The 55,435-nt window shown below is 33.6% G+C and overlaps 2 protein-coding genes across 2 annotated transcripts; one reads left to right on the top strand and one right to left on the bottom strand.

Moving 5' to 3' along the window:
• Window positions 1-1,757: 1,757 nt before the first annotated feature.
• On the bottom strand, window positions 1,758-2,807 carry LOC120087336 (heavy metal-associated isoprenylated plant protein 39). The gene is made up of 3 exons (XM_039044325.1): window positions 2,627-2,807; window positions 2,477-2,552; window positions 1,758-2,371 (listed from the first exon to the last, which is right to left on the bottom strand). Exons 1-3 carry the CDS (start codon window positions 2,630-2,632, stop codon window positions 1,965-1,967), a joined length of 489 nt encoding a protein of 162 aa, XP_038900253.1. The 5' UTR covers window positions 2,633-2,807; the 3' UTR covers window positions 1,758-1,964.
• A 43,160-nt stretch (window positions 2,808-45,967) lies between these two features.
• LOC120075639 (uncharacterized protein At1g01500) lies at window positions 45,968-49,576 on the top strand. The gene is made up of 2 exons (XM_039029223.1): window positions 45,968-46,940; window positions 48,013-49,576. The coding sequence occupies exons 1-2, from the start codon at window positions 46,236-46,238 to the stop codon at window positions 48,241-48,243; spliced, it is 936 nt and encodes a 311-aa protein (XP_038885151.1). The 5' UTR covers window positions 45,968-46,235; the 3' UTR covers window positions 48,244-49,576.
• The last annotated feature ends 5,859 nt before the right edge of the window (window positions 49,577-55,435 follow it).

Below are 55,435 nucleotides of genomic sequence, written 5' to 3'. Positions count from 1 at the left end.
GGCGGTTCGCCCTCGATTTGTAGTTGCCACCGTTTGTTGGACTTGGACCAAGCAACCGCCAGTGTGACTTGTAATGGTGTCATGGACTACAATATTTACTTTAATTTACTTTTTGAAAATACAAGATAAACTAATAATAAATAATCATGTCAAACATTTGTTATTAATTAAGTCATAAATGTTGATGGCTATTTGCATAATCAAATAAACCTTAACTTCATCTGTATATAAAATTTTTATATTATCCGATTTGCGAGGTCTTAGAATTTTTAAAAAATCAAATATACATCCGCTAAACATGATCATTGGTTGCTCATTTTACAAAATAATAGTAAAAATTAAAAGGACTAATGGAGAGAAATCGCGCATAAAAAAAGAATGATTAAACAGCAAAATGGATGAAATGAGAAAACAATTCAACAAACTTATTATAATATGTAGCAACTTGTTAATATGGTTAGATACATAGATTAATAATTTGTTGATCATATTTTTTTGGGTCATCGAGTTTTTTTTAATATTCCTACTTTTAATGTTTTTTAATTTCTTCTAATTTCTCGATTCGCTAGACACTATTTGGGGTGTTCAAATAACCCGACAATTCGAATAATACAGACTGTCTAACCCAAAATATTATGGTTGGGTTGGGTAGTTTTGTTATTAGGTTGGGTTTGGTCAAAGTTTTTCTATTTTTGTTGGGTTGGGTCATGGATTAATCCAATCCAACCCGAATTATATATATTTCTCTTTGTTTAAAATTTAATTATTTCGTATTGATTAATTTGTGAATTTTTTATGTTTTCTTTTAAAATTGTTATGATATCTGTCTTTATTTAAAGTTTGTAATAAATATCATAGATATTTAGTATTTAGCATTTGAATTTTATGAGAATTTAGTTTTAGTCACGTGTTGTAAATAAATTTATATATTTTTATTTAAAAAATAAATAAATTACAACCCGATAATCCAATCCAACTCAAACCGAGTGTTAAGGGTTGAATTGAGTTGGGTTGGAGACTTTATTTTGGGTCATTTAGGTTGTCAACCCAACCAATTTGAATTTTTAAGTTGGTAAAAAAAAAAACACTTTCCATTCAACCTAGTCCAACCCAATCCATGTATAATCCTAAACACTATGTCAAGTAAGTCTATCATAAACCAAATTTAAATTCGAGTAATAAAAAAACATTAATACAAGATTATAAAAAAAGTTTTGAAACAATAAAGATTGTTTTTTTTTTAAAAAAAAAAAAAAGTACATATTTGCCCAATAATTTATCAAAATATAAAAAATTTTCGTAAAAAATAAATATATATTAGATATAATAATTACAGGGATAAGAGATAAAAAAGTGGCTCGTTTTGACAAGTTCACATATATATAATTGGTTGGATGATACAAGTTGAAGATACGTTAAGAAAAAAAGTGCACGCTTTATAATATTGCAATGGGACTAAATTGCCAAAAACCTACATTCTTTCCCCCCATCAAAACAAAGGTGTCGCCCTTCGAATTTCAATCATAAAAATTATTAACTTACCAGCAGAATATGATTGTTTTTTTAATAATTTGTTAAATTAGAGGCTTAAAAAATTCCCAATTTATGGCCATCAGCGACCATCAATTCTTGTGATGGTCAAGAATCTCCCTCCTTTTTCCCATTCAACCACGCCCACAAGATTCGATTATCCATCAACTTTCCCTTTTTTTCAAACAAACATGAACACAACTAATCATTTAAAAAAGGCATATATCTTAATTTAAAATAAATATTTTGAAAATATAAGAATGAAAGGGAACCAAAATCGGAAGTAGTTCACTACCATCATAATAATCCCTATAACAAATAAGTACATATTATTCTACACCTTAAACCCAGATCGAAAAAGTCCAACAGGAACCGGGAGCCGCCATTTTTACAGATCCCAAAAAGCTTCATATACAGTTATAATTTTAGTTCAATTAGCAGATGGCACAAGAATTTGGATTCTCCTCCATGCTTTGAACATAATAGTAAGTTGTGAGATGGGGATTGTAAGCTCTGTAAGCCTTTACCAGTTCTAAAACGGCATCGTTTGGGTTTGGATTTTGATTCTGATTCTTCTTCTCCCCTTCCCCTTCTTCTTTCTTCTTTTCTTCTTCTTTTTTCCCTTCTTCCTCTTTCTTCTTCTCTTCCTCTTTCTTCCCTTCTCCTTCCTTCTTCTCCTCTTCCTTTTTCCCCTCTTCCTTCTTCGGCTCCACCGCCGGTCCCACCGAGATTATGTCCGCCGGCCAGAATTTTCGCAGTTTGCTCACGATCGTCACCGGATCCACCGCTCCGATCACTGTTAGCTTCCTCTCCTTCATATCCATCGCAATAGAGTCGATTCCTGTTCCATGATACGAGAAATTCCGTTTGAAATTTCCTCAGAAAATGAAGAGAAAAAAAAAAAAAAACTAAAATCCTTAGTTCGTAAATGTCTTCACCGTCTGACCTGAGAGAGTTGAGACTAATTTCAAGGCCTTCTTCTTGGCTTTGTCGTCGTGCAAATCCAGCTTCAGAACAACCTTCTGTAAGAGAGAAGAAAGGGCAAATATCAAAACAGAGAGTGAAAGAGGGGTAAATTGGGAAATGGAAAACAAACCTTCATTGCTGAGAACGAGCCGCAGATGATAATGCCTGTGATTATCCTCTTTCTTGCAAAGGATAAAGGATTAGGGTTTTGGAAAGAAATGGCGGAAACGAAAATTTGCAGAGGAAGAAGAAGAAGAAGAAGAGGAAAAAGAGAGAGAAAGGAGTGTAAATTTAGTGAAGGAATTGGAGCTATGGGGGTACGGCTATATAGTCCATCCAATACATTTGTGTAACCAAACCTACTACCACCACTCAGCGCGTCAACATCACGCGCAACCAGTGGTATAATGCTGTCTCTTATACACATCTAGATGTGTATAAGAGACAGCGGCTATATAGTCCATCCAATACATTTGTGTAACCAAACCTACTACCACCACTCAGCGCGTCAACATCACGCGCAACCAGTGGTATAATGCTGTCTCTTATACACATCTAGATGTGTATAAGAGACAGCGGCTATATAGTCCATCCAATACATTTGTGTAACCAAACCTACTACCACCACTCAGCGCGTCAACATCACGCGCAACCAGTGGTATAATGTTAGGGTATAATCGATATTTAAAACTTTAAATTTGTGAAGAATGTATTACTAGACATGAATTGAAGGTTTTAGAACCAGCTTTTTTAAATGTTTATTTTAATCTTTATTTTTTACTTTAAAATATAAACATCTGTGTCATTGCTTTAATTTTAATTTTGACCAAATTAATGACGATGATATGACTTTGAGTGTGTATATTAATATATTGAATCGAACATAAATTCAAACAAAAAAAAAATAAAAAATAGAGACAGATGTTGTTTACATGTTTATGAACCAACATAATTGTAAATTTTTGTAAGAAGGCTTAACAACACCAAAAATAGGTACGACCAACAATCATCTTATTCGAAGTAAAGGAAAGCCAAATTAAGTAAGAACGCGTATCATTTGGAGCTTGGACTCTAAGAGCATTTTTTCAGTTAAAAGCATGTATTGTCTGTCATCTAGCTTGGCGTCCCTCTCTTTGACTTGTTATGAAACAAGGGGTCCAAGTGTGACTTCATTTTTTCCATAGCCTTGTTTGGTTTTATTGCATATTCAGAGATAATTGGAAAATGAAAGATTTTTTTGGATTGATTATCAAGCTAGTTGAGCTGTTCAGATTTAGGTAAAGTCATCACAATTGTTTCGAGTATTTGGAATTACATAAATTCTATCAACCAAAGTCCTCTAACCAATCTTAAAGTTAATCTATAGTCAAATCTCAATACAACTAAAAGAGCTTGATAATTTGATGGTTCTAACTTGAATTTAGAGGGATATGTGAACTATGCAAGTCAGCTTAAATGGAAACCACCTCTTGAGGGCTGTTGGAAGTTAAGTTACGATGCGTCGTGATTCAAAATCTCATAATAAAGAAGGGCTTGGCTTGGTGTTCCGTGACACGCGTGGTTATCAAATTTGCACTGGATTTCAAGTATTCAATCATAAATGGCCAATCAAGATCTTGGAAGGCAAATCAATTCTTGTCCGTTTAAATTCTATCGAGCACCTTATTGATGGTGCTCTCCCTCATCTTGTTGTTCAGTGGAACTTTCTATATGTGATTATCAACAGCCCCAAACTATGATCTCTCTAAATCCAAAAATGTTGATGGAAGCCTTGTTTGTTGGTGTTGTGGCTTTCTTGAAATGTAGTAAGAACCGCAACAATATGGCTCCCATTCTAGTTAGAGCTGGCTTTTAATGCTTCATCAGGCTAGCTTTATTCTTCTATTTTGGAGGGTAATGCTGTTTTTTGGATTTTTTTTATTTTAAAGTCGAATGACTAAAATAACATTTTGAAACCTTTGAAGATAAACAAATGGTTAAACTTGAAAAGTTTAATGATCTAAATGGACATTTTGAAAGTTTATGAATTGAGATTTAGTTTTTTTTAACAATATGCGGGATGAGAGAATTGAACTTCTGACTTCGAAATTGTCAATTGAGTTATGCTCATTTTAACACAATATTTAAAAAGTTAGTGGACTAAAGTGGGATTTAAATCTTTCATTTAGTATCTATGGACTTCAGAATTCTATTTTGTTTAGTTAATTCATCGATATTTAGTCTTTATTTCCATGGCTTGTTTATAATTCTATCCTTGATTTGAAAACTACATATTTAATTTGCAAAACTTTAAATTTGATTGCAATCGTTTAACATGCTCATTCAAATCTATAATAGGAAAATCACCTTCTTGGTCCTTGGATTTATAGTCCTTGAATTTTGAAAAATATGTTTAAATGGTTCATAAACTTGATTTCACCGTTTGCTAAAGTAAGTAACTTATTATTATTATTATTTTTCAACGTCCCATGTAAGCATTAAAAAATAATAAAAAGTAGTTACCTACTTTAGCAAACAGTAAAATTAAACAAGACCATTTAAACTTAAACTTGTTTATCAAAACTCATAGACTAACAAAAAAAATTTAAAAAATCGATGAACCATATGAACTTACACCTATAAACTCATAGACTAAAAAGATAACTTTTCATATTAAATGTGTTGATAGGAACGATAAAAGACAAAGAAAGACAAAGTTTAAGATTACAAAATTATATTAACAACTATAAAGGGTCGTTTGGTTTGAGGTTTTATAGATGGTTAGAAATAAATGATGAATAAAAATAAAATGTCTGGAGATCAAAATGATTGTGTTTGGTTGTGCATGGAAATGCTATCAGAAATTTATGAACAAAAATGATGTTTGTATTTAATTTATAAAAGTAAATATTAAAATCTTTTATAATTGTAATAGATTAATAAATTAACCAGTAAACAACATTCAATATATCGATAAAAAATAATTAATTATGAATCATTAATAATTTTAATTATAAATAATTGAAAATGAGTATTTATAATTTAAAACTAATTAACTAATATATTTAATGAACGTCATATTAATTAAAATTTAATACTTAATCATTTTTACAATTAATTAATTTCAACATTAGTAATTAAATAATATAAGAAAATATATTTTAATAAACAATATATTATATAAAAAAATAAAAAAGAGATAAAAAAAATATGATATATTAATAAAGAATACTAAAAAAATTATAAATATGATATGCTAATAATGAAGTAATAATAATTAACTAATCAATAACGATACGTTCATAACGAATGGTCAAATTAAAATTAATCTCCGTAAATAATTGTTTGGTTATTAAAAAAAAATAATAAAGTATGAATTATTATTATTGAAATATGAATTTTTGTATTAATTAAATTTAACTAATCTAATTTACTAATTAAATATATTTATGATATTGTTGACTAATAAATTATTAATTTATGTAGAAAAGTAATTGTATTCATTTAATAAAATTTCATATAAAAGCAAGTTAAGCCAATATTTTAATAGATTGTTATTGATTTATAAAAGTAAATATTTTTATTATTTTTATTAAATTAATAGTAATTACTTAACTAATTAATATTTAAAGTGAATTCATATATAAAATAAAGAAGAGAAAAGAGAAAACCTACCATTTTGGAAGGGAATAGAAAACTTTATTTGTGGGAAATGAGACGATTAGAAAATAGCTTATTCCTAATTTAATTGTGAAACAAATATGAGATTTGAATACCTATTCGGATGCTTAGGTGAATTTCTATAGAGAAAATCTTCCCACCAAATGATGTTAAAGGTCTATAAAATATAAAAAATTATTGAAATTTCTGGACCTAATTAGATGTGGGACAAAAATTATTTATTAGAAATATCAGTTGTAAAATTCTTTTTTTTTTCTTGCTCCGTCTCCACAAATAAAATAAAAAACTTTAACTGCTGTAAAAATTGAACAGTACATCACAGGAATAAAACAAACATAACAAGAATTATTAAAATTGTTTAACCAAACAAACATATGTATATATCTAATGTAATATGGGTGGAGTGAGAAATTCAATAAAGTTATGAGAAATAAAATGTTCACAATCAAGTGAAGTATCAAAATGATCTTATTTATTTCTTTATTCATTAACTTTAAAATTTGTTTTATTTTGATCCCTAAACTTTTAAAAAATATATTATAGTCCATAAACTTTTTAAGAAGTATTTATTTTGATATCTATTATTAAATTTTTATTAATTCTTAAATAAAATAATGAGATGACTTATATTTAGATAATTAGACTGTTAAATAAGTTAGTCATGCTAAAAAATCTAGGTTTCAAATTTAAATTAGGAGGTAAGGCATAAGATTTTAACTGTTAAGTATTTTGGCGTGTTGATTGTTGACATTTTACTTTATTTTCATTTTGCTCAACCTAGATGCAATTTGATAAAAAAAAAAAGTTAATAAAAAATTTAATAAAATAAACTAAAATAAATATTTTTTAAAAGTTTAAAGACAATATAGTTGTTTTTAAACAAAAAAAAAAATATATTCAAAATTCAAAATGCATTCACCAAAATATGATTTAAACCTATCAAAATAAAATCCTACGCTCGACTCGAATGTGGAAGTCGAAGGAGGCAGTGGCGCGTGAAAAACAGACGTCTTTGCTGACGTGGCAGGAGAGGAGCAGTCTTTTCACTTTGTGGGGGTCCAACGAGGCACTGCGGGCCCCACAACGCACCGTCACCAAGTACCATCGGACCGCCCAAAAGGAACAAAATTTCCACTGCAACAGGCTCCACGGTCACGCCAAACACATACTTGTCATATGCCACGTGGCAGTCCTCTACATGGTGAATCATTGATGGCCATTGGTTTGCCGATGTGTCCTCCTGCCAAAAAGGTAGCTCAAAAGTTGGGATTTTATTTTAAATTTAGTTCTATTTACGAAATTCAATAATTGCAATTTATGCCATTAATCTCCACTTTCTCTTTTCTTGTGTAAATAGTATCAATCACAATGTCATAAATCATACAAATCATCGTAAAAGTCTATAGATTTAATTTATCGAACTTAAAGTTTACATCATCGAATTCGAGTTGGAGATTATATCTCACACCTCGTATATTATCAAAAAAAAAAAAGAAAAACTATCACCATAAACAAGTACAAATTAAAGTTAAAAAAATTTATAAAATTGAATTAGTTAAAATAGTGTAATATTAGACAATCAACTACGGTAAGAGAGATAGTTGAATAAGTTTAAATGATGTAAAATTTAAATTGATACATAGTTGTACTAACAAAAAGAGAAATGAGACACTTTTAACTAATATATACAAATATAAAAGTTGATGGCAAAATTAGCGATTTAACATATTTATAATATTAAATGATATTGGGATAAATTTGGAAAAACGACGGAGAAGTAGTTGGGGATTAAGTAATTATATAGTGTATAATAATGATGAAATGCCAGCAAAGAGGGGCTATTTAGGATAATGCTTATGTCATTAAACCAAAAATTCTAATCGATGGCATTAATATTAATTTTATTTATGAAAATTGGCATTAAAAAATATATATATAATCATATCCAACTGATATACGTAATTATATTTAATTAAATTAAAAAAAAAAAAAACTAATTGTTAAACAAATATATCTCCAGATCGGAAGCGTAGAAAAATATCCAACGAGGGCAATCGACGGGCCAAGGCGGCTCGTGGGGCACTCGAGAGGCCGATTTTTTCCCCAAAAAAAAAGGTCATTGATATTGTTTATTTAATTACAAGTCCTTGCATTTTGAGACTTTATCAATTTAGTTATACAATTTAATGGTAAGTAACGTTTTCTAAACAATATTGGTAAGTAACTTAAAAAAATGTTTAGATCCTATTTTAGTCATTCGCTCTATTTTGATCTTTAAATTTTTAAAAATGTTTATTTTAGTTTCTAAGCTTTTAAAAAATAAAATATTTTTATCCATACTATTAAAATTATGTTAACTCAAAAGTGCAAGGGAGGCTGTATCAAGCATGGTGAATGGTGGGAAAGTTATAGAAACTTTTCCTTACCAACATACCAAAATACTAAATGACCAAAATTTTGAACTAAAAATATTTTTTAAATTCTCCCGCTTTGCCACCTTAATTAAAATGGAAACTCTAGATTTTTTAGCGTAGTTATTTTATTTGATAGTCTAGTTATCCAAAAATACAAGTCATTGTTAGCATAAATTCTTTATATCTATATTGAATAGATAAACCCTAGGGTCATTCATGTCAAATTGTCAAGAATAACATACCAGATTCCATTGCAAAATTGATGATAGCTTCAAAATGATGATGGAAACTCCGAATGCCCTGATCTCTTTAGATATGATTCAAGAAAGACCGAGTGCTTATTGTTTTGGTATATTATGGACCATAGCCCTAAGGTCTCTTAGTTCAATTAGGGTTCCCATTAAACCCTAATTAACTAGGAATGGGCTTCTACCCATTAAGTCCATATTCAATTAGGAATCTAGGGCCTTAATTAATTAGATCACATAATAAGGCCCAATCTAATAAAATAACTCAATGTGATAAATTATTAACATAATTAAACATATTATTATTTTAATATGTCTAACAATCTCCCACATGGCCTATGTCTATGTACCTAATATAATTAAATCACATAAACCTTAAGCACGCATAAACAGGTTATTTCAATAATAGAATTCCCCTTTAGTTCAATCTGGTCCATCTCCTGTATTAGCATAGAATCAAGGCGGCTTTCGTCACTACCCTTGTAACTAAACCTTCCTTGATCACCAATTCCAATACATTCAATGACATAGGATCAAGTATGATGGATAGATATGAAACTATATGCAAAGTGATCTAGATCATGCCTGTTTCCAACTGGTCCAAATTCCTTAATGGATCATTCTAAAAAAAAAAAAAAAACTTTATGCCACCATAGATTTTCTATGTTTTATTCTATGAAATTTAACCATATTGAACTATTTCTTTAACAACAAAAAAATTCAGTCTATATTGCTTTGACTTCATATTGCTTCTGTTGTTGTTGAATCAATCACAGCAGACTTATTGTCACAAAATAATTTTAGTGGTCTTTCTATGCCAACTACTATCTGCAGCCCAGTGATAAAATTTGCAACCATATTCTATGATTGGATACCTCATAACATGCTATAAACTCCCGAACATGGTAAAAGAACCATAAGTGTTTGTTTAACACTTTTCCAGGATACAACTCCTCCAGCTAACATAAAGATATAGCCTGAAGTGGATTGCAAGTGTGCTTGACATCCAGCATAATCAGAATCAGAATACCCAATGATCTTCAAAACTTCTGATCTCCGATAAGTGAGCACATAATATTTTGTTCTTTATTAACACCTCATAACCCGTTTGGCTGCTTTCCAATTGATCCATCTCCGGGTTACTTAAATATCTGCCTAATGCTCCAACTATGAACGCAAAATCTGGACGGTACATACTTGAGCATACATTAGACTTCAATGGCCGATGCATAGGGAACCTTCTGCATCTCCTTAGTCCGAGTGTGGTCTTGGCATTGTACAAAAAATTATACTTTAGCGATCAGGGTATCTCCCAGCGCACAGTCTTTCATGCCAAATCTACTCGAGATCTTTTCAATGTAGTTCTTTTGTGACAATCTCAAAATACCTTGAGAACGATCTCGCAGTATTTCAATTCCTAATACAAAAGAAGCATCACCAAGATCTTTCATCTCAAGTTTTTTTTTTTTTTGAGAAATCTCTTAGTGTCATGCAATAGACCTACATCATTACTAGCTATGAGTACGTCATCAACATATAACACCAGAAAATTTGATTTACTCCTACTGAACTTGTGATATACACAATCTTCCACAATGTTCACCTCAAAACCAAATGAGGTTATCACTTCATGGAATTTGTGATACCATTGACGAGAGGCTTGCTTGAGACCGTAGAAGGATTTCTTTAATTTGCACACCATAGACTTTGAATTATCAGGCACAAAGTTTTTTGGTTGCACCATATAAATTGTCCCATCAATGTTCCCATTGAGAAACAAAGTTTTTACATCCATCTGGTGTAGCTCTAAATCAAAGTGAGCTACTAGTGCCATGATTACCCTAAAAGAGTCTTTCGATGAAACCAAAGAGAAAATCTCTTTGTAATCAATGCCTTCCTTTTGAGTAAAACCCTTTGCAACAAGACGAGCCTTATATCTTTCGATATTTCCATGTAAATCCCTTTTGGTTTTAAATATCCATTTACAACCTATGGGTTTCACTCCTGATGGCAGTTTGACTAGTTCCTAAACGTCATTGTCTTTCATGGATTTTATTTCCTCTTCCATAGCACTTATCCACTTTTGAGAGTTAAAACTTTGTAAAGCTTGTTGGAAGTTGATTAGATCATCTTCCATTACGCCCACATCATCCTGATGTTCTTGAAGAAACACAATATAATCATCTGGAATTGCACTTCTTCTCTTTCTAGTAGATCTTCTTAGTGGCACTTCTTGAGGTTGTTGAGTTTGAACTTCAGATTCAACAACGGGGACTTCAATGTTGTCTTGTTCTTTAATTGGTTCAATAATAAAGTCAGGAATTGGAGCCTGAACATCATTTATAATCACATGAGGAAAATAAACCAATTCCTCTCAAAAGACAACTTTTCTTATGTTATCTCTCCCCAAAACTTAACATCCTCAAGGAATCTAGCATTTCCTGTCTCAAACAATGATCTAGAAGTGGGATCATAAAACTTGAAACCCCGAGAGTGCTCAGAATATCCAACAAAATAGCAGCTAATAGTTCTTAAATCCAATTTTCTTTCATTAGGCCTATAAAACCTAGCCTCAGCTGGACAACCCCATATGTGAAGATGCCTAATACTAGGCTTATTTCCTGTCCACAACTCATAAGGGGGTTTGGCTATTGTTTTACTAGGTACCCTATTAAAGATATATGTTGCAGTCTTTAGTGCCTCACCCCAAAGGGATTCTGGTAGAGAAGAATGACTAATCATACTTCTTACCATATCCTTAAGTGTTCTATTTCGCCTTTCCGCTACACCATTCATGCTGGGTTTGCTCGACATAGTGTATTACGGGACGATTCCACATTCCTTTAAGTATTTGGCAAAGGACCCTGGACATTGCTCACCTGATCCATCATATCTACCGTAATATTCACCACCACGATCAGATTTGACAACCTTAATTTTCTTTCCATGTTGAAGTTCAACTTCAGCTTTGAAAGACTTGAAAACGTCCAAAGATTGAGACTTCATATGAATTAAATATAGGTACCCATATCTTGAATAGTTTTCTATGAACGTAATAAAATATTGTTGTCCATTCCAAGAGGCCGTAAGGAATGAACCACAAATGTCTGTATATATTAGTTCTAAGACGTCTGAGCATCTGTTAGCACATAATTTTCTTATGTTTTTATGTTTTCCCTTAATACATTCCACACAAACGTTGAAGTTATTTAAATCAAGGGAATCAAGAATTCCATCTGACACAAGTATCTGAATTTTCTATTTAGAGATGTGACCTAAATGCCTGTGCCATAACATAGCAGAATTCTCATTTAATTTACACTTTGTACCACATGAATTAGATAACAGAATCTTGTTAAATGAAGCAAAAGAATCAAGCATATATAGATTATCAGTTAAAGAACCGGTACCAATAAGCTTAGAATCTTGAAAAAGACTAACTTTATTATTTCCAAAAGAACAAGAAAAACTAAATTTGTCCAAACTGGAAATAGAAACTAAATTCGGTTTAAATTACGGTACAACAAAAGTCTCATTCAGATCCAAATAACAACCAGTTTTTAAAAGTAATCTAAAATTTCCAACAGCTTCAATTGGAACTGCTTTGCCATCACCCACATAAATGAATCTTTCAGCATCACTTAGTGGTCGGCTCCATAGACAACCCTGCATTGATATACTTATGTGAGTAGTAGTACCAGATTCTACCATTGATATACTTATGTGAGTAGTAGTACCAGAATCTACCCACCAAGTATCTGTAGGTACATAAGCTAAATTAACTTCAGAACAAACTAAAGTAAGAAGTTTACCCTTCTTTACACGCCACTTGGCGTACTTGGGACAATCTTTCTTGAAGTGACCTTTCTTTTTGCAGAAAAAACAAGGATTTTTAGTAGCTTGTTTCTTGTTTTTATTCTGCTGAGATGTCTCTTTTGCAGAATCCACAATTCTCCTTTTCTTCTTATCACGAGAGCCTATTGCCAAATGAGCACTTTGTGTCATTTCTCTCTTAATCCTATATTCTTCTTGCACACATTGTGAGATAAACTCATTAATAGTCCATTTATCCTTCTGAGTATGATAGCTTATCTTAAACTGAGTGAATTATACAGGAAGAGAGATAAGTACCAGATGCACGAGTAGATTTTCATTTATCTCGATATCAAGTGCCTTTAATTTACTTGTGAGATTGGACATTTCCATAATGTACTCCCTTATGTTTCCATTGCCCTTATACCTCATAAAAGTTAAAGAAGTCAAAAGACTACTTGCTTCCACTTTCTCATTTTTAGCAAAATATTTCTCAATTTGAGCAAGGAAATATTGAGCCGTATTTGGTTGTTCCTCAGTAGAAGTAGGTTTATTGGTCCTTAATGCAAGGTCAAAATCCATACACCCAAGAAGTATCTCTAGGCTTTCTTTCCAAATCTTGAAGTTCGATCCATTCAACTTAGGGATTGAACTTAGATTTCCAGATATTTGAGTAAGACCAACTGAAACAATAAACAACAAAACATATGCTCACAATTAAAACATAACAAAATAATTTCACATATGTGTTGGGCCCCTTTAACAAGATACCTAACACAACATTGATGTCCAGCCTTTGGGCAAAAAACACCAACTGTAAATGGTACTCTCAATGTAGTAATCAAAGTACTGTAAAAAAAAAAACATTTCTTTGGACCGACTATTTTTCACATGAGCAATCCTTATAATTGCCACATACTCATTATCACATGCATACCCACAATTTGGCCAAATAATTATCTTCCTTTGGACCGATAATTATCCACATAAATTAATGAATATGCACATCTTATATTTCATAATTAAAACGATCTAGATAATAGAGACTACTTTGGTAACATATTATTTTTAACCAATTCAATCTAAAATATAAGATACAGTAATATTGTACAAAAAAATAAAGGAGGAAGAACACCAAATAGTCTTTTACAAAATTCACTTAATAATTGCATATATATAATACAATTAAAGTAACATAAACATGTAAATATCACAAAAACAATCAAATTGTAGATTTTAATTCACAAACTTATCAATCAAGAACTAAGAACCCTTTTCAAGAATTTCACCAAATTATTAATCAATAAAACTTAGAAACACGAGCAAGAAGTTCAATCAGCAATTAATCCAAATAGTTGACAAATTCAATATTATCAAACTATTGAAAAATAAATTCACTAAATTCAATCAGTTTTTTTTAACCTTAAAAAAAAAAAAAAAAACACCAGTGTCCAAAATTTTCAATGACAATTAAGTTTTTTTGAAACTCATATTCATCAATTAAGTATTAACCTAACTTTTCAGTTAAAAAAAAAAAAAGAAAAAAAAAACAGCGACAACATTAACTTTTCCATTATTAATCAAATTTAAAACCGAACTCATAAAGTCATCCATTAAGAATTAAAGAAAAAAAAACTGATATTAAAACCAAGAAGGCGAGACTTTAATCGGTTATTGACCGATACCTTCGCCCAACGGCAACTCCAGTCAGTCATTAACCGAAAGTCTTGATGGGTAAAACACTTGCAGCAACTAAAGGCCTAACTCCTTTGATTTTTTTCCAATGGATTTCATCACATTGGTGGACTTTTGTCAAGAATATTGAACTGAACATCCTTAATTTTGACAATAATAGAACTAAAGTTTTTTTTTTTAATGAAAAAAAAACCTTAGGAAACCACGTTCAATCAAAATAATCAACAAAAAAAAAAGCACTTTAATCCACCACTAGCACATCATTCATAATCGGTGATGGGTATGCCAATACCACATATAAGAATAAGGGTTGCAAAAACACATATTGCCAAAGAAAAAATTGACCGTCGAGATTTCCATCCTACCAGTTTACAACGCTGCTATAGTAAGCCGACCATTTTTTTTTTTAATTCTTTAAATTCTTTACCGAAACCAAAATGTAATCAACAATGCCAATAGAAAATGCATAAACTAACAATCCAAATTCATGCTTTGATACCACTTGTTAGCATAAATAACATACCGGATTCCATTGCAAACTTGATGATAGGTTCAAGATGATGATGGATGCTAAAATTCTGAATGAGCACTCAGTGGGATCTCTTCCTATGATTCAAGAAAGACTGAGTGCTTATTGTTTTGGTATATCGGGGACCATAGCCCTAAGGTCTCTTTATATACTAGTAGTTCAATTAGGGCTTCTACCCATTAAGTCCATACTCAAGGAATCTAGGGCTTTAATTAATTAGATCACATAAAAGGGCCCAATCTAATAAAATAACCCAATGATAAATTATTAATCCACATACATAGCCCATACTTTAATTAAACATATTATTATTTAAATATGTCTAACAAAATCTTAATATATCAGGGGCCAAAATAAACACTTTTAAAAATTTTAGAGATTAAAATGAACATTTTTGAAATTTTAGAGACCAAAATAAAATAATATTCAAAATTTAAGGACTAAAACAAACATTTTAAAAAGTTTAGGGATCAAAATAGAATATTATTCAAAGTTCAGGGACCAAAATAAAATTTAAACCTAAAATGCCTAACCGATCATGTATTTTAGGATTATACTTAGGTGCATCTAAAGGTACACTTATCTCTATGCATCCCACTAGTATCACTCACACCAATAAATAATTAAAGTATTACCGAAAAGAAATAGGAAGAATTTCACATATGTCAAATTATAATTGGATAAATTGGTGGGATGCACAAAAATAGATGCAACTCATGATGCACCTAAATATTTTTTTTATACTATCATTGTCTATCGAATCTGAAATCTCCATATCTTTATTTTTGTTATAAAAAAAACCCCAAAGTTTTGTGTCTTACATATTATTAACTCATTTGACATAAACTAACACATCTGTTTGACCAAAAAAAAAAAAAAAGTTCAATGTTGTAAAATCTATTTATGATATATAAGTTGATTTTTAGATCTCTATGTTTGTCAAAATTATATTTATATAAAATTGAAGGTTTGAAATTTTAGTATTGTTAAAATATCTTGAATATGTTATTCAGTGTTCCAAATGAACAGTCATGGAGTCTCCGTGATCAAGTTATGACTATTAGTAGGGTAGCACTTTTGAAACCTAAATTGTATAGATATGGACTTTTAAAATCCTAATTATAGATTCAAATACTAAACTAAGGGTCTTTTTAAATATAAAAAATATTTAAAAATATTTACACTTTATAACAAAAAATTTCAATAATAACAATTTTGGAACTTTTTGTTATAAAGTATAATTTTTTTTAGATTTTTCTCTTTATAAGAATTTTTCTATTTATTTATATAAAATGAATAAATAAGGAATTATAAAGCATAATACTCGGTAAACTTGAAGGAGAAAAGAAAGAAAAAGGAAAAACAGATCACGTAATTTGATGAGAAAACTTATAATTACATATTTTTTTTCCTCCCTAAATCTTTATGGTAGTTTTTTTTGCTCATTTTGGCAGAAGCTTTGCTTTATTTGATGATATTTTTCATTCCTTAAATCTATTATAATAAATAATCATATCATATCATACTATCTTTTAAATATGAGTTAGTTGAGCATTATTTTCAGACGATATGTCAATTTTGTAAATCTAAATATATCACTTATTAATCTTATTTATCAAACCCAACATGTTCAATTGTATTCCAAATCTACTAGAAATCACGAAGTCCATAGTTTGAATTTCCCTATGCTCAGTTGTACTAAAAAAAACTTATTCGATTACATTTTTAAATAGGAAAAAAATTTGTTTTAACCATGTCGATACACCAACGAACTAATTATTGTTCTTCTTAATTTATTGGTCTTCATTTAATATAGTTTTATCCCCATCTACCACTTCCCTATAGTTTCTCTTAATCTCTCTCCACCCTCATTTTTTTTCCTCACGTCTTACATCTTTTATCAATCTCCACCATTTTAAATTCATCTTCTCTCTATTTTATTTCTAACATGCATTTTAAATTACTTGTTTGTTTGTATTATTATATTCTCATTAGACAACTAACCATAAGCCCACAAATCTTTCCGACACGACCACAAATATGCAATATGACACCTTACAAATGGAAGACTAAAAAAAGGGGCTAATTTTAAACACATGGTTTAAACAAAAAAAAAAAAAGTGCTTGGTTGTTTAATATGAACTAGTTTATAGAGGGAAAACACTCAAAAAAATTGTGTATCAAGGTATTTGAAGAATTATAGAAAATGGTAATTTCACATTTTTTAGAAGTTCATTTTGTTCCACTTTCTTTCTTTCTTTTTTCTTTTTAATGTATATTTGGAGAATACTTTTTTACCACAAATACTCTAAGACTATGAACTTGCAATATAGCATCTCAAAAATGTAAAAATTCTGAAAAATTGACTTTTATTCTAATTGTAGAGAGACTAGTTGTGGTAATGTATTTACGATTAAAGTTGGTTGATTACTATTTATGACGCAAAATTATCAGAAATTATTATTCTTTTTTGAAATTATGACAATTTTGTTAATTAACGCGACACCGTGAAAAATAATTAGTGTGTATATATAAGAGGAAAATGTTTATATTTTTAAACAATAATAATAATGTTTATATTTTTAAATAATTAGCTTTTTTATTCATTAAAGAAGAGATTTTTTTAAACATCAATAATAATATTATTTTCCTCAAAATAATAATAACAATAATATTATTATTAAAAGACGGGCCTAAAGATTCAAAAACATCACAATCTTATAAAACAGAGTCCAATAACCATGTTGGGCCGTTTGTTTGTTTGATTTTTTTTGTTTGTAAGGTAGATAACATAATCTTTACATGTCTAAAATTACAAACGTCCGACGTTCATGTGTAATTATGTTTCTTTTGTATAATTTTTTTTTACAAATATCTGATACTACTAGGATAACTAAGTTTATTTTAGGACTTTTACTTGAAAATGTCGATAAAAGGTAGTATATATGGTTGAAAATATTTATTAGAGCACGTGTATATATATAAGAAAAAAATGAAGTGTAAACGAGTAAAAAATGGATGCATTCAACATAATCTAGAAAACTTGTATTTGAAGAATGGCCAAAACTTTCGAGATGTCTTTAATAAGGATATCATGCTCAGAAATTTAACTAACTAGATATATCTTAGTCGGAAAAGGTAGGGTGTTTAATTAGAATGTTTAGCCCCAAATTAAACTAACAAAATCAAATTTAATTAAAAAATAATGATTAATACATCCAAATTTAATTAAAAAAAAAATAATTAACCTAGATATGTTGTCTTAAAAAATGGATATACTGTACTTTTGAAATGGATGGTTTATATTTTGTAAGTAATTTTTAAACCGTTGTGTTTAACCTAAATATATTGTCTATGTTAGGCATGTAATTTAACATAAATACAAGGTACATATATATATGTGTTGGCATACTCTACATTCACGTATAAAAAGTTATTCTCAGTATCCAGATGAAAGGAAGTCAACTTCAACTAAAACAGGTAAGGCGTGTGCTGGAAACGGTTGAATTATGAGTTTTTTTCTTTTTCACCTTTAGTTTCAAAATTTAATGCTTGAAGTTATTTACTTTATTGTTTGATTTTTTTCTTCTGTTTTTTTTTTTTTTTTTTTTTTTTTTTTTTTTTTTTTTTTTTTAAAAAAAAAATTATTTATTTTAAGTTATTAAGTTTATGTTTTTAATATACCTTTAATTTGTAAGAAATTTACCCTTTATTCCGGGCGATGTCTCATGTAAAATATATATTACAATTTTGAATATCAATTTTGAGAATCACAATTTTGTGTATTACCAATTTTTTTAGCCTTAGATTTAAATGCCCATGATTTTGTTTGAGAGTGAATTTTTATTTTCTATTTTTTGTATTTAAAAAATATCTTCCAATTTTGGTGTTTCTTCTCCTCCACATTTTAATAGTGGAAACTACCAGTTCTGGGTTATGAAAATGCAATCCTATCTCAAGGGACTTGTCCTTTGGGACTCAATTTCAACCGATGTTGATCCTCAACCATTGGAAGAAAATCCAACGTTGAATCAGATTAGACTATATGAAGAGGAGAAATTAAAGAAGTCCAAAGCTTTATCCGTTATTTATGTTGTTTTATCAGATCCAATATTTTCTAAGATTATGAATTGTAAAACAGCAAAAAAAGCTTGAGATAAATTGGAGGAGGAATTTGAAGGAAGTGCAAGGGTAAAAGCTGTCAAACTGCTGACTCTCAAGAGAGAGTTTGAGATACTAAAAATGAAGGATTAAGATTCTGTGAGGGATTACACAACAAAAGTGATGACCATTGTAAACCAGATAAGATTAACTGATGAAAATTTCTCAGGTCAAAGAGTTGTGGAAAAAATAATGATCAGTGATCCCGATAAATTTAAGTTAAAGATCTCAGCCATAGAGGAATCTTATGATCTAACAACTCTCTTTATAGATGAGTTAATTAGCAAATTACAGCCCATGAACAAATGGGTACAATGCGTAATGAGAAGCAAGTTGAGGGTGCATTCCATGCAAAGTTTAAATATAAGAAACTTGTTGGAGAAGATGATAGACATGCAACTAAAAATCAGGTAAGCATGGAAAAAGGAGGAGCGCTAGGAAAAGATAAATTTCCTTCTTTTTATTTTTGTAAAAAGACAAGCGAGTCTTCCTTTTTCCATGCAACTAAAAATCAGGTGAGCATAGAAAAAAGAGGAGCGTCTGGAAAAGATAAATTTCCTTCTTTTTGTTTTTGTAAAAAGATTAATCGTGCTGAAAAGAATTATTGGTTCAAATACAAGCAAGTCTACTATTGCGATTATTGCAACAAGGATGGTCATACGGAGAAGTTTTGTTAAACTAAACAAAACCAAATCCAAAATTCTCAACAACTTGCAAATTGCGTAGATGACAATGAAGAAACATTTCTTTTTGTTTATGGCATCTCACTTTGACGACAAATTGTCAACATCATGGCTTATTGACAGCGGATGCACTTCTTATTGTTGGAATATAAAGACAACATGCACGGTGGAAACAAAGATCGATAACGTTCTAATTACATTAAAACTAAGAATAAGCATGCAAAAAGGGTTAGAAAATACAACCTTTGTAGAATCCACTCTAATCTTCCTCTCCGTGTTTGAACGACACCACCAATGAAAAATCCTCACTATTCTCCTGTTGAAGAACACAATTGTGGGACCGTTTTATTGGTGGAAGCTAGGAATTTCACTCTAGTAAAAAGAAGAATAAAGGAGATTTTTTTGGAAGAAATGAATTCAATATTCAAGGAAGCATTAAGTTTTAATTTTTGAAAATCAAAACATATTTAAAGACAAAATACATGCAAAATCTCATCTTGCATGTCTTCCACCTTAAACTCCACTAGCATGAAATCTCTAGATGTCAAACTTTGGAAGAGTCACTTCAAAAACCACTTAGTGGGAAAATCCAACAATTTTTCCACAAACTATTTTTTTTTATTATTAAAATCCATTTTATAATAAAACAATTTTTGACAAAAATATGAAATACTATTTCCATATTTTAGAAGTTATTTAATTAAAAAAATAAACAAATTTAATATCACATATTAATTGTCTTTGACACATAGCTTTTGATTAATCACATTAATCAATTTTCAAACACTGTTATGCTAATATTTTATTTAAAACAAACTTTCCAAAACAATTAATTAATTATTTATTTAATTGTAAATTATATCTCATATAAAATACAATTTTTCCTAAAGCCCAAATTTGAACATTTCAAATTCTCACTTCACTTAATTCTTCAATTTTATCTGTAATGAGCTAGCAAGGAGACCCGATGGACTTACAGATCATGGGCTCTAACGATCCGAGATCAACCGGTCAAACTCTTTAACCTAGTTAATCAACATTTGTTAACTAACAGGACTGTCCATTATAGTCTGTAGTTGCACTCCACTCACTATAGATGTATTATGTGTCCATTTGATATAACCATCATCGATAAGTTGACCCTTCACAGGTTGTTTGTAACCTCAACTAGGTCAAATACCGAATAACCCTGAGTTACATCTTTTCTTCTCAAGTACCACTGTCCCTCTAGTGAACAATTGATTTAGGATGTTAATCACTAAATCCATTCCCTCTCAAGCCAACGAGAGGATGGGGCCCCTTTTTCAAGACCTGGGATCAGCCCTTAAGGGAACAACCTTTCTACTATCCCTAAAATGGATAGGAATGAATTCCATTTTGCAAATTCTATGTCCCCAATTATCTACCCGGCCTTATCCCTAAAATAGGAGGCATATTAAGCAGCCTGTTGAGCTTATCCTCACTTTTGTGGATCAAGGAACAATCCCAAATAAACAGGAGTTCATAGACAACTCAGGATTCAGATCGAGTTATCTAAGTCATTAAGAAGTGAAATTAATTAGTGTTAATAGTAAACGGTGTTAATACGTAACGGTGATTATTTCGTGGTCAGTCTTACACAATCTCATCGTGTAGAACACCCCCCCACATGTCTCTACATGAACAAACTGATCACATCGTTTATGACACTTAACAATATTTGTAACAATCATAAAGCGGGTCGTATTCGATAGTATCTCCAGAAATAGGTACCCAACCTAATCCAAGTACTATAGACTATTTAGTCTATTATACTTGAACGTGATCTAGTTTATGTCTCCATATAAAGTCCAAGTATTCATAATAATAGCCAAGGGTTCGTAATTTATTGGATTTAGAGTTATCAATTCAATTTCATTTAACAACATTTGTCTGAATCAACTTCATATATGTTTACTGTTTACAAACTACGAGTTTTAGGGCATACAACCCAACAAACTCTTACTTGAACTAAAACTCCTAGTGGGTTACAACAAAGTTAAGTACTGTGAAAGAAATCTAAATACCATAAACTAAAACATCCCATACCTTCAATTTCTCCCACTTGCCTTATTTATTCTACATGTAGTCCAAAACCCTTCAGGTGACCATCGAAAGTCTTAGCTGGGAAGGCCTTTGTAAATAGATCAGCAATATTGTGCTCAGACGCTATTTGTCTCACAATAATGTCTCCTCTTAGCACGATCTCTCTGATGAGATGATATTTGTGCTCAATGTGTTTTCCATGCTTATGGCTTCTAGGTGAAGGAACTCTTATCAAAGAGAACCTATGAGTGGAAGCAAGATCGTTCCAAATTCATTGTGATAGAATTACAAACATTCACAAACATACAAACGAATTATGCATTTCAGAACAAATTACAACATGCTTTCATAACTTAAATACAAAGGAATGAGAGACTTATCTTTGAAGAACTATTCTTTTGTTTTCTCTCGCTCTCGTGAAGAACTGGGACTAACAACCTCTCGCTGTCGCTGCAAACGTCTACCCAAATCTCTCGTTGTCGCTTAGCATACGAACAGTCTTCTCCATGAACAAGCAGCCTCTCAGACACCACCACTTAGTGACCTTGGTATTCTCGGAGTGAGAATCCAGGAAGTGTGGGCTCTATTGGATTTGGTAGAGGGAAGGAGGAAACAACGATCGTATTCAACGACCAAGCAAGAGGGAGAGTAATGTGTCTATCATATAGACTTGTGCTTGATCATTTAGAAAAGGTGAATGATCGTTTAGTAAACCAGGTCTGATCGTTTACACAATCGTTTAGTGAGCTCACTTAGGCACGTGATTGTTTAGTAAAATGTTACACGATCGTTTAGCTAATGATGTGTGTACACGATCGTTTGGACAAGCACTTGAAGCTGTCGTGTAGGCTCTCGTGAGCTAAACAATAGGCAGTGTACTTGAATGATGTGATTAAGTGTTCTAATCCAAAATGAAAACATTTTTTATTTTATCCTTCAGTTGTGAAAACTGAATACAACCTCCCACTTTCACGCACAGTTATGGAGAAATCACCAACAAATATCTCATAATTGTTTTAATTATAAATAAATATAATAACTAACTTATTATATTATATTTATAACCTATAGTTTTAATATTATATCATATGAAATATTTAAACCCTAATCATTTTCTCCTTTACTTGATATAAATCATATTTATATCATTTTTCTCCAATTAATGTATCTCATACATCATGTCAATTATATCATATATAATGGAACCACTTTATTCATATCATATATAATCAAACTCCCTCTTGTCAATTTGAACACTTCAAATTGACCCAAAAAATGATTCTCAACTTGAATCCATTGAGCTACCAAGAGAACCTTATGGTCTTGTAGCTTGAAGCTCCAACGGTACGTGAATATCTGACTAAACTCTTTAGCCACAAGATCCACCATCTGTTAACTGTCGGGCACTCCACTAAAGACCCACAACTACACTCTTATCACCACAGATATATTTCTATGTCTATCGGATATAACCAATCAATAATACGATAACCCTTCACAGATGCTCGTAAATACAGTTGGGCCAATTTACCCTTTTTCCTCTGTAGTTACATCTAACCTTAAGTACCACTGATCCCTCTAATGAACAATACATCATAGTCCTACTATGAGTGGACACCTCTCGAGCCATGAGAATGTGTGTGGTGCCACATCGTTCAAGCCCCAGAATCAGCCCTTAAGGGAGTAATCTATCTACTTACCCCTACTTTGAGGAAGAAGTAAATTCTATCTTGTGTAGCTGAGTTCCCAGCTCCCTAATCAGACGAATCCCTAAAGTGGTAGGTTTGAGTCGGCGATCTGGCCACTTACACCCATGCAAATCAAAGGACCACCCTCAAATGCAGGAGTTCCCAACTCAATCAAGATTCAGGTCATGTTACTTATGGTCATCCTAGTGAAGTGATGTCTCTGTCATGAACGGCGTTATATAACGAGACTAAACACTTCGTGGTCCGATCTCTTAAAGTCTATATCCATCTGAAAATCGGAGTCAGTATATCCTGTAAGGATCGAATCCTTATTTCCATATATGAGCATATAATTTCTCGTTCTTCTAAGATACTTGAGGATATTCTTAATGGTAGTCCAATATTCATAACCAGGATTGGACTGATACCTACTAACGTATATGTCTAGACGAGTACATAACATTGCATACATCAAAATTTTGACTGCTTATGCATAGAGAATCCATTTCATATCCTCAACTTCTTGTGGTGTCTTGGGACATTGTTCCTTTGACAAATGTATTCCATTCCTAAAAGGTAAAAGACCTCTTTTGGAATCCTGCATCTTAAACCTAGACAAAACCTTGTCTATATAAGATGTATGAGACACAGCTAGCGTTCTGTTCTTTCGGTTTCAAACTATTTGAATCCCAAGAACACACTACGCCTTTCCCAGATCTTTCATCTAAAATTGGGTTACTAGACAATTTTTTATGTCAGTTAGGTATCCTACATTATTCCCAATAAATAAAATATCATCTACATACAAAACTATAAATTCTACAGTGGAGTTGATGATCTTTTTATATACACACAATTCATCAATGTTATGTTCAAAGCCATAAGATTTAACCACAACATCAAATCTTATATTCCAGAATCTGAACGCATGTTTCAAGCTATAAATAGATATATTCAGTTTGCAAACCTTTTGCTCCTGACCCTGTTCAATGAACCCTTCTAGTTGGACCATATAAATACTCTATTCATGATTGTCATTTAGGAAGGCAATCTTAACATCCATTTCCCAAATTTCATGATTATAAAAGGTGGCATGGACAAGAGTATCCTTATTGATTTGGTCATAGCAACAGGTGAGAAGGTTTTTTCATAGCCCACCCTCTCAACCTAGGTATAATCATTTGTTACTAATCGGGCTATATAGGTCTATACATTCCCTGTATAATCTCTTTTATGCTTGTAGATCCACTTACAATCGATAGATCTTACCTTATCAGGTTTATCTACAAGTTCCCAGACTGAATTAAAATACATAAACTCTATTTCAAGGTCCATGGTTTTGATCCACTGATCTTAATCAACATCATCCATTGCTTATTTATAAGTTAATGGATCCTCTAAGTTATCATCAGGTATGGTGACTTCGGTTTTAATTAAACTCATACAATAGTCAGGATGTCTCACAACCCTCCCACTATGTCGATGCTCTCTCAAATCTTGAGTAGGATGTGATGGACCAGATGTCCTTGATCTATCAACAACTCTTGTTGATAAGCGATCCTGATCAACAACTTTTGTTGATCCATCTGTAGCATCTTTTGAAATCTCTTCCAATACTAGTTTACTATGGGGTTTATGATCTCGTATGTGTTGAGGTTCATGACCTAAAGTCTCGTGTCCTATAGTATGTAAACAGTTTATACGAACGTTTGTGATGTATAATATATGATATTTTACTTCACTTCTTGGTTTTGCTCAGTTGATTATTTGCTTTACCACAAACCAATAAACCTAAAATCTCTGGTTATCTATCTGTAACTTAAGCATGTATGTGGGGACATACAAGTGGGTCATGTCTTAAGAGATAACCAAAATGGTCTATAGTATATAGATATAGGAGGGAAACCTTATCCTGGTAATGCTACGGATGCGACCCGCTTTGTGGAATAGTTACAAGTGTTGTAACCTGTCATAGATGGTCTGATCTTGATCATTTATGTAGGGGACATGCGAGTAGGGGCGTCCTATACAAAGAGTTTGTATAAGACCTGACCACGAAGTGTTAATGTCTCGTTATATAACACCGTTCATGATAGAGACTTCACTTCACTAGGATAACTATATGTAACATAATCTCAATCCTGAGTGAGTTGGGAACTCCTACCATTGAGGGCGGTCATTTGATTTGCATGGGTGTGAGTGGCCAGGTTGCCGACTCAAACCTACCACTTTAGGGATTCGTCTGATTTGGGAGCTGGAAACTCAACTACACAAGATGTAATTCACTCCTTTCCCAAAGTAGGGGTAAGTAGATAGATAGCTCCCTTAAGGGCTGATTCCAGCGCTTGAACAATGTGGCGCCACACACCTTCTCTTGGCTCGAGAGGTGTTCACATAGAGTTTGACTATGTTGTATTGTTCATTAGAGGGATCAGTAGTACTTAAGGAGTGAGATGTAACTATAGGGACAAAACGATAATTTGTCCAACTATACTTACGAGCATATGTGAAGGGTTATCGTACTCACGATTGGTTATATCTGATGGACACAGAAATATATTTGTGGTAAGAAGAGTACAATTGTCGGTGTTTAGTAGAATGCCTGACAGTTAACGGATGGTGGATCTCGTGGCTAAAGAGTTTAGTCAGCTATTCACGTACTATTTGAGCTTCGAGCCATAGGTCCATAAGGTCCCCTTGGTAGCTTGGATAAAGTTGAGAATCAATTTTTGGGTTAGTTTGAAATGTTCAAATTGATAAGAGGGAGTTCGATTATATATTCTATAATTGAACTGGTTAATTATATATGATAAAATTGACTAAATGTATGAGATATATTATTCTGGAGGAAATTGGATATAAATATGATTTATATCAAGTAGAGGATAAAACACTATAGTAGATATATGATATCAAACTATAGGTTAAGAATATAATATGATTATATTCATTATTTAATTAATTAGGCGATTATGAAATAATTGGCCGTGTATTTCTCCGAAATCGTGCGAAAGTAGGAAATTCAAATTCAGTTCTTGTAACTGAAGAATAAAATGAAAATTGTTTTCATTTTGTACGAGTTATGTAAACACGCAGAGAATTCGCTCGCGGTGTGATTTCTGAACGATCGCTTAATGTTGAGAGCCTATATGATAGCGCCCGCAACTAAATGACTGCACACCCACATTACTTAAATGATCGCTTAGCGCACCGAGCGAAACTAAATGATCGCTTACCATTTGATAGACGATCGCTTAGCTAAACCTACACAACCATGTACCTTTTTCTAAATGACAAGCACGCGACTATACGGTAGTCTTATACTATCTCCCACTTGCTTGTTCGTACTACACGATCGTCTTTTCCTCTTTCCCTCTATCAATTCCATCAAAGTCCACCCTTTGGATTCTCACTACGAGAATATCGAGGGCTTCGAGTGGTGGTGTCGTCCTCGGTTGCTGTTGGTTCATGCACTGCCGATCGTGGTGCTACTAGGCGACTATTTGTTAGGCGATAAGGAGCGTAGAGGAGTTCACTTCCGCTGAACCGAGTTTGATTGAGGATTGTCTTTAACTAGTACGTTTACTCGGTCATTTGTATTTTAATTGTCAAAGCATGCCAGTAATTAGTATTATAATGCATATCTGTTTGTTAGAATGTATATGTGGTAATTCTGTCACAATGAAATCGGAATGATCCGCTTAAACTCATGGATTCTCTTGTTCAAGAGTTTCTTCAATTGGTATCAGAGCCAGGTTACTGATATTCCAATTTCATTGATGCAGAGAATTGCATATGCATTTGCGGTGGGTGCAACATATCTATGTCACTACAACAATTTTTGGTTTCAATGTCGGTTGAAAATAATATTATTGGATGTATAATGTCGATTAAAAAAATGGATCTTTAATGTCGATTTTAAACCGACATTGAAGATGGCCTACAATGTCGGTTTAAAACCGACATAAAGGCCTCCTATTATTTTTTTATTTTATCAAAATTTTCATTTCCCTCTCGCGTGCGCCCGTGATACATTTCTCTCAGCTCTCGCACCGCTCTCTCACTTTACCAAAACTCAAAGCCTTGGTTGGTCTCACCTTCCCAAACAAACTCTCTCCTCTCTCACTAGCTGTTGGTCGGCTGTTTGCCTTCAAGTGGGGTTGTCATCACCGTTGCCTTCAGGTGTCCGACAGTTAACGGTGAGTTTGGCGTTGTCCGGTTTCAAGTGGGTTATTGTTGGTTGTCCGACTGGTCGCGTGGGTTGTGTGTCCAACAGTTGCATTGGTTGTCCGGTTGGTTTCAGGTGGGGTACTATTATACGTGGGTTCGCTCTTCGACGGGTTTCTTTCTGTGGGTCTCCGGTGGGTTTCAGGTGAGGTTGCGTTGGTTGTTTGATGGGTTTCTTTCAGTGGATTATCCGATGGGTTTTGTGGGATTTGTTCGGTGGGTTTCTTTTGGTGGTTCCGTCGTAGAGGTGAGTCACTGGCGTCGTGGTCAGCTCGCCGTTTGTCAAATCTACCGTCTGAACTGTATTCAGAAAGGTCCGATGCTCGTCGGCGTTCCAATCTTCGAGTTCCGGTTCGGATCTCTTCAAGTTTGTGGGTTATTTAAGTTGTTTTGCTTGGAAAGGTGTAATTTTATTTTCATATGAATATTCAATTTAGTAATTTAAAGTTATTTAATTCATTTTATTTTGATGTTAATGATTAAGCTTATTGAAATTTAGAAATGTTGGAATTAAATTAGTTGAAGTAGTCTTGAAATTTGTTGATTATTGATTGGTGTGGTTCAAGTGTTACTTAGGAGTTATTTGAAATGCTTTTGGTTATGTTTGAGAGAAAAGGTGGTGAAGAAAACCGAATACAATGGTGTTGTGTAGTGGAGAGCTTGTTAATGATATTTGGAGAATAAGGAAACATAAGGTACATGAATATAAGATAAAAACAAAAATGGCAATACTTAATGGGTTAAATTAATTTTATGTTTTGTTTCAATGATTAAGCTTCTTTAAATTGGTTGATGTTGAATATTTTACAATCATAATTTTATGCTTTTAAATTTTTCCTTGTTATTGTTTTTTTTTTTTTTTTTGTAGATTAAGTTGCATATTTATTTATTTATAGTTATTTACGATTATGACCCTAGGAATTAGAGTAGTGCGCTAAATAAACTCTCTAACTCTAGAGGCGCCGTTTTGATGTAATTTTCTGAAAAACATTCTCTCTAATAATATTGTTCTCCCTCTGCCCGTGGACGTAGCTAACACACTATTAGTTAACCACGTATATCCGTGTGTCAATCTTCTCTATCTCTATGTTCCTTTTTGTGTTCTTTAATTGTCGATTTTGTAACATCATGGATGAAAATGAATAGAATGTCAGCTGAGTATGGTTTAGGGGTTGAGATGTTTATTAAAAGTGGTCTACAACATTCAAATATACCGAATGTCATGAGTTTTCCATATTTGATGTGTGTGAATGCAAAAACTCTAAATGTGAACAAAATAAGAGATCACTTATTTTTTAATGGTATAGATCAAAGTTATCAGACATGGATTTTTCACGGTGAATCATTACCGATTAAGAAAAACAATGAAAATGTGTCTACTAGTGAAAGAGACGAAGTTGATGAGGATGATGTTGATGTTGATGACACAATTGGAATGTTTGAGGCTGCATACAATAACCATTTTAGTGAAAAATTCGATAATTTTGAAGAATTATTAGATGATGCGAAGAAACCATTGTACCCAAATTGTAAAACTTTTTCCAAAATATCTACATTGGTAAAGTTATATAATTTGAAAGCTAAATTTGGATGGAGCGATAAGAGTCTTACTGAGTTGTTGGAATTAATTCATGACATATTACCTAGTCTTAATGAAATTCCAACTTCTACTTATGAAGCAAAAAAGATGTTGGGTACTCTTGGAATGAAGTACGAGAAGATTCATGCATGTAGAAATGATTGTTGCTTGTTTAAAAAATAACTCTCTAATGCAAATGTATGCCCCATTTGTGGTACGTCAAGATGGAAGCTTAAAAAAAATTTAAAGGAAAGGGCTAAGAATATCCCAGCAAAAGTCATGTGGTATGTCCCCCCAATTCCAAGATTTGAAAGAATATTTCGAAGTAAAGAAACAACAAGTTTATTGACGTGGCATGCTAAAAATATGAAACAGATGATTTATTAAAACATCCTAAAGAAGCCCTATCGTGGAAAAAAATAGACTATTTATGGCCAGAGTTTGGGTCAGAACCTAGAAATCTTCGTCTTGCTCTTTCGACAGATAGGGTAAATCCACATGGAGATTTTAGTAGTAGATATAGTTGTTGGCCAGTGATGTTAGTGACGTACAATCTACCTCCATGGTTGTGCATGAAGCGAAAGTTTTTTATGTTGACTGCACTAATATCTGGTCCTAAACAACCAGGAAATGACATAGATGTTTATTTAGCTCCGTTCATAGATGGCTTGAAAAAACTTTGGAAAGATGGGGTAGAATATTACGATGCATATGAAGAACAACATTTCATGCTTAAAGCTATTTTATTATGGACCGTTAATGATTTTCCTGCGTATGGTAATTTGTGTGGTTGTACGGTTAAAGGATATCATGCATGTCCAATTTGTGGAAAGAATACTTCATCCACTTATTTACCAAAAGGGAAGAAGATGACATATCTCGGGCATCGCAAGTTTCTACCCCACCATCATCCATATAGGAAACAAAAGAAAGCTTTTAATGGCATACAAGAATTAGAATTTGCTCTAGAATCATTGGGTGGGGAAGAAATTACTGTAGAAAAAGTAAGTATCAATATTCATTTGGTAAGAAAACTATCAAGGAAAAGAACAGTGGAGATAGCCCTTCAACTTATTGGAAGAAAAATCTATTCTTTTTGAGTTAGAATACTGGAAGTATCTTGATGTGCAACATTGTTTAGACGTGATGCACATTAAAAAGAATGTATGTGCAAATCTTATTGGCACATTACTTGATATTCCCGGTAAAATGAAGGGAAATAAAAACTCGATTAGATTTGATGGAACTAAACATTAGATCAGAGTTAACCCCTCAAGTAGGAGAGAAAAAAGTCTTTTTACCTTCCGCATGTTATACATTAACACGAGCTGAGAAATTGAGCTTTTGTAAGGTACTATAAGAAATTAAAGTACTTGAAGGCTATTCATCGAACATTCAAATTTTAGTGTCACTCACAGATTTGAAACTTTACGGACTTAAGTCGCATGACCATCACGTTCTTATGCAACAATTATTATCGGTAGCCATTCGTGATATTTTACCTAAACATGTAAAACTTGCAATTACTCGCCTATGCTTCTTCTTTAATGCTATATGTTGCAAGGTGATCGATACATCTCAGTTAAAAAGTATGCAAGAGGATATCATTGTCACTCTATGCCTCTTAGAGAAGTATTTTCCACCATCATTCTTCACAATAATGGTACACCTTGTAGTGCATCTCATAAGAGAAATTGAGTTTTGTAGTCCTATTTATTTGAGGTGGATGTATCCTTTTGAATGATACATAGTGTTGAAAACTTATGTACGAAATAGAAATCGACCATAATGATGCGTTGGAGAAAATTATATTGTCGAAGAGACTATAGAGTTTTGTTCTGAATTCGTATTTGGTGTTAATTCTATTGGGCTAAACTCATCAACAAAGAAAGCAAACTCAAACATTGATAGAGCATTTTCAGTTGCTTCTTTTATCAGACTGAGTAAGGATGAGTTGGATCAAGCTCATCTTTATGTCATTCAAAATGTAAATGATGTGCTTTCTTACGTCAAGTATGTAGATCTTCATCTTATTCTCGTTTTAGGTTACTTGATTATTCAATAATCTACTAACTTTGTCATTTATAATTGGCAACATATGAATATTTTGTCTAAGCTCAATTGTGGTAAAAGTAAAAATGGAAAGTGGCTTCAAGAAGAGCATAATCGTACATTCAGTCGGTGGTTGTCTACACGGGTAATCTCTCTAAAGACCTACTTCTTGATGTATAATGTTAACTACTAAAATATTATGAAATATATCTTAGGTTGCACTAGCTCTCGAAGTTCCCAAAAATTCCATATCGCCTAATTTGAGATGGATAGCTAATGGACCTTGTCCAACAGTGGCAAAATATTCTAGTTACACGGTGAATGGTTACTACTATCACACAAAGAATCACGATGATGTTAGAAGGGTTCAAAATAGTGGAGTTAGTATAACGGCTACCACAATGCAATTTTCTAGTGCTAAAGACAAAAGGCTTGTCATGTTAGATATGACCTTTTATGGTATAATACAAGAAATATGGGAGCTTGACTATCATGGATTATCATTTATTTTATTCAAATGTAATTGGGTTGAGAATAGAATTGGAGTAAAAAAAGACGAGTTTAGGTTTACTATTGTGGACCTCAATCGTATTTTACATAAATCAGACCCATTTATTTTAGCCTCCCAAGCAAAATAAGTTTTCTATGTAAAAGATCCCGCAAATTCAGGTTGGTCAATTATTTTAACATCTCCACAACGAACAATTGAGGATGATTTTTATGAAGATGAAATAGGAGATATGCTACAAGAGTGTGGTTATGGAGGTATGCAAAGAATGCCCAATGTTGATACATCTATTGAGATTGATGATACAACATCCACATACATTAGAAATGATTGTGGGGTAGATGGGTTAATAAACAATGTATTAAACATGGTATGTCATTAACTATGGTTATATGTATTTAAATATTAAGATTATATGCCATTTACTGTGAGGAATGTTTTTTTTTTCCAGATTGACATGAAAAATTCAACAAGTAGCAACAAGGATGATAGAAATATGATCCCACAAAAACATAACAGAATAAGTATTCCACGTGGCCTAACTACAATGTCTAAGTTGGCACAAATAAGAACATCTGGGCAGTGGTTGACCATTGATTATAATGAACATAGCCAACCGATTGGATTTGGAGCAAAGAAGATGCAAAGTTATATAGGAGTTTGTGTTCGACAACTAATATCTATAACGTATAATTCTTGGAAAAAGTTCTAAACCATTTAAAAGACAAACTTTTTTATTGTGTAGCAGTATGTTTTCTAAAATTTTAATTCATGTGTATAATAGTTTAATAGTTTATTAGTTTATTATTTAACTACTTTTTTCATTGTACAGATGTTGTTCGATGTGGACTCTAAGTCCAAACACTGTATACTCATGTCTGCATCTAGGAAGTTTCAGACTTTCAAGACAATAATGACTCAAAAGTTCATACTTCCATTTAAGGATGAACCCTCGGTCTTGCAATTTCGTCCCCACCAATATTTTCATATAGAGCAAGATCAGTGATCATCGTTCATCAATGAACGATTGAGTGAAGAATGGGATGTAAATCATTCACAATAAATTAAATGTCAACATTGTCATTGTTTTGATAGGTAACTTCAACTACATTTGTTGTACAGGAAATCAGTCGTCTTAAAAAAGAAAGACGTGCGAAATGTGTATATAATCATCACATTTATCGGAAAGGTTATGTGAATCTTGCCCAAGAATTAGTGAATTTTTTCGACTTAAATTAAATCTTTTATTCTAATATGTGTTTATGCTAATTAAATATGTATGTTCATGTAGAACCTATTGAATGATCCTTCTTATCGGGCGACTTTATGGAAAGAAGCAAGAAAAGGAAAAAATAATGAATACTTTGATGAAGCTACTCGAGAATGTGCCAATCGGATTGTAAGTTTATATTGTGCAAAGTTTAAGATGACATATATATAATATTTGGAACTTGTGATGATATAAATATTGTGTGAAAATTGTAATATGTTTTACAAGATAAATTGGCCCAAGTCTATGAAGGTGAAGATGTTCTAACCAAAGCATTGGGTATAGAGGAACACTGGGGACGTGTTAGAGGAATGGGTGATTTTGTTTCACATTCCCAATATTTCAAATTAGTAAAACCAAAGTCCTCAATGAGCCAAGAAATTGAAAGAATCTCTAGTGAAAAAAATGTTTGACATGGTAAAGTGTCAAGAGAAAGAACTCACAACAGACAATCTCATCAGTCTAAATCATTTGTTGGAAGTGTTGCACTAAGTGCATCTGAAGAAGAAGATACTGAGAAGATGCCTAAAGAAGATTTGGAGGCAATTTATTTGTTGTAACTTTTAAATTTTAATCATATTGTATGTGTTTAACCATGCATGACATAAGTTCTTTTAAATTTGTTAAGGGGACACCATGCCACTTGGCTATAGGAACTGTAGATAATATTGTTACAGTAGCCACAACATTTGATGATGATGTGTCATGCTTAACTGTTAAAGTTTTGATTGACATTGTCATTGGAGAAGATTTGCCTATACCAATTCCAGTGAAGGGTAAAATAGAGTCCTTCAATCAAGCAATGGGAAACTTCGTAAAATGGCCTCGTGAACTTGTAATTATGGTTGACGAGAAAAAAATATGTCTCTTTTTCAGTATATGAGTTTGGTTATTTATTATTTTTCCTACTTTGAATTTTTGTAACTTTGGTTATGGTAGAACTATTCAACAATTAAGAGCTTCAGCCAATCCTCTAAATATACTGACGCCAATGGTACCATTAAACTATTGAACGGACATGCCATGCATAACATGAACGATGTAGACATGATCCTGATGACATGCAGACATGCATGCCATCTTAGGCCTTTTTACTTAGAATTATGAAGGTTGTTAGGCAGAATATGCATCAATCATGATAAGAATTCACGAGAAAGTGAGCTTGTGTCGATAAGCATGATGAATCTCAGCTAACCCATTATTTTACGTTAATTATGCATTCAATGTTCTATTTTTGTAGCTAATGCAGGAAATGAACGCAAACGCGGACACCGGACCACCACATAGACGACCGCATGCGGAGAAATACTCCATCGCAAAGGTAAACACATCGATCAATGCATGGATGTTGCGGTAATCAGCCTTATGCATCTATCGCATGGGACTTGCGCTCGTCAAGCGATTGCTATCATTATATAGAGTTGCGGTATTAAGCGAATGCAGCCATTGAATGATTGCGGCTACGCGACAACCCAAACTAATGGGATCAACGTAAGGTAGGTGGAATGAACGCATCAATGCATCTATCTCGAGAAAATCCAAAAGATGATGTTGACGTTTCACCTACCATGCCATTAGTGGCTGAGGTTTAGAAAGGACTAACGCGCTGAACGTTAGACTCAGAGTAGTCCAATTAATGCTGTCGGTGACCCAAGCTCTATAAATAGAAGCCGATGAGCAGAAATTCAAGTTATCCAAGGTTTTCGTCTGAGGTTCGCCTAGGGCGGATCCTTGCGATCCAGACAACTGCCTGAGAAGATGACTGGGAGTTCTTCATCTTCTTCCTCCATTCTGAGTGACAACCGGAGCCTTCGACCGAAGCTAGATCTTGAGAGAGTCAACTTCTCCCTCTATCTATGGCACAACCAGCAGCCTTGACGCACATCCGCTGGGAGAAAATCTTTACTTCTAGCCGGTCATTTCCTTTTCCTTTCTTTTCTCATATTGTATTGTATGACATTTTAGAATTAAGAAATTAATATAATCTGTTTTCAATGCATTTCTCTGTTCCTTCAACTCCATCTTCATTTTCTTTTCTTAGCATCTTTACTTTCATTGCAACACTTAGTGGGAGTTCTTGGGTTTTACATACTTAGTCATGTGGATTAGGAATATGAAGCATGTAGCAACCCAACGAGAGGTGTGTGTTGCGCGAGTGTGTGAGTAATCTTATTTGCTTAGTATGAAGCTGTTGCAATGCCTATTTATAGGCTAACGCATTGCTTGTCTATAAGTAAAGTCAGCAACAATCAACCGCCCGGAAGGGTAAGTGGATGGACGCATTAAGGAAGGCATGCATTATTCACTAGAGATAGGAGTAATCTTGCGTCAACCAAGTTCATGTGTTTTTCTTATTTTATGTTATGCCCAACACCCCTTTAGAACTACTCGAGAGAGAGTCTAAAGAAAGAACCTAATGACTCGAGAGAGCTAGGTTAGAATCTAGACTCGAGAGAGCTAGGTTAGAATCTAGACTCGAGAGAGCAATATTAGATCGGCATAAGCAAGAGATACGGACTTAGAGATAAGCTCTGTTTGTCAACATGCATCGCATGCACCCTAGAGATAGGTATGATGATATGTGATCGCCTTGTTTGTGTATCATCACATAGACAAGAATTAGAGGCTTATGTGTAGGCCATATAGGCACCTTTGCACGTACATTGCATGCGTTTTAGCATTAGAAATCGTAGCATTTGCACTGAGAGGTGGTTTACAATTGTATGTGTGTTGCATGATCGCATGACTTGCGTTGACTAAGGTTTTCCTCGCAGTCACTCTTAAGGGTTGCAATGAAATCATCTCCGCATTTTATCTATTTTCCCAAACATTTATTTCAAGTCAAGGTTTGTCGCATCTCTACCTTTCATGCATATTCTCATTGCGTTGTCTGTTAGATAGGAGTAGGAGTAAGAGTAGGATTAACTTAGCAACATCCCCTTCATTCTTTTATTTATACTGCCGCATGCACATCACTGAATACATATAAGTACAAGTCCCTGTGTTCGACCTCGGATTACCTGAGAAATTGCGTTCGCATTATACCTAGCGTAAGTGCAAGGAAACTTGTGGCAGGACGCATGGTCATCGCATACATTCGTTAACGCATTATCGGTCCAACGCATGATCATCGACGCATGACTACCAACGTATATCTTAGGAACATGCATCGCATACCGCGTCCACGGGATTTTGGTTGTCAAGTAAAATTGACTTCTAATTTATTACCATCAAATTTTTGGCACCGTTGCTGGGGACTTTGCAGCTGAATGTTTGTTAAGTTTTTTTCTCTGCGAGCAAATTTTTTATCTTGGGTGTATTGCAGCTTGTGCGACCAGGTTGCAAACAATATTGAAGTGTTGACGATGCGCTGAAAGTCAATGTTGACCCCAACGTAGAAGGGCAATCAGTCGCAAAAGAGCTGAAGGTAATTCTAAGCACATGATGGCCGCATGCGCCCAACAATTACCGGAAGTTCCAATGGTCAGGGCAACTTGACCCAAGTAGTTGAGAACCATCTCCTGCATGGAAGAATCCTTGTGTAACAACACTCCAATTTTTCTAGGGACGTCTTCTACTTTATCTTTACTTTGCTTTCTTAGTATAGGTTATTTATTTTATTTTCATTGTTATTTTGGATATATGGCTGCTTGCTTAGTTGTGGTACGTTTGCTCTTGTAAGTGCAACAATAAACCTCCTCGGTACGTAGTTCAACGGAAGAATTCCTTTCACACTTCAATGCATGGCTTCAATCACGTGGATTCCAACACATGAGCGCATGCGTTGTTCCGCCTAAGGTCTTTTCTTGTTATCTTGTATGCCTTATCCTTTTGAAATTCTCTTTTTCCCGATTGTGTTGTTTTGCGATGTTTCTATGATGGTACGTATAGTTCACCGCATTTTCTAACTAATCAACACAAGGCATTCGTTACTTTCATTAGCTTCTTCAAATTTTGAAAGTCTTAAGTTTTTTTTGTGTAAACATTTGTTTAAACATTTATTATCGCATTCTTGTAATTCTGTTTTTAGCTTTGCGGTGAGAACGCTGCGAACCTCTAAGTTTGAGGGGTGGCAGCGATCTCGGAGAATTGCGTTCATTATATTGCGATCATTTGAAAAAAAAAGTTGAAGTAAGATCTTGAGAATAATAACTCCACGGTCAACACAATGGGGAATCTCATGTTGATAAGAGTTAAGCTATGAAAGGCACTTGCTAAAAGTTGGATGTTCGCATGACACACGTAGGAGCAAGCCAAAACGAAGAAAAGTCGTCAGGATCAGCGCATATGCGCAACTCTTCTGTCCGGCGTAAGCCAAAACAAACGAGACAAGAGTTGAGTTGAATATGGAACGCAACCGAAGTTGGATGCCCGCATGACACACGTAGGGGTAAGCCAAAACGAAGGGCATAACCAGATTCAACGCCGTATTTGAATAAGACATCGCAAAGTTTTAAAGTATTTTTGAATGAACACATTCTCAAAAGCTAAACACAAAATTGCGGTGAATGAATAAAAGTTTTTGAGCAAAGGCTTGCCGGATCTAAACTTAGACAAGATCTTTTTGAAAAAGCAGCCAAAGTAGAGGAGAGCATTGCGGTGATGGTCAAAGATGTGTGTAGATTATATTCTGAGAAGCTGGTCATCACAAAGGAAAGCATGAAGGTGAGTTAGAATTTCTTGAGTATAACGCATGCTTGAGGACAAGCATGATTTTAAGTTTGGGGGTGTGATAACATGCAAAAATGCATGCCATCTTAGGCCTTTTTACTTAGAATTATGAAGGTTGTTAGGCAGAATATGTGTCAATCATGATAGGAATTCACGAGAAAGTGAGCTTGCGTCGATCAGCATGATGAATCTCAGTTACCCATTATTTGCGTTAATTATACATTCAATGTCTATTTTTGTAGCTAATACAGGAAATGAACGCAAATGCGGAAACCGGATCACCGCATAGACGACTGCATGCGAAGAAACACTCCATCGTAAAGGCAAATGCATCGATCAAGCATGGATGTTGCGGTAATCAGCCGTATGCGTCCATCGCACAGGAGTTGCACTCGTCAATCGATTGCGGTCATCATGTAAAGTTGCAGTATTAAGCGAATGCGGCCATTGAATGATTGCGGCTATGCGACAACACAAACTAATGGGATCATCGCAAGGTAGGTGGAATGAACGCATCAACGCATCTACCTCGAGAAAGTCCAAAAGATGATGTTGACATTTCACCTACCACGCCGTTAGTGGCAGAGGTTCAGAAAGGACTAACACACCGAACGTCAGACTCAGAGTAGTCCAATTAATGTTGTCGGAGACCCAAACTCTATAAATAGAAGCCGATGAGCAGAAATTCAAGTTATTCAAGGTTTTCGCCTGAGGTTTGCCTAGGACGAATCCTTGTGATCTAGACAACTATATGAGAAGATGGTTGAGAGTTCTTCATCTCCTTCATCCATTTCGAGTGACGATCGGAGCCTTCGACCGGAGCTAGATCTCGAGAGAGTCAGCTCTTCTGCCCATCCATGGCACCACGAGCAGCCTTGACGCACATCCGTTGGGAGCAAATCTTTGCTTCCAACTGGTCATTTCCTTTTCCTTTCTTTTCTCATATTATATTGTATGACATTTTGGAATTAAGGAATTAATACAATCTATTTTCAATGCATTTCTCTGTTCCTTAAAGATAAGCTAAAGAAAGAACCTAATGACTCGAGAGAGAGTCTAAAGAAAGAACCTAATGACTCGAGAGAGCTAGGTTAGAATCTAGACTTGAGAGAGCAAGATTAGTTCAGCATAAGCAAGAGATAGGGACTTAAAGATAAGCTCTGTTTGTCAACATGCATCGCATGCACCCTAGTGGTCGCCTTGTTTGTGTATCATCGCATAGACAAGAATTAGAGGCTTATGTGTAGGCCTTATAGGCACCTTTGCACGTACATCGCATGCGTTCTAGCATTAGAAGCCATAACATTCGCACCGAGAGGTGGTTTACTATTGTATGTATGTTGCATGATCGCATGGCTTGCTTGACTAAGGTTGTCCTTGTAGTCACTCTTAAGGGTTGCAATGAAATCATCTTCGCATTTTATCTATTTTCCCATACATTTATTTCAAGTCAAGGTTTGTCGCATCTCTACCTTTCATGCATATTCTCATTGCATTTTCTGTTAGATAGAAGTAGGAGTAGGATTAACTTAGCAACATCCCCTCCATTCTTTTATTTATATCGCCGCATGCATATCACTGCATATATATAGCTACAAGTCCCTGTGTTCGACCTCGGATTACCCAAGAAACTTGCGTTCGCGTTATACTTGACGTGAGTGCAAGGAAACTTGTGGCAGGATGCATGGTTATCGCATACATTCGTTAACGCATTATCAGTCTAATGTATGACCATCGATGCATGACTATCAACGCATATCTTAGGAATATGCATCACATACCGCGTCCACGGGATTTTGGTTGTCGAGTAAAATTGACTTCTAATTTCCCGCCATCAGATCCATATCACTTTGGACGAGCATATATTTGGAAGAGACAAATTTATTTATTTAAGCCACGATGATTTGATCCAATATTGCAATATGGTTGAAATAGGCTACATGTGTATGTTGACATACACTGTGTAAGTATTATTCATCTAGATTCACTCATGTATACTTTGTTTCATGTTTAAATAATAAATTTTACTTTGTTTAGGCATCTTTGGGATGAATATGGTCGTGATATTACGAAGAAATTTTTTTATAATTGATCAAGCAAGAATATCGCCACACGTGAAGTCTTAAGATATTCGATCCAAAAATTTAGCCAATCAACTAGAATTGGCTAATTTAGACCAATTAGTCCTTATTCCATATAACACAGGGTAAGTAACTACAAGTTCTTAAGTTATTTTTAATTTGCCTTATACACGTACTAATATTTCAAAATTGTTGCTTATTATAGTTATCATTGGATATTGATTGTAATCAATCTACAAGAAAATTGTGTTTATGTTTTGGACTCTCTTCGAAGTAAGGTTCAAGAGGATTTTCATGGAGTTATAAATATGTAAGTGTAATTGAACTTTCTTAGCTCTTAATTGAAGTATTTATGTTTAAAAACTATTTTAATTGAACTTTCTTAGCTCTTAATTGAAGTATTTATGTTTAAAAACTATTTTAATTGAACTTTCTTAGCTCTTAATTGAAGTATTTATGTTTAAAAACTATTTTAATTGAACTTTCTTAGCTCTTAATTGAAGTATTTATGTTTAAAAACTATTTAGTAGATTGAAAACATGGCAAGCCAAGCACGATCTCCAACACCATCGTTCTTCTCCTAAATGGAAACCTGTAAAGGTAAATTTGCATTCATTTTTTAACCATTTATGTTCATTCGGACATAAGAATAATTGTTTTCAACTTCTTTATATGCAGTGCCCTCGTCAATTAGATTCTGTAGGATGCGAGTACTATGTGCAAAAGTATATACACGAAATAGTGCATAATCCCACTACTCCCATTACTAGCCTCGTACGTAAATTATTTATTTTTTATATAGTACTAGCTTTAATTTAATAAATGGACGTAAACTTATGTTAAATTTATCTTTTTTTTTTTCCTCTTTGTAGTTTAATACAAAAAATGCATATACCCAAGGAGAGATTGACGTAATTCGTACCCAATGGCCAAGTTTTGTTAGCCGATTTGTGTAAGGATGTAATTCTTGTTTTTTGTCTCAATAGAATGTAAATACTAGCTTAGAATGAATGCAAATTTATCTAACCATGACCTGTTTATTATTGGAATCTTTATGCATAACATTTTTTGTGTTCATGGGGTATTTGGGCTGTTAAGTATTCATGGAATTAGTACTAATTGATATTTCTGAATGAGAGAAATGATGACTTGGTGTAAGTATTCTGGTATTGTTATGCAAATGTTTGTGATTAGTGTGTTTATTTCATTTTTTTGATGAGAATATGTAATGGATTGGAAATATTGATTCTTGTTTGTGGTTAAATTCATAGGTGGAAGACAAATATTTATGGCTTGCAATGCAAATTTTTGTTTATATACTTTTTAATAAAAAAACAATGACGGACATTTCCTGACCCAACACGAGGCATATAATATCGTTTTTAACTTTTAGACCAAAAAAATGGATTCGGCAATGGAATTTAAAAAAATGGACAGATTATGGGCTTCAATGTCGGTTAAGAGGGCTTCATTTGAAAAAAGTCTTCAGTTGCAACCGATATTAAAGAACTTTAATGCCGGTTGGAAATTTCATTGAAGACCTTTAATGTCGGTTGCAACCAACATTGAAAACTGTGTTATTAAAGCTCTTTAATGTCAGTTTAAAACCGACCATTAAAGGACTTTAATAACACTATCTTTAATGTCGGTTTAAAACCAACATTAAAGCCTAAAATTCTTCCAATACTCTTTGTTTAATTGTTAAATTCGTTTGTGGATGTACGGATTAATGGAGTTTTCTGGGATGAAACCTCGGTTTGATTAATTCTTTTGCATTTTTTCGGTTAATTGTAAAGGTCCCTGCGTTTTTGGGCATAAGTAATTGTTATTGAGTCTGAAACTCAAAGTTACTTTGAGTATTGAGTCGTTCATAAGGAAGTTCAGAGCAAGGGTTGTTGTTCTTCGAGGAAGAAGACGATCAAGAGTTGATCGGGTCGTGTAGATGATGGGGTAGGCGATCGCTGAGTATCGGATGCTCAGGTGTCGTTTAATGTGCGCACGCACTAGACGATCATTTAGCTTAGCAAGCTTCATCGCTTTGTACTCGACTAAACGATCGCGGAGTAATACACGGTAGATCGTTTACCTTTCACCGCGTTAAGCGATCGCCTAGAGGATCAGGCTTCACAACCTTGTTGTCATCTAAGCGATCGTTTAGCTTTTCACACTATCATCTAGTGTGCGCTAAGCGATCGTTTACCTGTGCATTTAAACGATGGAGCTTCACCCGACGATTCAAGACTTGGTTCACCTGAGAACTGGTTGGCTCGATGAAAAATGTAATAGATAGAATTATTTCATTCCGGTTTTGTATAAGTTCATCTCGATCCATTAATCTTTGGTTTATTACATGAGATGTATGGTTATTTATATGTCATATGGTATGCACATATAGTAAATCTCACCTTAGGTTATGCATTGGTCATGCATCATCTCTTTATTGTATATGTTATAATTTAGAGAAGCATGATTTAATTACGTAAGAGCATGCTCATGCATCATATAATATAAGAGTTATATTTATGCATGCATAAAAAGCATTGACATGCATCATCTTTATATTATAATTGTTAAGTATAAAAGCAGTAATTATTTCATGGCCTGTCTTACACAATCTTATCGTGTAGAATATCCATGTTCATATGTCTCTACATGAACAAACTAATCACATCGTTTATAACACTTTACAATATTTGTAACAATCATAAAGTGAGTCGTATTCAACAGTATCTCCATAAATGGGTATCTAACTTAATCCATGTACTATAGACTATTTAGGCTATTATATTCGAGCTTGATCCAATTTATGTCTCCACATAAAGTCCAAGTATTCATAACAATAGCCAAAGGTCCGTAGTTTATTGGATTTATAGTTATCAATTCAATTTCATTCAACAACATTTTCTTAATAAACTTTATATATGTTTATTGTTTACAAACTACGAGTTTTAAGACATACAACCCAACACTTATTTGACTAAAGATGTAAATTTTTTTAACCAGATCGATAGATCTATATAGTCCAAGGTGGTTTTTGGACACGACGAAACAGTACTAGCTTAAGGGAAATGTATTGTTGTCATGCATACTAAGCAAGGTGAATATAAAATATCCAATATTTTGTATGTTCCAAAATTATCTCAAAACTTGCTTATTATTGCTCAATTGTTGCAATAAACTTTATGTGTTTTTTAAAGATCAGATCTGTGTCATTTATGACCCTCAAGGAGCAAAGATTGCAAGGGTCAAAATGATTGAAAATGCATTTGTCTTATATGATGATTCATTGTGTTATCATGCTTTTAATGCCAAGTAAAAGAAAGTAAAAGGTGACACCAATGCTTTGGACACAAAGACAACGAAGCTTTGAAATTTTGGCCTTCTTCTAACATGGTTGATAATATTTTCAAATTTACCTTTATTAATCAGATTTGTAACAGTTTTCATGAAGGGAAGATGCACAATCTACCTGATCTAAAAGAAAGACTTGATTTGATTGTTAATGTCTTTAATTTTGGTACCAAATGGTAGAACAAGACACATCAAAGTCAAGATTTTATTTATTGCTAAAAATAAAGAAAGAAAGAGAAAGAAAGCAAAATCATTAAACAACTCGTCGACATTCTCACAAAAACTACACATGTACTGTTTATTTTTCCACACCAAAAGTTAGGTGTGACAAAGAAAAACTTCAAGGAGGAGGGTTGAATTATGAGTTTTTTTCCCCCTTTTTCCCTTTTAGTTTCAAATTTTGATTCCAGAAGTTATCTACTTTATTATTTGATTTTTCCTCCAGTTTTTGGCTTTTTATTTTAAGTTATTAAACTTATGCTTTTAATATGCCTTTAATTTGTAAGTTATTAAACTTACCATTTATTCCATAAAAAGGTGATGTCTCATATAAAATATGTATCACAATCTTGAAGATCACATTTTTCGCATCACAAATTTGTGTATCACATTTTAAGTATCACCATGATACACAAAATTGATGCTTATGGTTGTGTTTAATTTCAATTTATTTTCATTGTTGAGTTAAAAATTTCAAAATTGTATTTATTATTTTGAAAGTTTTAATAAATTAGTTTAGTTCTTAAATTTAGTAAAGCTTCCTCACAAATCAATAGTCTCATTATAAGTTATTGTCTAATTCTCACGTGATTTCTACTTTTGTTAGAATGGTAATTAATTATTGCATTCTGTCTAGTTGATAGCTTTGAATTTTAATTCAAAACATAACAAAAGTCAAAAGAAAAATTAATGAGATTTAGGTAACACAAGTGAGTGTACAATTTAACTAAATTATATGATCGTATTAAAATTAAATTCGAACCATGAAAATTAAATTCCAACTTTTTAAATAAGAATACCTTTGCACTTGAGGATCTTATATTTTGTTTAAAAAGTTATTTTTGAAATATCACAACAATTTTCTTTTTTAAACACAAATTTTTAAAACTAGTCTTTTAAATTTTGAAAATGATCTATTCTTAACTTACCTCGTTTTAATTTTAAACGCAATCCTTATTTATTAATTTATTTTTTTAGAATACATTATGTGAACCTACAACTTTTTTAGAAGAAATAGATGATTGTTTGAGGAAAAAAATTAAGAAATAAAAAGAGAAAAAGAAGAAATATAGATACTTTAATTGCTAATAGATGAGGTTTGCAAAACATAAAGTCATAAATTATCATTATAGAGAATTAAGTTTAGGTTTTTATATGTCTTAAACTTAGATTTTGTTACAACATGTAAAAATTATGATAACTCAAATCATATAAACCACATGCTATCAACTTGGGTTTCGATTTTCATTTTTAAACACGATTTTTCATATAATTAAAAATTCATTTTAAAGGATTAAATGCATGTTTATTTTGAACATTATAGATTTAGTTTCATCTATTTCCAAAATTACAATTAAAACCTCCAATATTAGTGGAAAACTCGAAAGGAAAATGGGCCTAGGATGTCATGGGCCGGGTTTAGGCCCATTTATGAATGCAAGTCACATTGCACGTATAAAAGCCGTGTGGGCAGTTCCAATCGTTGGAACGGCGTGTCTCTCGAGTCTTCAATCAATCTTCCATTTCGCAAGGCAAGGCCAGAAAAAAAAAAAAAAAAAGGGCAAATATCAATTTATGTCCGTAAACTTTGAGAGGTATTGTTTTAAACCCTAAACTTATAATTATATCAATTTAAACCCTATGGTTTCAATTTTAATTTAAACTTTGAACTTTCTTAATTGTATCAATTTAAACCCTCAAATATATTTTACTTGGATACATTTATGAAAATTCAAAGTTTAAATTGATATATTTATGAAAATTTAAGATTTAAATTGATACATTTACGAAAGTTTAAAGTTTAAATTGATACAATTATTAGTATGAGTTTAAATTGATATAATATAGTTCTAAATTTTTCAAGATTTAAATTTATACAATTATTAGTTTATGGTTTAAAATATACAAACCCCAAAGTTCAGTAATATAAATTGATATTTGCCCAAAATAAAAAGGACAAATTACAAAAACTAATACGATGGCAATTATACTCAAACTATCCATCATAAAAGTCGAGCTATCAAACTTTTACAAGTTATTTAAATCCTCAAACTTACATAATTGAAAAAATTGTATAAATTTGAGGGGTTAATTTTTATCATTTCGGGTCCAATTTCTATAAGTTTAAAGGTCCAATTTTAGCATTACGTAATTTGTAGAACTTTGAGGATCAAATTTTTAAAATTGAAAGTTCAAGGATCCGATTATAATAATTGAAAGTTTGAGGATGTTGTTGCTACTAATGCCACACTTCAAGCATAATTTTTGTAATTTATCTTATATAAAATTATAAATGTGATTCCTATAATTTATAAAAAAAAAAATTGAATTTATTCTCATAATTTGATGATATTTTCATAAATATTAGGATTTTTCATGAAAAAATATTAAATTATAAGGACAAAATTTAAAAAAGTGAGAATGGTAAGATAAAAATAAAAATAAATTGTTTTTGGAGGTATAGGACAAAATTTGCAATTTAATAAAATGAAAAACAAAATAGAAAGAAATAAGAAGAAATATCAGCAGAAGACAGATCAGCGTAACCCCCCATGGAGTGTTCCAATATAATAACCTCTCAATTGCGGACGATTTCTTCTCTCCTTTTCTTAATCACACATGAAAAAACCAAGCAATTCCCTCAAAACCCCCCATTTCCCACCCATTTTCCCTTTTCAAAACCCTAATTTTCGCCCCCAATTCGTTGTTTTCCGGATACCTCACCGGTTTTCTCTTCCGATGATGCCCAATATCTGAGAAAAACACCTTCCATTGCATCCTTCTTTCTCCTTTTCTATTCAATCGGAACCCGAATTCGAGGATCTGATGGACTTCCAAGAAAGAGATTCCTCCATGGCCATTTCCAGGGCCTCGAATTCGTATATCAATGCCCTTTCCTTGACTCATTCTGCTTGGTTCGAGGTCCGGCTTTTTTATGTTCGAATTTCTCCCTGTGTCATTGCTAGCGTTCCTGACCATCTTAATTTACGCCACCTTCGACGCGAAATTGGTGTTTCCCTCGAGATTAATGGGTCTCAAATTCCAGCCTCCGACTCCGCTTCTATTGCCCTTCGTCGTGATCGGCTCAACAAGGAATCCTCTGAGGTTACCTATGTTAGCACTGACAGCATCCGGGTCTCGGGCGGTGTGGAGTTTGAGGTGTATGAGAATGAGGATTTGATTCTCTGTGGCTCTTTGGAACGAATCGAGGCCAATTGGATTAATGGGAGCGTTGGATTGGAGAACAATTCGAAGAAGACAGGTTGGACCATGGAATGTTTTATGGCTGCGTCCATGTGTTCGGGTTCCTCGGCCTTTTTCCAGCCTAAGCTTGGGGTTTCCTCCCCGGCAATTGAGGTTTATATTGCTGGTTGTTGTTCCGGTATGCCAGTGATCTTGACGCAGACAATTCAGGTTAGTCCGCGGCGGAGGAACTTGAGGCAAGGTGTCCTGGATGCAATTCCCGAGGATGAAGAAGTTGGAAAGGAGGAGAATGGAAGTAATGGGTTGATTCGGCACCAGAAAGTGCAGGTAAAATGTTGTTCCCCTCTTATAATTTTGTTCTCAATTCTCTAGGCGTTGTTTGAGCTCAGGAATTTTGGGGTTAGTATGTGCTGCGTGTAGAAAAGTGCACATCGCATTTTGCTGGTGGATATAAACGTACAATCTGGCTTGTTGATCCACGAGCAACTAAATCTCCGAATCTACAACTTGGGATTTGTAAAGAGTTGCAGCAGATGCTGTGCATAGGGCTTGTGTAAGAAAGCCAGAGCAGAGATGGCTTGTTTACATTATATGATGCGTTTAATTGACATTCTGGTCGAGTATTTGGGGTCATGAACTGGCACATGATATTGAGCTTGGTTGTATTTATAGTTTTAATCGCAAGATCCTTGTTTTCGTAGTTATTTATTTTTTTATAATGGGGTATGACTTATGAGGATCCCACCACTTGCATCCTCGGGGACTTCACAGACTTCAGGTTAACTCGATAGACTACAAGAATTTTAAATTATTAAGCTTTCTACACGGGCTTGAATTCTGCTTAATAGTAGTTTTCTTGTCTCATAATTCTAGATATTGAATTTCCATGTGCGATAGAGCTGGGTGACATTTTTATTTTAAAAGTTAGTACGCGTATTGAGGAATCATTTCATTATGCTGCAAGTACAACATTTTGATGGTGAATCTCCCGGTGTATTCATGCTCTTCACAGCATGTAATGCATCTGAAAGAACCAAAATGTTCAAATTTTGCCGTTCAATGCTTACAGAAAACACATGTGATGAGCAAAAAAGCGTTTTTCTCTCTTCACTATACTTTCTGGTTGCGAAATGAGTCAGACCATTTGGTTCTCCTCTATTGCTGAACCCTACATTTCATATCATTTCTGTTAAAATCTTTGTGTCTTGATCGTCTTACATCTGTGCGTTGACTACGTTGTACTTCAATCAATCATTGAAAGTTAAGCAATTTCTAGACATGCATAAATTTCCGATCAAGTTGCCATGCACCCGTGTTTTGTTGAGTTATTGTGAGGTGTGGAACACAGTTTAATTGAATTTTATTCTACTGATTATATTCCTTTCTTGTGCTCATGTAGATGCTAGAGTCTGAAGTTGATGATTATGACCCAGATGGTAAAATGGGGCATGGTTTCTATGGTGATGATGTTTACACCGGCGAAGATGGGCAGCTCTCATGGTTTAATGCAGGTGTCAGAGTGGGTGTTGGTATTGGTCTTGGAGTGTGCCTTGGAGTTGGAATCGGGGTTGGCTTGCTCATGCGTTCATACCAAACCACAACAAGACATTTTAGACGACGGTTTATGTAATTAGGATATTGTTACTTGGGAATCTGGAGATTGTTATACTAGTGAATAGACAATAAAGGGGAAGAGATTTTCGGGTTCCCAATCGTCAAGCCTGCACATAACATACAATAATGCAGGTGAGGAAGCATTAAGTTGTTAGGATTTTGAACGGAATCAAGAAGTCAGTGACAGCCACTCAAGGAAGTTGAACGTTAACTTCTTCTGTAGGCAGGATGAAAGCTGTACAGTCGCCCCTTTTTGTTCTTTTCTCTACATGAAGCACTCTCTCTCAGGCAGCAGAGACCTTCTTGCTCAGTTTCATGGCTACTTACTTTTCTATGACTATGATGTTTCTTTACATAAATTGCAGGGCTCGTGTTGGTGCTTATCCTTGATCGATGTAGCCTTTCATCAAAGGGGTAGCAACGGAACACAATCCTGCAGCAAAAAAGAATTTCCTAGGACAGAATAAGCTTGTGTGAGGTTTGATTTCGTCGTGAAGAGTATCTACTTTTCTTTACTGATGCTGTATAGGATACTGCCCTTTTTTATTCACTCCTTTTCGTTGGGGGTTAAATCACAAATATAGTCGCTTTACATTGTCATTTTTTTTCCTATACTTTAATCTGCTTCGATTTAGTCTCAGTAGTTTTGTAAATATATTAGTTTAAGGCCCCATTTGATAATCATTTGACTTTTGAAAATTAATCTCATAAACACTACTTCCACCTATAAGTTTCTTTGGTTTGTTATTTACGTCTACTAATGTTTTAAAAAACAAAGCTAAGTTTTGAAACCTTAAAAAAAAGGTGTAATTTTTATAAACTGTTTTTGGAATTTAAAGGAAAGGTGAAAACTATAGTAAGTAGATTATGAGGAAACAAACATAAATCTTTGAAACATAAAACTAAAAATGAAATCGTTATCCAATGGGGCTTAGTTTCTGAAGTTGATTATCCAGTTAAATAGTATTGTAAAGTTGACATAGTACAGATGGGGAGCTGCCCTGACATTTTCATATGTCGTACAGTTACGCAATAAAGTTCCCATAGAATGATGTCATTCGATGCTATTTAACTGGATAGTTAGATTTGGAGACGAAATTAATATTTTTGCAGAAGTACAAGAACTAACGCGAAGCACATGAAAAGACAAGATGAAAATGTTCAAATGACAAAGTACTAGTACTAGAGTTACATTTTTTCCCCCCCTCTGTTTGAATTGTTCTGTCCAAAAATTTTCTTACCTTTCATGGAGTGTAAATTACTTTCTTGTAGCAACTTTCTCTGGATGAGTTCTTTGAATGTGATTATGCATCAATCTCAGGCAGCGCCTTGAGCTAATTTCATTAGCATATGATTTGTTCCACTGTTTCTTCAGGTTGGTTGGTTACCTCATGCACTGGACCCAGAAATTAGTATTGTTTCTGTTTCGATTGGTTTTAGTTAGGAATGGATTTTAGTATAAGTTTGATTTCGTTTCATTGTTGATTTTTTTTTTTGACACATAGCTAAAAAATGTGACCATGTAGAAATGACACATAGGTAATCATAAAAAAGGAACATTACCCCGTAAGACGGTGAGGGCCCTTTCTTTTGTTTCTATGGTTAATTCTTAAACTATGAGGTCCTCTCTATATATTGGATCACTTTCTTTTTTTTTTTCCGTCAATGTTATTGTTAGCTTGTACAATTAATTCGTTTTGGCTCTATCCATGAAATAGCAAATGATCTTTTTCAACGATATCTACCTGTATGGTAAAGTGAGTTCGTCTTTTGGAAGAAAATGTTCTAATAGGATTTTCTTTGCTTAATGTATAAGCATTTGTTTATCCATGAGGACATTGAGGAGATGTTTTTATATTAGAGAACGATGTGGGATTTGATGAAATATGATAATACCAAAGTTTGATTAGGTGTAGCCTAATCTAATCTTATGTATCTCTTTTCTATACATAATAAAATAAAAAATTTGACGTGCGACGGTTTCTTATTGGGTGTTGTATGGGTTAAAGATGTGTGTAGCCCATATTGTACCCAATTATTTTTCAAATTGGAAATCTAAAAGTTAAAAGGACTAAAGGTAGGTGTGAAGAAATTGGGTCTAAGATTAAAATTTAAAAATGGAAGGATTGTGATAGGAACTAACATGGTAAGATAAATAGAAAAATAGTCTTGTGATATTAACTTGAGCATAATTCGCCTGCTGCGTCCATGGCATGTTAGGCCTATTGAAGGGACCAAATTAGAAGTGGTGATAAAATTAAATTAAAAGGAAGCATTTGACGGTTTTCTGAACTTGATGTTTTCAAAGCAATGGGTTTAATACTCAAAGCATTGAATATAGATAATCAATTTGATTGAGTTGTGATATTACAGCAGTGTAATTGAACATTTTTTTTTGGGTGAAGTTGACCATAACTTGCATCTATAATGTACTATCTTTCTTGCCCCTCGGATGGTTAGGTTAGGATGACCTGGTGAAATTTCCCTCCAGATTTTGGAACCTTCGTCCATTCCTTTTTTTAACTTTATTATTTTAAACTATAGGTTAAGATACTATTTTAGTCTGAAGTTTGTACAATTTTAGTATATATTCTTAAACGTCAAATTTTAGACCCATGCTTTCAATTAATTTAAATTTTAGTCCCTACTTCTAATATTATTATTATTTAACTAATATTGATAAAAATTAGCTTCGAAACACTAAATTTAAGATTTATTGAAGTTACTATAACTAAATTAGGCATTTGAAATTACGTGGGTTAAAATTGAATAAACTTTAACTTATATAGATGTATTTTGACCAATAATTAAAAAAACTTATGACTTTTTCCCCCCCTTCAAATTACCTAATCTCTAAGTTTTGTCCTTTAAACGAGTTTCTTTATTCTACAGGATGGTTCCCTTTGGTGGTTCAATAATTCGTAGTTGGCCGACTTTTGTTTCTTATATTATAGTTTATGTCCACTCGACGCTCGTTGTGAACCTTTGTTCGCTCCGACGTGGAGTCCCAACTCTTCCTATAGTGTCTCATAGAAAATAATTTTACAGAGAAAGAAAGAAGAAGATAAATGCACTGAAGAACATCATTTCATTTTCTTTTAATAGAAGTTCAATGAACTGTTTTATTTATAGACCTAAAGTTAAAATAAAATAAAATAAAATATATCAATAATTTCTCTCTAGCAGTTCATAACTGATTTATTAAACTGATTTAACTCCCTTCTTAGTGAGCTGCCTTAATATCCTCCCTCAAGCCTATGTCAGTGGTTTCACAGACACCCAGTTTAGAATGCAAAGCTAGGAAGGAAGGAGCAAATAGAGGTTTGGTAAAGATATCGGCTATTGAGTTGTTGCAGGTAAATGTTGGATGGAAATTTTGCGTCGTAAAACAAGATCTCGAACAAAATTAGTGTCTATTCCAACATGTTTGGTTCGAGAGTGTTGGATAGGATTGGCACTCAGATGAACAACTCTCAATTTATGACACCATAGAATAGGTGGTCTGGGGATGAAAATTCCAAGTTCTCTGAACAATGAAGATAACCAAATCAATTCGGTAGCAGAATTGGCTAAACAGTGAAACTCAACCTCTGTACTTGATTTGGAAATAGTTTGTTGTTACTTTGCTCCCCAAGTGATCACGTTGTTACCAAATAAGACACACAAACTAGAAGTGGAATGTCTATCATCTGGATTTGAAGCTCAGTTTGCATCAGTAAATGCTTGAACTGGAAGATTTTATAGTTTGGTGAGTAATAATCCTGCATTTTTAGACCCTTTTAAGTTGCGCAATATTCTTTTCACTGCCCGCCAATGAGATAACTGAGAATTATGCATAAAATTGGCATACTTGGTTGGCCGAGTAGGCAATTTTAGGTCGAGTGAGAGACATATTGAAGTGCTCCCACCACATTTCTATAAAGATGGGGATCTGAAAAGTTCTCACCGTCTCTAACTGATAAAATAAAAGAGCTGATTATAGGTGTTGAAATGGAGTTCGCATCTTAGCTTTTGATAGTATATCATAAATGTATTTGGTTTGTGACAGAAAGAAACCACCAACTGATGGATAGGACACCTCTACTCCAAGAAAGAAACTAAGTTGTCCCAAATCCTTCAACTTGAAGGTAGAATCAACTGCTGAATTATTGTTGGTGATGAGCCAATAATTATTATATCATCTACATAGATGAGAATATAACAAGAGTAGTCTTTTGTTTGTCTCATAAACAAAGAGGAATCTATATTTGAGTTTGTAAAACCATGAGAGATTAAAAAAAAAAAAAAAAAACTTCAATCAATCAAAGCAAGCATGAGGGGCTTGTTTGAGGCCATATAAGGCCTTTTTTAATCTACAAACAATTGGAGTAGAGGCTTCAATATTAGTAGAAAAACCAAGAGGTTGTTCCATGTATACTTCTTCTGTCAGAATGCACTAAGTATGTTTAATGAAGATTGCATTTGAAAGGCTAGGAGAAGAAATATTTTCTAAGTGTTGCTTGTATATGCGTTCAGATGGTGAACTTGGTCGACGTGTAGGAATTGGAGAATAACATAAGCAAGCCAGAGGAAGGGCAAGAAAATATGCTAAGTAAAGAAGCTTAAGCTCTCGGGTAGAAAGGGATACAATGACGCATAATGGTAAGATGGAGAAATGGCTGTGTGAGATAGGTGTTGAGAGCCATGGTGAGTTTGAAAAGGTAAACACATAGAGGATGCGGCAGGGGAGACGTTACGTCAATAGTTAGATGGGCCGCAGGACATAAGGCATATGTTGACTAAGGGCCAAGTTTGGGCATCGTGCTTGCGAGGCGATGGCCAAGCGGTTGGAGCTTATGCAGCAGACTTGGACGTGCATATAAGCTTAAGAGGACGTTGAAGAGTGCAATGGAGATTTGGAAGTGTTGATAAGCAGCATGATTTCATGCATGGGTTTAAGCCATGAAGGCAAGACGTAAAGGCTAAGATGCGTTGGGCGAGAGAAGGGAATGCGTTGCAAATTTAACCAATGCGATGGTTTAAAAACCTAGGTGTTAGTGAGGAGACGAAAGATTTCAACTTAATCACCGTGCTGAGTGGGACAGCTATCGGTTTAGATGCTCTAAACATGTTTAGCATACATGATAACCATGCACTCCTAAGTATATAAGGGAGGTTGAAAGAAGAGCTCGATTTGGTTGATCTAATTGTGCTAAGGGAGAAGAGTTCAGTTGACTTAGAAGCTTCATTGGGGTTGAAGAGGATTGAAGGTGTCAAAAGGAAATTATTTGATTTTGGGTTGGAACTTGAAGAATTTTCGAAGGGTTCAAGAGCTTGTAGACCTGATCGAGTAAAGTGAGAAGACTGATGAAATTTAGGCTCATTAGGAGGAATCGGGAGCTCAAAATTTGAGACAAGGAAGCTAGGATAATTACGAATAAGTTATTAGAAGGAAATTTCTTAAAATAATGTCTGGAATTTAAGTTATTCATACGAGAAAGTTGAAGTCTGGAAATTGGAGGTTGAATAAGCAGACAGCTGAAAGCTCCAATTTAGAGCACTAGTAAGCACACGAGCGTACATGCCTGTGGTGTGTGCAAGGGGTGAATGCATGACCGCAAAGGAGAGTTTTGGTTGAAGTCGAAAATAGACGCGTGAGCAAAAGCGTGACACATTAGCACGATAAGCATGTCTTAAGGCATAAGTAAACACTCGTGGCCGTATGACACCCAGAAGCCAAATGCGAGGTAAATTTGGCTAAGAATGGGATGCATTATGAGGTGCAATGCGATGATGGGTGCGATGGTTACCTTAAGTTTAATATCAAGCTTTATTGTTTAAGTTAAGCTCAAAAGGGAGCTAATGGTGTTAACCCATGTATTCCCTAATGTTATAGGACAAAAGCCTATAGGAGAAGCCTGTCACCGGGAGGGGGGGGGGGGGGGGGGAAGTAACCTAAGATTGTGAGTGATAAGTTTTAATGAATGTTTTTCTAATGCATGCCTGAAAAATGAATGTCACATAATCAATGTTTCCAAATGTTGAAGATATTTACGAATTTAGCATGTGTTTTAATGGAAGTTTTCTAAGGAAGTTTTATAAGCATATTCCATGTTTTACAAGGCACCATGTGTTACTATGAAATCATCAAAATTTAATCATTTTAAATGCATACTCTATATATGTTTTATGCGTTTATATGTTTATACCTTGTACAAACCCTACTCTGTGTGCACGTATGTTTATATGTTTATACTATGAAATCATCAAAATTTAATCTATATTTTAAGGATCCTTGACATAGAAGGTATGACAAGGTGGTGAGGATCCATTCAACTCTGTGTGCACGTATGACTATTTTATTGATGTTGATGAGATCGAGAAAAAGGGCTCTCTCACAACTAAGGTTATTAAGGATTGAGCAAAAGGGCTCTCTCACAACTAAGGTTATTAGGGATTGAGCAAAAGAGCTCTCTCATAACTAAGGTTATTAGGGATTGAGCAAAAGGCTATCCCGCATGATTAGACAGTGGAGTAATGAGCTAGTGGCGTTAACCTAAGTATTCCATAATGTTACAGGACAAATGCCTATAGGGTTATACTACAGTATTTATGTAAGCTTAAAAGGGAGTTCATCATGATGAATGATCCTATAGTATTTATGGACCTGATGAATAGGGTGTTCAAGGAATTCCTTGACACTTTTATGATAGTTCTCATAGATGATATCTTGGTTTACTCCAAGACAGAGATAGAACACGAGGAGTATTTACGAAAGGTTTTGGAGACTTTGAGGACAAATAAATTATATGCTAATTTTTCTAAATGTGAATTTTGGTTGAGGTAGGTGTCCTTTCTAAGACATGTGGTGTCAAAGGAAAGAGTATCTGTTGATCCCACAAAGATTGAGGCAGCTACAAGTTAGCCTCAATTTTCTGGGTTTAGCAGTCTACTACCGACGATTTGTGAAGGATTTTTCTCGCATAGCCATTCCCTTGACTTAGTTGACTAGAAAGTGAGCTTCCTTTGTTTGGAGTAAGGCTTGTGAAGATAGTTTTCAGAATCTTAAACAGAAGTTGGTTATTGCTCCAATTCTTACAGTACCAGATGGAACGAACGACTTCATTATTTATAGTGACGCCTCCAAGAAAGGGTTGAGGGTGCGTGTTGATGTAGCAGGGTAAGGTAGTTGCTTATGCCTCTCATCAGTTAAAGAACCATGAACGAAA

Source organism: Benincasa hispida, chromosome 1, assembly GCF_009727055.1.
Source record: "Benincasa hispida cultivar B227 chromosome 1, ASM972705v1, whole genome shotgun sequence".
In the NCBI taxonomy this organism is placed as follows: Eukaryota; Viridiplantae; Streptophyta; class Magnoliopsida; order Cucurbitales; family Cucurbitaceae; genus Benincasa; species Benincasa hispida.
This window is presented reverse-complemented; position numbering and strand designations above follow the sequence as displayed.

Excerpts from the sequence above, each read along its gene's own strand:
- LOC120087336 (XM_039044325.1), bottom strand. Across the intron at positions 2,372-2,476 it reads ATTAGTCTCAACTCTCTCAG|GAATCGACTCTATTGCGATG; the intron begins GTCAGACGGTGA and ends ATCATGGAACAG.
- LOC120075639 (XM_039029223.1), top strand. The coding sequence starts at position 46,236 with ATGGACTTCCAAGAAAGAGATTCCTCCATGGCCATTTCCAGGGCCTCG. Across the intron at positions 46,941-48,012 it reads TTCGGCACCAGAAAGTGCAG|ATGCTAGAGTCTGAAGTTGA; the intron begins GTAAAATGTTGT and ends GTGCTCATGTAG.